At 40.4% G+C, this 60,948-nt stretch overlaps 2 protein-coding genes across 3 annotated transcripts; one reads left to right on the forward strand and one right to left on the reverse strand.

The window, feature by feature from the left end:
• Nucleotides 1-3,423: 3,423 nt before the first annotated feature.
• On the forward strand, nucleotides 3,424-51,403 carry DENND6B (DENN domain containing 6B). 2 transcript variants are annotated; one of them, XM_075208498.1, is made up of 20 exons: nucleotides 3,424-3,676; nucleotides 4,114-4,152; nucleotides 5,100-5,142; nucleotides 6,593-6,702; nucleotides 7,752-7,832; nucleotides 8,726-8,831; nucleotides 20,868-20,947; nucleotides 21,975-22,034; nucleotides 25,116-25,171; nucleotides 25,959-26,081; nucleotides 26,657-26,752; nucleotides 26,943-27,037; nucleotides 27,489-27,557; nucleotides 30,013-30,077; nucleotides 30,719-30,808; nucleotides 30,879-30,932; nucleotides 36,986-37,095; nucleotides 38,701-38,803; nucleotides 43,338-43,412; nucleotides 50,916-51,403. In XM_075208498.1, the coding sequence occupies exons 1-20, from the start codon at nucleotides 3,518-3,520 to the stop codon at nucleotides 51,036-51,038; spliced, it is 1,737 nt and encodes a 578-aa protein (XP_075064599.1). In that variant the 5' UTR covers nucleotides 3,424-3,517; the 3' UTR covers nucleotides 51,039-51,403. The 2 variants fall into 2 exon arrangements, with proteins under 2 accessions (XP_075064599.1, XP_075064600.1); XM_075208499.1 differs by having other exon boundaries at nucleotides 27,492-27,557.
• Nucleotides 51,404-54,881: 3,478 nt separating this feature from the next.
• On the reverse strand, nucleotides 54,882-60,453 carry GCC1 (GRIP and coiled-coil domain containing 1). The gene is made up of 4 exons (XM_075208500.1): nucleotides 60,355-60,453; nucleotides 59,133-59,631; nucleotides 58,212-58,734; nucleotides 54,882-56,785 (listed from the first exon to the last, which is right to left on the reverse strand). The coding sequence occupies exons 2-4, from the start codon at nucleotides 59,609-59,611 to the stop codon at nucleotides 55,673-55,675; spliced, it is 2,115 nt and encodes a 704-aa protein (XP_075064601.1). The 5' UTR covers nucleotides 59,612-59,631; nucleotides 60,355-60,453; the 3' UTR covers nucleotides 54,882-55,672.
• Between the last annotated feature and the right edge of the window lie 495 nt (nucleotides 60,454-60,948).

Here is a 60,948-nt window from a genome sequence, read left to right on the forward strand (position 1 = left end):
TAATTGTATTTGCCCCCACATTACATTAATAGCCCCAATATTATATTAATTCCATCTACTAGTCTCTACATATTAATTCTGCAGCCAACAACCACATAATTTTAATACCCCCCCCAACCCCAAAAATAAAAAACACTTCCCTTCTCTCCAGTTGGGACAGTGGAACTATTCTGGGCCAAACCCTTCCCCCACCAGCTCACTTCAGTCTATGAAGTGAGAGGAGGGAAAGCAGGCTGTCACGGTTGACATGGCTGGATATTCTTCCTAGTCCTGATGTCATAATAAGGGACTAGTGATTTTGACTAAGCCTCTTGTACAAGAGGGGATTAGAGAATGATCACGTCTTAATGAGGGGCAATGCTAAATTATCAGCCCAGTCATACATGAATGCTTCTGGGTAATGTAGTACAATCAGTGTTCTTAGTGCTACAATAATATATCAGCGGGATCGGAGGTACTGTTCCTCTGGGGGTCATATATTGTGTTCCTATTCTTGCAGGTCAATCCTTATTATCATTATAGGGTATATAATAACATCAATCTAAATTATTGCCATCCTACAACTTACACCAATTGAGTCCTGGCAAGTCTATGACACTGATGTCACAGTTTTCAAGGAGGGAATATATTCACTTTATTTCCTCAGTGTAGGAGGTTATTTACCAAGCACTGTTACAAAACACAATTACCAGAGAATATACTACTGTAACCAATCCTATATTAGTTATATGTATGAAATTTAGAAAGTTCAGTAGGTAGCTGAGTAGCAACGCGGTGGACAATAAATATTGTCCTTTTATAAGTTTTATTTCCAATCATCTTTATCCACCTATCACTTTTATATTTCGCTATTAGAATGTTATAATAAATATTAAAGGAGTATTTAACAGTATTTAGAATACATTTAGTCCTATATCTGCCCATCTGAGTGCCCCAATTTGATCACTTCTTTCTCTCTTAGGCCATGGATATTGGATCCCTAGGCTCTGCTGGGCATGGCTAGGCCCACTCACGGGCGCGGGACTAACAGGAAGGTGGTTTTCAACAGGAACCCCCGCAAGGAAGTATGGTCTTAGCGGCACCAAACCTGCAGGTCGCGGTCCCACGAGTGAGTGGACAGCAAAATGATGTAGAGGAGCTAGGAGGCAGACACTGGTACCAGAAGGTAAGTGATAGAGACACTGGAACTGTGGTAATACAATGTTTGCCACAAAGGTGGATGCAGCGGTGGTGACTCAGGTCTGCAACAGAGGAGTCACAGGAACAGTAGAAGCTTGAGAGGCAGTAGAGAGAGAACCGATACTGACACGATGTAGAACTCAGGAGGTGGTAACCGAGATACATGGAACAGTGGTAATTCTATACTGGCCACAAGCTGAGGACAAACTGAAGTAGCGGTGGTAATTTAGGATAACAGCTGAGGAGTCACAGGAGCAGTAGCAGCTCTGAGAGGTAGCAATGAGAGAAACGAGGCTGTCACGATGTAGTACTCAGGAGATGGTAATAAAGATACTTGGAACAGCGGTAGTTCAACACAGGCCACGAGCTGACGACCTGAGCTGACTGTCAGGAACAAACGCAAACCACAAAGAAGACAGGAACCAGAACCACAGGCTGCAGGAAGTTAGCTTGAAGAACAGGCATCAGACAGGTGAATCCAGGAGGTTTAAATAGTTATCCATAATTCCATAGCCAATGAGGGAAGGGAGGAGGTCTTAAAAGGGAACAGACTCTGCTCCTGCGCAGATCTGACTGCAGAGTAACGTATGGTATGAGCCTGATGCCAGTATATGCCAGTTTCATGGTCTGTGAAAGGCAGGTAACGAGACAGGTATCCGGTTGCGGGACCGGAGCGTGACAAAGGCAGCCGGGGTGGAAAGTGGGCACCCTTGTATTTCGGCACCGTGTTCATCTGAATGAGAAGTGGCTCACAGCTGCTCTGACCTTCATTTTCAGGGCTCACTGTGACAGAGTGGACCTGAATCACTCCTCAATTATGTCTAAGTTGGCTCTCCCTTCAGATTTGTGTTCTGGTTGGTGGCACTAGCACAAAACCCTAGTTATGGCCCTGTTTCCTACTCCTCTAAATAAAATTGTTTCCTACTCCTCTAAATAAAATGTGGTCTATGTGGCCTTTTCACAAATCTGGGTCTGCCTATAATACCACACGGAACACTAACATACAGACAATTCTCTATATCAGAGGTTGTCTAGTGCAAGCACTATTGTCACATGTGACCACCAAAAGTTTTGTTGCGATCATTGTCACTTTCAGGATTTTATTGCTGCCACAAAAATTTGGTTGTAGGGTTTGGGAAAAGGAGAAAAAGGCCAGCATTGTTATTGGTGGTGCTTCCGGCTATATCTTCTATGTCGAATTCCAATTAGGATTCCTATTGAAGATCTTCTATTGACTGGATTGTGTTGTGTTTATAGTATAAGAAAAAAGTGGTAATTGGGTCTATTTATTAGTCAAATGGTTCAGATGTGTAGATTATACCTCCTAATAGTCGTAATTTTTGGTGGGACTGCACCCATTCTTCCTCATTTACTGAACAATGGCTCTACTCCAACTTTGTATATGTAACATACTGCTTGTAGCAGCATTACTTTGTGAGGCATCCCTGTTCCTGATGCCAGGTCTCCGCATAGGTGCACCACTATGCCTCTTCCTCTGCATTTTATTTTGTAGCCTGAATGTGCGGGTGCACATCAGCTTCAGATTTAAATGTAGGCTCAGGGCACATTACCATGTTTGAACAACAAGTTATTTTGCTATTTTTCGTGTTGTCTGTGTGCTTATCTGATTACCTGATTAACCATTACTGCCTGAACTTGTCTGTGCATTGTCAGCTACTCTCCAATGGGGCTAGCCTGGGGCCAGTATGGGTGACTCACAGCAAAGCTCATTACCACCTTGCAGATGTCCCTGGTGAAAACCAGTCAAAAATTACACTGCACTCCCCAACTACTAGCAGCAGAGGGTTTACACCCACAGACAAAGACATCACCACCAGTCCCTGGCAGCATATTTCAAATATTAGCTTAAAACTTACTTTTATAGTGCCAGTCTATCTGTAAGTTCATTTGCATGTAATCTGTCCAATTCTATAGCAATACTGTAAAGTGCTATTAAATATATTTGGAGCTTTATAAAAAATAAATGAACATAATAATGAGTCTGCATACAACGTTGTTGTTTTGTTTAATAATTAAACATTGTTTAAAAGCATACCCTTTTACAAAATGCTATTGACCACATTTATTCTAGAAAACACAACATGATTGGGTATTTAGTAAAACGTAAGTATACCTGTGTAGGTGAACACAAACAATTAGCTTTGATACTGCAGTAATAATAACAGTACCTTGTCACTGTAATTTTGCCAGGCAGTGAGTAATATGGTAGCAGGATGATTGTTCCACAAGCACCCCCTAGCCGTGTAGAGCTGTAGCACACTCGGGGCCTGAGATCTGTGGTCCAGGGTGGGTCCGGTCTCCATGGAAACACAGGAGGATGCTCGGCGCTGATCTCTGTGGAAAAGGGACACCGAGAGAAATTATGGAGGGACCCGAAAGCCCGAGAGGAAGCCGTCTCCCCTGGGAGTGCTTCTCGGCGTGGCTGGACGGTGTGTGCGTAGTTACCTTCGACCTGGAGCTGGGGCAAGCTATGGAGGTAATGGGAGCGGTATGGAGAAAGGAAAGGGGAATAAGAAAATCGTTTTATTACGTCTATGACTTGCGGGGAGCAATTAGGACAGGAAGAGCCAATTACAAGGTCGGGTGGTGATGGGTGATAAAGAGTTGGGGAGACAACGTAAAGCATCTTGAGAAGACGGTAGTGATACCAGCAGAGAGAGCAGGGGCCTGTTTTAAAGAGCAGATAAAATGGAGGAAGAGACAAGAACACAGGATGAAGGTTATGTGGAGGGTTGGAGCCATCGTGGTGAACATGCCTAACATCACATGTTCAGGCAATCTGTGTCTTTCCACACGTTGAACTAGATATCACAACATTCCAGGACAGCTGTTGTGGAACTGTATATGTCCAAACAGCTGGAGTCATAAGTTACCGAACTCTTGTAACTCATATTTTGTTTCTCTCTTTTGCAGCTGGTTTATCCCCACAACACCCAGATAACAGAAAAAGAGGTAATCTGCAGCACTGATTGCCAAAGATAACAATCAAAGTAAACATGTAAAAACAAGCATACAACAACCCCAGGGGAAATGTAGAAACAAGCTCAAGTATATGAATATGCTTTACATTTAGTGCTAAAGTTCCAGCTAAGAAACTAGTCACCATCAGTCTCTTACCAAGTTACTGTCTTTATTGTGCTTTGTCCTAGTGAGATTTTATCACTAGACATGTCCCTATTTTTAAATAAAATAAATATATCTTTATTTCTATATGCTGGATGCACTGTAGTCTTCGGGAACTTGTGTTATATGCATCCAGTTTATATTAACATGTATTAAAATAAGTGTTTAAATACAATCAAATGTTATGTATAGAGAATACAATTTCACTTTACATTTGTTTCTATGAAATGGTAAGTAGATGTCATAGGGTATAGTCATACAGTGCTATTTCTGTGCTGTTTAATAAATGGAATGAAACGATAGAATTAGTATTGATAGTATGTATGAACACTAGTTCTGAGACTCAGTTAATTACTAGTTGTCAGTGTAGAAGCAATTTACAAGATAACTACCCACAAATGACACATTAGTGGATTGCAGCTAGATGCGTTAATTTAGAGCTGCAACACAGAATTATTAACACTTCAATTTGCACCGATAGAAAAAGGTTGCCCACCCCTGGTGTATATCATTTAGATTGGATGTTAATTGTAATTGATAATTTAGCAACTATGGCCTTTAAAGGATCTATCCTACTTTAGGGATTTGCTAGGACATCTTAGCATGTTCTTGTTGCAGGCTTTATGTAAACTGCATAGCCACACATATAACTACCTGGCTTGTATGGCTTGCATGCATATGTAAAACATTGTGTGAATATAACTTTCAGATAATTGATTTGTTGTCTAATTATTTATGTTTCTTTGTTATCTCTTTTCTTTCCTTGTGTGTTACAGAAAACCAGCATCTGCTATCTGTCCTTTCCAGACTCATATTCAGGTAGGTCGTTCCTTTATAGAGAAACAATAACTACTACAAATGGTACATTTGTCACAAAATACATTGAAAGTATAAACAATTTGTTTTCAATTCATATTACTGAAGCCTAATAATGTGTAAAAATATGTCAACTAAATGCATTGACCCTCTGCACTCACCAACGACAATAGCAGCTATAGACACCTAGGCAATCACCTGACACGGCTTGGATAGGGAGGAAACTATAATAAGGGTTTAGTCACAAGTCCTATTTTAACAAAAAGACTAGACATTATTGTGCTCTACCAGAAGTATTTAATTAATGTAAAGAAATTACATGAAAACTGTGGTGTATCACATTGTTTAAGCAAAAAAGACATTTTTTCCTCTGCACTCAAGAGATTATTAATGATATTCGAGCTAACATGAAATGTGTGACCACAGGTTGGGCAATTTATTTGATTACCTTTTTTATTTACAATATATTGAATAAAGGAAAATGGCAATCTCCTATACCAGTCAATCTAAGACATGCTAAGGCTATTCAACAATACACCTCAGGAAATATTTTGTTTGGTAGATAGGCCTATCATTGATAAAGAACATTTGTAGCAATTATACTCCACTTTTACTTCACAGTTTTCTAAGAACACTTTTCCTCTACCCATGAAATAAACAAGAACTTATATTTACAAGTCTTGCATTCTTTTTCCTCTTTGTCTCTGTCCCTATAATCCTGATTCAAAGTTGAGATGATGCAGGAAATTAACATTTTGCAATTAGCTCTGATTCCAATGGCCATATATAGCACATGTGGATGTACTCTGACTCCATTGTATTTTAGACTTGATATTTGGTAACAGTCTGTATATGATTGGCTAGAATGGTTTAGTGCATTATGATTATCTAATTTCCAATCAATGAATTATGGCTAAATGTCTTTCAGTCGGATTATATTTTAATGGAAGCTATGAATTGACAGTACCTTAGTTATGTGTGTTGCTAGTGTTTGTAACAAGAATGATACTGTATCCTGTTGGTTACTATCCAATATAGGCTAATATTGAAGGAATAATTTGTTCTGTTCAATCCTTTATTATTTAACTTTTTTTTTATTTGTTGTATACTAGTTACACATTGGCTCAAAGTAGGATTTCACATTTCTGACTTTATATCTTTTAATAAAATAAAGTATTTTGAATCACTTTATTCAGTCATAATCTGTGATAAGACATCTTCAGATGACTTTATATACGCGAGTTGGAAATTGATCCAGAGATGGGTAATAATCTGCTGGCTATCTTGCTCTTATTCTATTCTGTGAAACACCTTGTTGAAGGGAGGAGCTGGTGACCTATATAAAAAGATTGAGCTGTAGCTGACTCGTGGCAGACCAGTATTCATCTGTCTTGTAGAAATTTCCATAATTCCTAAATTGTTGACTTTTTTTTTTTTTGTTTCTGTGTTGCAGGTTGTCTGGGTGACACACAGTTTACCTTTCGTATGCGTCGCTCAGCAGGACATAGAAGCTTAATTCAAGAGGATGAAAAATATAATCGAGATGCCCCTGTTACTCTGCAGGTATTCCAGAAGGAATTGAATGGAGGGATACCAGTGCCAGTAAATTGGTTCTGTTGAGGGGGCCTTTTATTACTGATTATACTGTTCTACTGATGATTATACAACTGTTTTCATGCTTCTGTTCATGCTTATTGTATTCATGTATGTAATTTCTGTAATGGTTGTCTGGCACTACTGAATCTGTGGCACCCTATAAATAAATGATGAATGATAATGGTCATGTATGTCATTTCTGTAATGTTTGTCCAGCGCTACTGAATCTGTGGTGTCCTATAAATTAATGATGAAGGTGATGTATGTCATTTCTGTACTTGTCCTGATTTCAGTTTCCTGTGCTGTAATCTGTTTTTTACTATTCATTATAAATGTATTATGTATAGAAAATTGCAATGTACAAGTCCCTGCCTTGTACTGGGCGCACAAGATCATATCACCAGATGAAAGTGGCAGAGTCTCTCTGTCTCTCAGATGATCATGCTGCCGAGCAGCCAGCCTCAGGAATACCGTATTCAGCACAATGTATAATGTCCGGAATGAAAACAGCAGTGCCAACCGCAACAAATCCTGTCACAAATGGCCCACAACGCACTTATTTTTACAGCGCACTGCGCCCTCGCTCTGCTGTGAAATATCGCCGTGAATGGTATTATTAGCTTTATGTGAGGCAATTTGTATTTTAAGTATGGTGGTCCTTTAACTATAAAAAAATAGCTGATTTCAAAGAAGGAAATTATTAGTTTTCTAATGGCTTAGTGTCATAAATTAGTGTTCTGTTCTCAGGAAAGTCATTTAAAACCACATATGACACATGTTGCTTTACAGTAAAATCAGATATTAGCAGCATTCGAGTAACAACATAGCCATAGACTATTCATCTTAATTAACTTCAGTGCCTTCAAAGGGACTATGTGTTCCACATGTGCTTGGGTGTAAATAACTGACCTGGCAACACTATCATTAATATCAACCATGGTACCATGTAATTCCTAGGCTACCTATGTATTTTATTCAGGTATTAATATACTGTTCTTTGGCTTACACCCCTACAGAGGGATGCTGCCCATTATTATGGGTATGTATATTTCCGGCAGGTGAGAGACAGCTCTGTGAAGAGAGGATACTTCCAGAAGGTAAGTGTCTATCTAAAAACTAAAGGAAACTAAAATATCAAAACCCCTGTATTTATGAGCGTACGATCAGCCATAAACCCAGAGAAAGCGGTTGTTTTCTCCGGAGAATGATCATCTCAACAATCTGCACAATTTATCAAGCGGTTGACTCTGGAGAAATCAGAGATTAACATTTAGTAATTAGCTAGGGGACCACTAAAGCATGTAAAACTTTAACTGGATAGCCCCCTTTAATTACTGAAACCCTTAATCTCTGAATGGATTCTGGATTTGAGGACTGAGTTGGACAGTCCTGATCTAAATTAAACTCCTTAGTGACAACAGTAACAACAAAAAGAGGAGGTGCATCATAATAAAATTACATGCAGTTAAATATATATTTTGGCTAATCAAATACACAACAAAGTTCAATTATAATTAAACTTACACAATACATTGCATAATAGATACAGTTTGCTTTTATGTATATGTAATGTTAACTATATATGTAAGAGCACTGAATTGCTCATATCTATTCATATTTCAGAGTTGCCAATTATCAAAAAGTGATGATGTAAAGTATATAAAGCACAATGTTCATGGTTGCACCATGAAAGGAATCAATTAATACCAGTAAAAAAAAATAAGACTAGCATTAATCATAAAAAGGATCAAAATAGATAATTTTAAAGCATATAGTGGCAAAATAATTAATGAGGTCTTCCTTTAAAAATTACTTTTTTACTTTCACATAGATTTAAAAATGTGAAATATAAAATAACTTTAAATGAAGTGGTCGGGTATATTATATTCATGTGGGTGTTACTATTTCAAATTTACGAACAGCACATCTCATCCAGTTTCTACCACCCTAATTAACTGCATACATGTTTGTCTGTCTGTTCCCTATCCAGTCTCTAGTTCTTCTCTCCAGCTTACCATATACCAACCTGTTTCACACCCTCTTGCAACTCATAGCGCCTGAATACTTCAACAAACTGGAGCCCTGTCTGGAAGCAGGTAAGAATGTGAAACAGAGAATGGTAACATGACTAAACCTCTCTTTAATGAATTATTGTACATATTATATGCAGAAATTTAATTTATAAGTCTATTTCAGTTTTGTGGAAGAATTAAAAGCTACTGCCTTATGTTATGCAAACAGATGTGGATAGTTAGTAATAGTTACCACTGGAGGACAGAAAAACAGTGAGCTCCCAGGAGGTTGGAGGATGATGCAAAATTTAGGGAGGAGATGATACATGTTCAACTAGTCCAGAGGATGCACAAGGGGTGGCAAATGCACAGTGAAGCTCCTTTTGGGTTTACAGTGAGTCAAGAGTGACCAAGTACAGAGAGCATTACAGTAAACTTGGTATAATTCAGAGAGTATTCTAGTGACCACTGTGCAATGCAGACTCTATTGTTGAAACCAGTGCATAATGCAGTGCACATTCTGGTGACTACTTTACAATATAGACCCCAGACTGTATTGTGCAGATCTCAATCTCTATTGGTTAGAGTACAATGCAGAGCCCAATCTTTAGTGGACACTATAAAATGCTGAGACTCCCACAACCCCCAGTGGTACTCACCACTGTGCTCGAGTTTACTCCAACTCTGTGTGCTATAAGGAAAGTACATTGGGTGTGTCTTATCAAACAGTGTAGAGAACAGCCCCCTCCATAAATTGGTAAATAGCAGTGCTTGCACAATGGACTCCAATTGCCTGCTTAAGTCCACTTTACAACTGCATCCAGTGCTGGAAACTGTCTCTACCCTGGTTGTTATGGTACCTGCGCTGCTTCCCTTAGCAGCAAGGCAGTCCATTGCTTTACACAGTGGTAGAGGGGAGGTACAAAGTGTATGCTAAGCTGCTCTATGCTGGCGCTTGTGCAGCGTGTTGAAAGAAATGTAACTCCCTGTATTCTGGTCTTAATAAATCCTGGAGATAGGAGGTAAAAACAGTTCAGACCGGGAAACTGAGTGTCATATTCAAGCAACCACCGAAAAATACAGAAGGTGCCCTTCAATGTTCCACCTGTGGACTAGGGCATCACAGCAGCAGAGAAGCAGTAGTACAAAAGTCTATTTTTATGATTTTAATTTATGTCTGTATTTATGTTCTGAATGACGCAAGTTAGAATGTCCATACACAGACATCCTGATTTGTGTGCTGTTGGAGGTATGTCTCTTTACTTGACATAACGTTGGGAAAATGCTGTTGGGTACGAGTTGTTGAACAGTGAGCATCACTACATGCAAAGCAACTGGCTAGATTTGAAAATAAGCGAGATGTTGTCAGGGATGAATACTGGTGGATATAGTATTATTGGATTATTACTGCTTCAATTGTATTGGGTATTACTTTTACTGATGTCTTATTACTGGATATTACTACTACTACATAGGCATTATAATCCTTCTCTACATATTACTGGGCATCTCTACTACTGGTGGCTTACTCGGTGTTGCTGATGCTATCTGTTGATTCACAATCTCACTAGTGAAGATTTTCATGGTTGGTGGCTCACAGTAAAGTAAGGTGGCCCTGCTTCAAATACACTGCAGTGATATCTCTAATTTTCCTATGTAAACTTGCCATTTATATGAAATGGCAATTTACAGTGAATGAAGTTTTGTGGGATTTGTGGGATCTGCCAGATGGACTAGTGGATTTTTTAGCTTATAAATGGATCTGTTTAACCAAAAAAAGGTACTTCTCATCACACTCATTACTGTCTAAATAAGTGAGGGGCACATGAAGTAGCTCTTTCTAAGGGGGCACAGAGAGGAAGGAGGGAGTACACAGTGCATTCCCTCTTCCTCCAGATATGCCGCGTTACCTCCTTGCACTGTGTAGAGGCGGTCACATAACGTGGAAGTCGGCTGTCTGTTGCCCACCACTGGTCTTAATGGAACTTGGTGCACTACATTCTTCATTGAAAAATATTCAATTAAATCGGTCACAGTGTTGTTTGGATTATATTTTAAATATTACACTTCTTAAAATATTAACTTAAAAAACATAATGAATGACAACAGATCATGATAATTGTATCTAATAACACAGAATAAGAGGAATTGTAATGTGCAGTTGATGATTACTAAAAAAAATTGGGACATTTCCAGGAACAAAAATGTCCAGGGACCAATCGTTAAAACTTGAGACTGTCCATGGAAATTAAGGTTTGTTGACACCTTGTTAATAAGTTCACGTAATTTTACGCCTCTCTATATAACCTTCCTGACCCTTTGCCCTAGAGAGGCCTACTGTCAGACATAGTCATAGACTTGGAGTCATATTAGCTGACACCCCTTTCCCTGCACTCACCTAGCCTCAGCTTTCCCATTTAAATGCGAACTTTACCTTGTAAGTCACAGTAGTTATAAAATCCCTTAAATCCTTCTTGGCCCCTGGGACAGACGGCTTTACGCCCCAATATTCTGAAAAGTTTGCCGCGGTCCTCACTCCACAACTGACGGCTTTCTTCAATCAAATCCTGGAGGGGGCAATCTTTGACCCAGCCACTACCCTTGCCAACATAACTGTCATCCCGAAACCCAGGAAAGACCACATGCATTGCTCGGGCTACAGACCCATCCTCTTACTTAACATATATTTAAAAATTTATGCTAAAATCCTGGCCACCAGGCTCAATCCCCTACTTCCAACCCTTATCCACCACGACCAAGTCGAATTCATACCAGGGAGACAGGTCCCTGACAGCACCAGGAGGACCATTAATCTGATCCACTCCATCGATGGCGGCAAAATCCGTACTCTAATAATGGCGCTAGACACCGAAAAAGCGTTTGATTGCATCTCCTGGCCATTCATGAGCAGGGTGCTTGGATCGATGGGCTTCGCTGGAAGGTTTTTGACGGGCATGATGGCTGTCTACTGGTTCCCCCTCTGGCACCTTTTCGGCTAATGACCTTATCTCCCGAACATTAAATATTGCTAACGGCATTGGAAGAGATGGGTTTGGTGGATGTGTGGCGTCTGAGACATCCGGGGGAGGTCTGTTTCTCTTGCTACTCCACTTCATATAGGGCTTTCTCCCGAATTGATTTAGGGCTTGTATCAGGGGAATTAGTGCCGGCTGTCTCGGATGCTGCATATTTACCAAGGGGAATTTCAGATCATTCTCCGTTGGTATTGACAGTTAAACTTAATGTTTCTAGAGGTCAGGTATTTTGGAGGCTTAACCCCTTTTGGTTGACACTATTGCAGGATGGAAATACCTCGGAGTCCCAATGGGAAGAGTATTTTGCTACCAATGTAGACACAGCTGCCCCACCTCTTGTATGGGATTCATTCAAGGCTTTTTTAAGAGGTTCCTTAATTAGAAGTATTAACTGTTTCAAAAGAGAGTCTAGGTTGAGAGGTGATAAATTGTAAAAATAGGTTGTGCGGTTAGAGGAGGTGTATCTCTCTTCTCGTGTGGCTTCTGATAGGATGGCTTGGTTAGCGGTACAGAGAGAATGGTCAGACTATTTATTAGATAAGTCAAGACGTAAGTTGCTATTTGCTAAACATACTCAATACTTTGAAGCGGATAAGTGTGGTAGGTTTTTAGCTTATTTAGCTAGGTCGGAAAGAGCGGCGGCTGTAGTGGCGGGGATTACAGATACTTTGGGTGTTGTACATACCTTGACTGAAGAGATCAGTGATGTTTTTTATGTGTATTTCAAAGATGCTTATGCGTCAAGAGCTGAGTACCCAGACTTTGATTTAGACACGTATTTGGTGGCTATTTCCTTACCTGAATTGAGCGCAGACAGTAGAGAAAGTTTGGACCTGTCAATTACTGATGAGGAGATTGTAGCTGCGATAGCCTCGTTTCCAAATGGCAGGGCTCCGGGCATAGATGGGATACCAATAGAGTTATATAAGAAGCATTTGGGGTTCTTTGTGCCTCGCTTGAAAGATATGTTTACAAGCTTTAGAGATCAGGGATGTGTGTCTCCGTCTATGTCTGAAGCCCTTATAGTTCTTATCCCTAAATCGGGAAAGGATCCCTTGTTTCCAGAATCATACAGACCTATATCGCTATTGACAACGGATATTAAGATTTTGGCAAAAATTTTGGCGACACGTTTAAATCGGGTAATTAGTGATATTTGTACATCCTGACCAAACTGGTTTTATGCCGGGGAAATCTACGGCTATAAATCTGCGTAGGCTTTTTTGCCATCTGCAGTTGCCCCACCCTGTGGAGGAGGAGGTGGTGGTGGTGTCGTTGGATGCTGCTAGGGCCTTTGACTCTGTGGAGTGGAGGTATCTGTGGGCAGTGCTGTTGAAATTTGGGTTTGGACCGGTTTTTATTCAATGGGTTCGACTGTTATACTCCTCCCCTACAGCTAGAGTCTGTGTAAATGGCTTCGTGTCCCATCAATTTGTTATGGACAGAGGTACCAGACAGGGGTGCCCTTTGTCCCCCACTCTATTTGCCTTGGCCATAGAGCCGTTGGCATGTATGATTAGAATGCAGTCAGATATTACTGGACTGAGGATGGGCTGCTGGACGGACAAGATTGCCCTTTATGCAGATGATATGCTGCTCTTTTTGTCATATCCTGATAAATCGCTGCCAACTTTACTTAGTGTGGTCTCAGTGTTTGGCAGGTACTCGGGGCTTTTGATTAATTGGGACAAATCCAATGTAACTCCGATTAAGGGTGCTTGCCCTATGGGTCAAGTTTTGCAGACTTCTCTTAAATGGATCCCGGTATTTAAATATCTTGGTATCTGGATTTCTAGTAATATGGGTCAATATATCCAGCATAATGTCCAACCTCAGATTGATTATCTTAGGAGCCAGATTGGGGTATGGAAGCAGCTGCCACTGTCGGTCACAGGTAGAATTAATCTGGTCAAAATGATAATCCAACCATAGTTTTTGTATGTTTTGCAGCAGTCAGTGTATATTCCTCATAGCACATTTCGATACATTGAACGTCTCATGGCTTCTTTGGTGTGGGCAGGCAGGAGAGCAAGAGTTAAGCTTACTACTTTATATCGTTCTCGAGGGTCGGGGGGTTTGGCTTTGCCGAATCTACGGTTTTATTATTTTGCTTCCCAGTTAACGCATATTGAGGTATGGTCCCGGTCGCGGTTGGGTGTAGACTTGCATGACTTTTTAGTCTCTGAGACAGGATCTAATCATACACGTGTGCAGTTTCTTCTGGCTGGAAGAAAGGTTGGGAGGGAACCCCCTTGTTAATTCAGGCCATGAAGGTTTGGCGACTGTCAGCCCAGATTGGGGGTGGATTGGATTTAGATCCGTGCACTCCACTCTGGGATAACTTGGATTTTGGAGAATTGATTAGGATGGAGGGAGCTGGAGCCTGGCGAATCTACAATATAATACAGATTGGGCAACTGTATGAAAATGGGGTATTATATTCATTTGAGCAACTTCAGAGGTTATATGAGCTACCTAGGGGTTACTTTTATAGATACTTGCAGTTAAGACATGCTCTGGCCTCGCAGTTTCGGGGAGCTGCCCCAAGCTTTAGTGCAGACTCCTTAAGGGTGCAACTGTCAAGGTTGGGCCAAAGACGGCAAATCTCTTTTTTGTATTCAATACTGGTGGAAGAATCTGGTGAAGGGGGCTTGCCGGAGCTGCGATGCAGGTGGGAGGGGGATTTGGGGAGACTTAGTGACAAAGCATGGGATATGGTGTTGTGTAGCCCGAAAGAGATCACTGCATCAGTCAGATTTCACCAGGTCCAGTTTTTTCTGTTACACAGAGCGTATCTCACCCCTCTTCAGCTTTCTAAGTTTAGTGGGGGTCAGAGGGTGTTGTGTCCCAAGTGTAAGAGTGAAAAAGGAGATTTTTGGCATATGCTCTGGGAATGTCCGCTGGTTTCATCCTTTTGGGGAGAGGTGGAGGATTGTATTAAAAGATTGGAGGTGGGAGTGGTGGCCTTGACTCCAAAACTCTCTATATTCGGTTTGGGCTTAAACAAAAAAACCCGTAGACTTATTAGACTGCTTATCAACACGTTACTTATGTTGGCAAAGGTGGTGATAGCTAGAAAATGGATGGCACCTGAAGGCCCGACTTTGAGTAGCTGGATCGACCTTGTTAACGATACAGTCGGCCATGAAAGGTTCATGTACACCAGCAGGAACCTAGTGGATAAGTATGAAAGAATATGGTATAGGTGGAGGATATCGCCATATGTTACGGAAGGGTTGAGGGAGGTGGAGCTCTCCTAATGAATGCTCGGGGCAGACGTCCAGCCGCCTATTGTTGAGTCATTAAGGTCAACGATTATATTCTGTATTATCAAAACTGTAATATTATTTCATTGCATCTTGAAATTGTGGAGGATTTGCATACCTTGGCTTGTATATCTGAATGTCAATGTTTTTTATTTTGTGATACTATTGTGTATGATTACTTGATAATACCTGTAACACTGTGTGGGTTATAATTAGGGATTAAGTCCAATGTTATGGGCTTTTTTGTTGTTTAGAATGTAAAAAAAAAAAAAAGTAAAATGCAATAAAATTTTACCTGATTTAAAAAAAAAAAAAATATTGCTAACGGCACATGTCAAGGATGCCCCCCTCTCCCCACTTATCTTTGCCCTTATAATTGAATTGCTGGCCACCAGCATATGCGCCAACAAAGTCATCTGTGGCATCAGGGGAGGCTCCACTAAAAATAAGTTGGCTTTATATGTGGACGATGTTTTGATAAGCATATCTCACCCGGCCACCTCTCTACTTACCTTTTTATCTGAACTGGACACTTACGGCCTCAGGATACTCAGGATACAAGATAAATCCAGACAAGACCGAAACTCTGGACTCTTAGAACTTACATTTCCATTTACATGGCATACACAGAAACTCAAGCATTTGGGTGGGTACCTGACTAATCATCACCAGCTCTTTCATGTCAACTTCCCCCCCGATCTTTCCCCTGTTAAGTTCCAACAGCTGGAAGAGGTGTTTGTAGTCCCAATCAGGTGTGTTTTTGTTTGAATGGGTGGAGACAGGTTAAATAGCTTACTTGAAAAGAATTGTGAGTTCCAAATGTGCATAAGATCCAATTTGATGCTCTAAGAATATCTGCTTTTTCCAGACATTCAATAAAAATCAACTGACACCCAGAGCCGGATTAACAATAGGGCTAAAGGGGCTACAGCCCAGGGGCCTCAGGCAGCTGGGGGGCCCGCCAGCATTCATCGGATTGGGGGCGTCCCTGCCCCCGGCTCCGACTGTCACCTGTACAATGAGAATGACAGGCAGCTAACAGCAAATGTTATGCTGTTAGCTGCCTGCTGTCACTGTAATACTTAAGCACTACAGGGAGTGGAACAAAGGAAGGAGGTAAGCTCACAGGTGGGGGGAGCTCATGGGGAAGGGGGGCTCTCACAGTACCCTTAGCCCGGGGGCCTCCCTTCCCTTAATCCGGCCCTGCTAACACCTCACGCGTTTTGTCTGCTCTGGGCTGACTTTTTCAAAGATGATTAATTGTCTGTCCTTTGTGTCTATTTATACCATTGTTCCACTTGTGATTGGTGTGAATATCAGTGCTAATTAAAAACATCTGAGATCTTTAGTGTCACTCCAGCAGAGTAATCTATAAATTCGTCATTTACAAAAAATGGATAGATTGAACCAATAAATAAAACTTAGAAGCATACAATATGTCATAATACATAATAAAAAGGAAAAATAAAACTATATTAGGATGAAGAGAAGCATAACATCACTTAGACATACAAAAAGTTAAGGGTGTGCACCGGCCACTTTTAGTGTTTTGGGTTTTGGGTTCTGATTTGTTTTGCCAAAACATCCGACAAAAGGTTTTGGTTCTGATTTATTTTTATAAAAGCATAAAAAGTGCTAAAAACCAGTTTTGTGTTTTTTTCTTCCACTCCTACGCTATTATTAACCTCAATAACATTCAATAACAATCATTTCCACTAATTTCCAGTCTATTCTGAACACCTCACAATATTGTTTTTAGGCCAAAAGGTTGCACCGAGGTAGCTTGAGCACATAATGCCAAAAAAAGAGGTACAAGATGGAATTGTTCTGGGCCCTCCCTCCCACCCCTCGCGAGATTCGACGCGAGACTTGGACGACAGAGCCTCGTTTTCAATTTTTTGCCCGCCGGAAATATCCGAACAGTGCTCGGATCCCGTTCGGATCCGCACTGTTCGGGTGGGCTCGGATTAGCGGAATCCGAGCCCGCTCATCTCTACAAAAAAGTATCTCTCTCAATTAATCCCAGGAGTACATACAGATAATTCTTACTCCTCTCAAAATTATCAAATAAATCTCTCTATTTACTCCAAAATAATCATAAAGAAATATATATTCTCCGGTTATATATTAATCAAAAGATGAGGAGGAGGAAGTGAAGAAATGCAAAAAATATATAAATAATCATTTAACCCTGTTAAGGGCTCGAACCCTGTCTGTCTCGTTAGAGCATCTGCATCACATCATGCTGAGCTACCGCTCATTCAGAGTGGCTTGCTAAAAGAAGGATGTAAGAGAAATAGTAAGACCAATCTGTTTATTATTCTCTATTGGAGAGGAATAAGTTCATATCGCATAGATCTTGTTTTTAAAATTCATTGACATCATATCTATAACAGAATTATATATTTTACATTCAGCCCTTCTGATGCCCAAATTAACCATCCATAGAAAACTCTCACATATAGGGTTATAAACCCATCCTTAACTTTTAATGTAGGCTAGGGAAGAGTCATTTTAACCACACTCAAAAATTTTAAATAAAAGAAATAAAAAAATGGGTAAAAAATAATAATTATGGAGTAAATAAAAATAAAAACACGTAAGCGGAGGGAAAAAAAATCTCTAGCCCATTAAGGACTAGAACCTAAGATGTCTAGTGAAGCACCTGTGTCTTGACCTGCTGAGCTATAGCTGTTAAATAAAAAGAATTGTTGTTAAAATAACTAATGTAAAAGTTACTAATATAAAGGAAAAAATCAATTTGAATGAACCATACTATTGCATGTGAATATAAAAAGGGGGTGAATAAAAGGAAGCTCGATAGGGAGGAATAACCTTTATACAGTGTGTCTCATGTAGGGGATATATAGATGACCTAAAGACTACTGACCCATATAGCAAAGAATGGTTAATATACGTACGTTAGAGCATTATCTCTTCTAGTCCCTGTCCATCCGAATACCTCCCTAGATCTTTAAATTTCTCCAATATGAAACATCCAAATTTATTTAGGCGGGCAAGCGGCCACGCAGGGTGGTGGTCTCGGCATTTCAAATTTTAAAAGCAACTATCTTTCAGCCCAGCTCCCTCAAAGTATGTTATGGAATGGTCCTACATGCTCTCGGGTTTGGGTATCTCTCGAGGCCGGGGGTCTGGGTCTGCTTACCCCTGCTTCTCTCCTCTAGCACCAAAAGGCTCGTCGCCCAAAAAAGGTTCTGGCTCATCCCTTGGTCTCTCCCTGGCTATTTGGGACTATACCTCCAAACTATATGGCTTTTCACCGCATCTATCTCTAGTAGTCCATCTCTTTCATTCATCTGAGTTCCCACCAGGCTTACTACCCACCACCTTTTTCTCTTGGCACACTCGAGGTGTCAGGTATCTGGATGCTCTCTCTCGTAGCATCACATTTTCCCAATTCTCTGACATCCAAATGGCAATTGAAATTCCCACACAGTCATTCCATCAATACCTACAGATACACAATCTACACACTATGACTAAATCCCAGCTTACCTCCCGCCCACTCAACACCATTGAGACATTGTGCCTGCGCAGAGCATCCACGCCCGATCTTTTCTCAACTATTTACTCTGAATTGACCTCATCGACTGCACCCTCCCAGGACCCCCATGATAATAGCTTGAGACCTAGAAGACCCTTTTGACGATGACAACTGGACTAAAATTCAGGACAGCGCCGCCTCTAGCTCAATTGTGGTATTATGTCTCCACGCGCCTCCATAAAATGCTCTCCGACTCCTCTGACAGATGCTAGCATTCATGCTCTGATGTAGTCATGTTTCACTGTATATAGTGGCATTGCCCGAAACTAATCCCGTTTTGGCAGGATGTTAAATCCCTTCTGGAATCCATAATTCAAGTTAACTTCCCACTTGAATCAAAATTCTTCCTTCTGCCCCTGGAATTCCCCTCGGACACCAGACACCAGAACAAACTGGCTCGCCATATTATTTCAGCGCACACACACACAGACACACATATATTTATATATATATATATATATATATATATATATATATATAAATATATATATATATATATATATATATATATATATATATATTATAAATGTATATATAAATGTATATGTAAAACCACTAACAGACACAATTGGTGCTCCACTTGATATCTGGTTATAGATACATATAATATACCCAATAAATAAAAATCATAAAAAAATATGAAATATAAAAAACACTCCACATGTACAGGTGACTGCCTCACTCCCAAAAAGGGTGGTAAGTCCAGTAATTCTAATCAATGTATAAAACAAAGGATAGGCGCCTAATAGTGTGTAAATCCTGAATAATGTTCCTATAAGCGTACCAACTGTACGAAGGAATATGCGCACATCAGCAAATCAGTTATGCAGGTCCGATCCAGTCTGTTCCTCAGACGTTTGGACTCAACTTATAAATCAGGGAGACAGAAACAAATCACACATAGGGGCATATTCAATTGTTAGTTTTCCGCGCCGCGGAAAAACTAGTACAGTTAATTACGGTAAAATGTAGCTGGATTTCAGCTCGCGGCTCAGGGAGCTGCGAGCTGAAATTCAGCGAGTAAATTACCGTATTAACTGTTTTTCCGCGCACGACTACCGTAATAATGAGATTTTCGGCGTTTCAGCCGAGAATTGAATATGCCCCATAGTGTGTTATCGTAATAAAATATATAACCACTGTGGATCCCACCACCTCACTGCACACACCAATGGTGAGTAAGCGTACCAGAAATGTAAAAAGATAAGCTTATCTGGATTTCTTGTTGTTGGTCTTCATTAAGATCCCTCTGCACTTATGGGTAAAACAGAGAAACCACATATGGTGTAGTATGTTTTAACAGGGTTTTATTAATCCAATAAAATCACACTCACATTTGGACAAATGATAGAGGCTTATCTGTTGGCAGGGCCGCTGCTAGGGACCATGGCGCCCTAGGCACATTTTCAAAATCGGCGCCCCCCCACCCCGCACCCCCGCCCCATTTTCAGAATCGGCGCCCCCCCCGTCTTTTCTTACCTTAACTTGCCTCCTCTCTGCTCCGTCTGCTCCCCTCCACTCACTGACACTGTCGGGCCGTGATGATGATGTCACAGCCCGACAGTCAGTGAGTGGAGGGGAGGAGACAGAGCAGAGAGGCGGCGGTGGTGATGATCAATAGTCCCCCCCCCCCCTCCATGTGGTTGTATCTGAAGCTGTGCGGCGACCGTGAAAGGTATGGTCAGCGGTCGCCGCACAGTTTTAAAGAGATTTTTAATCTGTGGCGCCCTCCAGGTGCCCTCCAGAGCCAGGCGTCCTAGGCAAGTGCCTAACCTTGCCTAATGGGAGCGCCGGGCCTGTCTGTTGGTAAAATACTGCAGCAAAATATCACAGTCCCATAACAATATCAGTGTTACATAAGCTTATCTGTAGGTCAGCTGATGTCAGGAGCCGTCCTCCAGCGTCAACATAGCATCAATATGCTGGTATGAGAAATGACCTGTAGAAGTTTCCGTTCTTCCACTATATTTTAAGCTTGAAAGCGAACAATGTCTAAAACTACGAATTGTTGCTAAAGTTTATTCCCGAACTTCCTTGTTTCATAGATATATCTATCTATCTATCTATCTATATATATATATATATATATATATATATATATATATATATATAAAATATGTGTGTGTGAATGTTAATAGTAGTTATATTTTTGTGTGACAACTTGTATTTAAGGTTTAGTGCATTGTACAAAATATTTTAGAATTAATTGCATAAATATTATCAATTTGTATATTGTCTTTTTTTTATTCTCCAGTTTGTAATCAAATTGATCGCTGGCCATTCCCTGAGCCGGGACTTTCTCTGTCTTTACCTATCATGGGACTTGTCCTGCAGGTACAAAGCCACATGACTGTCTATCTATAAAGTCAGTTAAGCAATGTTATCATGCTGGTTTCTGCTCCATTATGAAATTGTTTCCTATCATAGGATGCAACAATTAGCATATTAAAAATACAGGTCAGAATGTTTGGTCAAATTTCTTACTCCCAATCTTTTTTTTTGTTACTTACATTCCATTGTTTGTGTAACTTAACCCATTACACAACTGGCTAGTGGTAGAACATCCATAGGAAGAAATTTACTAACCTGCGGTTGGTTTCACGCCATCTCTGCTTCCACCTTAGGCTCTTTGCTCCTTCTTGAGGAAATAAATAAACAATGCAGTTTGGATGGTTTGCAAAACGCACAATAAACCCCCGTAGCAAATCTTCTACATAGTGCCGTGTTCCATTTTAATGAGTCAAAAAGGATATACTTGTTGTATGACTTTTTTAGATATTTCATAGAAGCAAATTTATACATTATAATTTTAGGACCACGGGTTAAAACTATTGATAATTCTTTCATTTGGACATTTTACTATATAAAAACTACATTTAAAAATGAATAACCACCCCGTATACCTGAATAGTTGAGATTCTTCCACTGGGACCCTATTCTTCTGTCCCAGGTGATTTCCTCCGTTAAAGGTGACTCTTCCCAGAGCCTTCCTGTCAGTCTTATTGATGTGTGGTAATCCTCTCATAATATAATAGCATGGGAAAAGTGCCTAGTGATAGGGGATATAAATGACATCATTTGTGGTATAGCCAGATGTACACCTCAGAGCCAGTATATAGGGATAACATGTATTTGTCTGTATGACCTTGTCATATACATGTTAGACATGAGTATTGCGGTAGTGCTATATAAATAAAGGGTACTAAATAATAATTATATATAAATATATATAATGTCTGGCCTATAAATTCCTCTGTGCTAAGCAAAATGCATAATGAAACACCTTGAGGTCACAACCCTTTAAATACATAGCTGTCAGCCAGTTTTATATACCCTTGTTTTTCTGTCACGTTTCTACAAGGTCAAAATTCCTAACCAGACTGATCTGATGGAAACCAACGCTATTACTGATCATCACAAGGTGAGTGGATTTGTTATGTAAACTGCATTTTTGTTTACCTGAATACACATAAAGGGGATTTAGACTAAGCTACAATTCTGTGATCTTACGTCTGTATTTTGAGTTGTCCATATCGCTTTGATTGTATCTGATGCAGTTGGAGTAAATATATGACAGTCGTCATCATCATCATCAACTTAAGTTAGACTATGACACATCTCCAGATACACGGTTTGGGAGGTATATCTCTCAGTGGCCTTCTATTAAAATATGTGCTCATGATAACACAATCAGCATATATCTTTACTGTTTAAAAATTATAAATAAATAAACCTCCCCAGTAAAAAAATAAAAAATAAGTAAACATCACCAAATGTATAGACTGGCTTTGTTACTGGGGATCTACGAACGTGGGGTCATCTGGCAAAATAAAGGCAATCAACACAAGGCTTTGCAAGGCTGGGATGATCAACTATGATAAAGAGACTGGCAGAAATGTCATAATGTGAAACTAGCCCCAGACGGTCATCATGGAGTGGATTAGATATTGTGATTATCATCTCTAAACCAAGATAACAGTGTTTTTCCTTACAGGCTGTTATTTAAATTGTGTGTAACACCAGTATGTAATAGTCTCGATGTGCTAGCAATTGCATATAATATGGCAATATTTTGATACCTCTGAAAAATGTCAAGTCAATGTCTGTCATTTTGCAGTGGCATGTAGGTTTTATCTTTTACTACTGTATATACTCAGGTACATCATTATAGTACTTGAACAGTCTAAATTATTTTTGGCATGAAAGCAACAAGATGCTTGGAACATTCCTTAGAGATTCTGTTCCATGTTGACATGATAATACCACGTAGTTGATGCAAATTTGTTGGCTGCCCGTTCATGCTTTCTAATCTCCTGTTCCACCACATCCCAAATGGTGCTCTATTGGACTGAGATCTGGTGACTGTGGCGGCTACTGTAGTACAGTGAACCCATTGTCATGTTTGTGGAACCAGCTTGAGATGACGTTTTTCTTTGCGGCACGGCATGTTGTCTAACTGGAAGTAGCCATTATAAGATGTGTAGACTGTGGTCATAAAGGGATGCACATGGTCAGTAACCATACTCAGGCAGACTGTGGCATTGAAACAATGCTAAAACTTTAAACTCTAGAAAGTGTGAAATTCCCAGGAGATTAACAGTTTCTGACATACTCAAACCACCCTAGTTTGGCACCAACAATCATACCACGGTCAAAGTCACTTAGATCACATTTCTTCCCCATTCTGATATTGGTCTGAACAATAACTGAACCTCTTGACCATGTTTGCATTGAGTTGTTGCCACATGATTGTCTGATTAGATATCTGCATTAACGAGCAGGTGTACAAGTGTACCTATTAAATTGGCCACTGAGTATATGACGGTGTAGTGTTAATGGTTTGTAGTGAATTGGCCCTTAAATTGCCTTTTACTATCTACTGAAGGCAGGTCTGGATTTAACTTGTTATGCCCTCTATGTCACATTTGCTGTTTTGTTTACCCAACACCTCAACCTTTCATCACCAAAAAGCTCCCGCACCACCACAAATATAAATAAAATAATTACATGTATTCTCCAAATAATAATATTGTATTTACTTTTATGTAAAGAGACATACTTTAAAAAAATGGTCAGCCTTCTACCCCTGCTCCCTGCTATTCGGCTACCTCAGACCTGGGTCTATACAGCGTTTCTACAAATCCAGATCTGGCTCAAGGTTTGAGAGATAAGACTAATATTTGCATGGTTTGGTTTGGTTACTTTTTCAAGATGTTGCCAAACCTATACAAAATTTAATGATAATTAAATAACTTTTGAATGAGGTTCAAGAAAAACTCTTTTAGACAGGCACTAATTCAGCTACAGCAGTTACAAAAGGTGATCTGCACACCAAAAAGCATGATCAAACATTAACTAATAGTAGTGCTAATGGGCCAATAATTAAATATTATGAAGTCCAAAACACATTACTGCTGCAGGTTAATGATGATACTATGTGTAGGTTAGCCAGGTCCGTAGTAGTAACTACTATCAGTAAATCGTGTGAAGTTTTATGTTTGAGAATGTTCAATGTGATCTGCAATCTCTGTATTCATAGAACATGTCGTCAGTGTATATTTATATATGTATACAATAATTGGTAGCAGATGCCATATCTCTTGTAGGGCACACTCACCAGAGCCAAAAATGACAATTCTCTACGGATGGTAACAGCATGTTTGTACTATAATACCTTTTGGCACATAGTCCATTTTCACATAGGCACATGTGGTCAGATCCCACCTACATGTGGACACCCTGCGGCTACCTCCATCCAACTTCCATATTGCATGCATTGAACGCACAAAAAATCTGTGTTGGTCCCAGCTACGTACAAGCCAGACAACAGCCTGAGGCGCATGATTGTATAGTATGCCATTTAAATTGGGTCTTCAAATTCTGTGACGTCAAGAGAAGACAATAATAGCTCAGGCCCAGCCACAAGAAAAATATAGTCAAATATATGTGTATTAATATAAGTTTTTTTCATCATTGGCAAGAATTTTGCACATTCTCCCCATACTACAGACTAGAGCATCTGTGCCAAGGTCCCTCCATCATGCAGCTACCCCACATATTCATCCGTACTGCCCCCTTACTACTTGCGCTTGCTGTAGGAGAGCCTCAGGAGACGAGGAATCTAATGTACTGACTAAAATGAGAGTCAAATACGGATCGGTCAAGTGCTGCGGCCATCCAAACAGTAGATGGCTGTCATTTCCACCAGTGTGTTGGATCCTGTCAGACAGAGCTCCTGCAGCTCTCTAGCAGAGTTGCCACCACAAGTCCGCATGCGGGACAGTTGCACTGCACCAATGACAGGGATTCCATGGTACTGTCTGGCAGAAAGGGGAATTATTTGTCTCTTGCCGCCCTGAGATAGAAAGCCCCTCCTAAATAAACAGAGGAGGTACAAGAACAGTCAAACAAATGTCACAATCCATGTTTAACGATAATTTGTTTGAGCCCAAATACGTTAGTGTGTGTTTTCAGATAGTGATGGTACATCTGTATTATGCAGGACCGACTGGACCCCCCGTGTTACATCTCCAGTATCCAAGAGTTGGACCTTTTCAGGTGAGACAGGCTTATTTAAAAACTAGTATTATTTGAGCTTCATCTAAGCAAGATGTAGGTCTGGAACATATAGTTAACATGTATATGATGAATAGTCTGCATAATGCCTGTACACAGCACAGACTGTTTGTATATGCTTTGTCATTTTTATAAAGCAGCTATTAGCCAGAGATGTAGAGTTTCTAATTAATCAGAGTAATGATTACTAAGCTATTGGGCTTTATACTCCTTGTTTTTTGCATTGGAATATGTTGGATGGGTAAGTGAAAGTAAAGAACTAATGACCTTTATGGTGACAAGTCATAAGGGAATGAGAGGGGAATGTTAAATTTAACGAAAGAACCGTTTTTATTTTATCTCTCCCGTTTTAGTTTTTCTCCGCCAGTTCTCACACACATTAATGAACATGCAAAGATATTAGTGTTTCTGTGCATAATTATTTCTGTCTATGTGTGCTGTTGGCCATTTATAGAAAAATATATAAAGAATAACCTGCTTAGAAATAAAGCTTGTTTCACTTTTAAATGTTTGTTTTTCTGTTCGTCACATCAAATCTATCATATACAGTACATATACAAACACAATGATTCTGCAGGTAATTGTATGGAAAACGTAGGATTGCCCATAAAAACCAATCAGATTATAACTGTGATTAGAATAGGAAAGAAAACATCTGACTGGCTGCTATGGGCAACACCACTTTTTCTACACAGGTACTCGAAGAATTTCTTCCCCCATTTTTATTCCCGCAGAACATAGAATCTCTTTGTACTTTGTATCTGCCTAGGTCCTTGCAGTCCATTCTGATGAACCTCCAGTTGCTGTGGGAGTTGGTATTGCTGGGAGAGCCGCTGGTTATTATGGCCCCTTCACCCACCATTTCTTCTGAAATTGTACTGGCATTGACTGGGTAATGACATGTTTTCCCCATGGCAGCATATTGTGGTGGCTATCTTGATTACTGTCAGTTAATTCTAGTGCTAGTATTCTACAATGTTGTGATATACAGTAGAGATGCAAGATTCATTTAAATGTGGAAAACAATAAAAGTTATGTTCATTTGCTAATTAATTCTGTAGACTTTTCAAGATTTCAGGGTACAAAGCAGTGGCCACTACAGGGAGTACAGCAGGTATGGGGTCCAAAGGTGACGGGGGTCTGATGATGCCAGACCACTCTGCCAAGACCCCCACTCTGCTCTTCTGAGCATGCATAGGGGCTAGTGCAAGCGCAGTGATGCCCTTTTTGGGAAGAGGGACGTGCTATGAAGAACAGCTTTGCCATGTTACGCCTCTGGTAAAAAAATTACAAGTCTGGATACAAATATGAGACGGAAATTATCAATTTAATTATGTATGGATCTGTTAATGGAAGATATGAGCAGATAGAGACTACCTGCTACATGCTGTACAGCCTTAATGCACTAGAATTTGAGTTTATCTCTTGTTGTTTCCTGTATCAGAGTTTGTTTTGTTGTATTTGCAGATGCATTTCTCCTTTAAAGTTCTGCTCAGATTTTCGTCCTTATTTTACTATCCATGACAGTGAATTCAAGGAATATACAACAAGAACACAGGCTGCGTGAGTATACCATGAGCACAAACACTCAATGAGTGCCTAACCATTTAGTTATGTGTCTTTTAGTCCCACATAAAGTTGATATAATACAGACACTTGTCTACATGAATACTGAACAATGATAAAATATATCGCCAAGAGAGAGAGTGAGCAGCTCTTAACACATGTACAAATGACTGTTTATCTTATGTAGTCCTAGTCTACTACTTGGAGTCACCAATCCTTTCTTTATCAAGACTCTGCAGCACTGGCCACACATCCTACGTGTTGGAGAACCCCGGGTGTCTGGTAAGAGAATAGCAGGTCGGAGGGTGGTCTGAGAACAGTGATTGTCATGAACACTCAAACAGTATTGAAAATGTGTAGGATGGAGAACCAATACTGGAGCATTTAGAACTTTAGGGATATATTGAGGATGACAGCTGGATAATGATTGTTACAAAATCAGGGGCATAAGAAAAGAAATTTCGCTGCAAATAGACAATGATAAGTATAAAATAGAGAGAGGAGATGCATATAGTAATTTCTAAATATGGAGAAAGTTACATGTATAAGATGTAACCATCGTTTGAGTTATCTCTTTTTTTGTGATAGGAATGGGTGCCAAATCTTGAATAATCAACACACAGTGGATTTTGTTTGGGTTTCTTAGTAAATGCTTAATAATTTAGTAATGTTTACAACACGATGTCAAGCTGCATGGGTTTCAAGATATAGATTTCAGTACATTTTTTACCAGCAGGAGATTTACCCAAACAAGTGAAGTTGAAGAAGATAACCAAGCTGAAGACACTGGACACTAAAACAGGTGAGATATTGGTGTACATAATGAACTAAAGGGTGTGATAATGAGGTAAGTGCATACTTGGGAAAGATTACTGATTAGAATATTGGGACAAACTAGGCAATCCATCCAAATCACAGCCAAACCACACCAATCTGGAAAAGGCAAAACTCTTTTACGGTGCCATGGCAGGTATATAAGTGCATTATGGATAGCAGATGTATATGCAGCTAAAGCTCTCTCTCCCTCTCTCTTTCTCTCTCTATATCAATAAGTATATATGTTCAGTCAATATGGTTAAAATTTGTCTCTTTGGGGGGAATTCAATTGGCCACGTTACTGTAAAAAATAATGCGGCCTGCATACTATTACCGTTATTACGGTACTAGTGCGCTTAAATACCGTTATTATGGTAGTTTCAACGCCGGCTTATTTATCGCAGCTCCCTGAGCTGCGAGCAGAAAGGCGGGTTAATATTATCGTAATAACGGTAATAGTTTTACATGACGGTACTTCAGGGGGAATTGAATCCCCCCTTTGTGTGTGTGTGTGTGTGTGTGTGTGTGTGTGCTATATATATATATATATATATATATATATATATATATAAATATATATATATATATATATATATATATAAATATATTATATATATAATATATATATATATATAATGTGTGTGTATATGTATGTATCCATATAGATATATGCGTGACAGTGTAGTGGAGTTAAGGTAGTATCGGTGTGCTTGGACTTAGACTTAGATGTGTGCCTGTGTGTGATAGAAAGGGTTAATGAGTGTAAGGGATGGATAAGGTTGGTGAGGAGAGGAATCGGAGGCTAACTCTAGGAACCCCGACAGGCCCAGGTGACAGTGGCGCACGCAGTGGGGGTTTCTGGGTCTCCAGAAACCCCCTCCCCCCCTCCGCTAACTAAGTGCCTACCATAGTGGCACTGTCCTATACAGCAGCCGCGGCGCTGTCAAAGAAGCGTCCGCAGCGGGGGGGTTTCTGGAGACTCTGAAACCCCCCTGCGTACGCCACTGCCACAGTTAATGTCCGTCCCCCCCCCCACAGTTAAGGTCCCCAAGTCAGTATATTAATATTAAGGGCCACAATTCTTCCTAGCCAAGGATTTTTCTGCCTCTTAGCCCATTACCCCAATACTCGCTAGCAGGGTTGTTGGGAGGAGCCCTTTCAGCACAAGGCTTTTAATAAGTGGGGGCCCGCATTTTTTTTATGGGCCTGGTTCGACTAGGGATTTCGGCACTGTGCTGAAAAGGCTAGGATTATGACAGGGGGAACTCACACTAAAATTACTGTCATCTGCCCAGCCTTTCCTAGGAGACCCAAGGGTTGAACGTCCCCCTGCAATTGGCGCTACCTGCCCACACTTTTTGGGGGTGTCTTTTTTTTTTATTATTTTTTATTCATTTTATTTAACATTAAAAGCCACTCATCATCATTAAGAACTACAAGCTCAACATACACACGTAATTTAGTCTCTATTTGAATGTGTTTTACTTTTCTTTTTTTCATGTAAAATGCATCCAGCTCTACATCAGGCCCTATTGTGAGAAAGAGGATTCTAGTATCTCAAGAGGAGAATCTAGAATTCTATGTTGTGTTCTGCCCTCTGGTGGAGACTACTACCAACATATTCATGTGTCTTCACTGACATTTTCAACATATCACAGTCACAGGGGGACTATGTATCATGTTTGGTGGATTTGCCCTCAGTTCCTTTTTGGTCTACTCCATCATTAATTCAGTGCTACAACAGCAGATATTGAAGAATCCACAGTGTTTTATACTTTCTGGACTTCCCCAGGATGTTAGCATGCACAGCTAAAAACTAGTCTCCCATTTATTGTCAGTAGCTGAAGCGTTAATAGCTTAATACCGGAAGCGAGCATATCTCAGCCTTCAAGAAATACATCTGACATTTTGCATGTATTGAAAAGATAAAAAAAGTTTTACACAATAAATCACATAAAGATGATCAGATACGGGCCCTGTTGTTCTTCAAACAAAGCTCCCGAGTAAGCTCCCCTAGGACAGTCCCTACCCCCTGAAAAATGTAATATTAGTTCCTGCATCCTTTCCTTAGGATCACGTACCAAGCTGATCCGGACCCCATATCATGACAGTTTTTTTTTTTCATTTCTCTTTTTCTTTTTGAATCCCAAATTCCTATGATCTGCAATTCATTTATTAATCTATTCTAAACAAATACCCACAGCATATCCTGCACCTTGACTTTTCACTTCCCATCTTTCCCTACCTTTCCTTCTTTTTTACAAATGCCATTTACAATCATTTGAAAATATGGTACGATTCATATTGTAAAAGTTTGTTTTATATACCCTGTTTGTACTTTCTTCTCAATTAACATTTTCATTACAAAAAAATAAAATCTTTGTTTTGCTACAGTAATAGTAAATGTCTCTATTTTTGTTTGTTGTTTTTTATTCCTTCAGGAATGTACACCTCATATAAGCCATTTCTTCACAAAGACAAGACACTGATCAAACAGCTGCTAAAGGTACACCAATGTGGGTAATAGAAGTGTATGTAAAAATTACTATAGTAAATTCACCCTAGTTTTCTGAGTGGTGGGAAATGGTATAATTGGTTGTGGAGTAACTACCACAGGCCATTGGCGTTGCTCATCCCCACCAATCCCCACTCATCTTTTCATTGATTTATTAATCACTCACAGAAACACTCTATTAACTCTATAAGCTATTTCGACTTAATAGAGTTAAAGTATTTTGCAACAAACAGTAAGAATGTTTGCCCAAGTTAATTGATCTATATGGCAAGACCCTTTCCCAAGGTTTGTTTAATCTCTTGTCGGGGTTACAGTTGCACCACTGTTTTTCAATGAGTAAGGTTTGGGCCCCCTTACTGCCCTTGGCATCGGGCTTCCACCCTTAAAGCCCTTATCATTAGTTTTACTCACTGGCCTAAATGAGTCTTGTATTTAAAACTTGGGCATGATTAATGTACTTTCCTTAGAATTGACCAGATCAACATTAAAACCATAAACAATATGGATTTAATGTTCCATAGTGTCCATAGTGTCCTAGACCTAGGCTTCTGCATGCTAAGCTGTGTAACACATAATATACACATTAGCATGAATTATTTTCTAGTAACATGAATGTATCTACTCTTCTACAGGGTCTTCAGAAGAAACTCCCCTCTTCTACACTCAGTTTATTGCTCCGGAAACACCTGTTTGAACTCACACAGAGCTTTATTCTCCCCCTGGTGAGAAGTACAGATTTTCTACCCTGTTCTGAGTGTTCACCATGATGCTAATAATCTGTGTCTGTTTCAGGAGCGCTACATGGGCAGTCTGATGCCACATCATAGTTCCATCACTCCGTGGAAGGTAGGTCACTCCACAATTCATTACTTACTGCTCTAATCTGTAAAGTATTTCACTATACATTGCAAAATACTATGAGGTATGAATGCTTCTACATAAAACAATACGCATTATAACAATTCTTTATGTTTTTCCTCTTAAAAACAAGAGATTGGTTCTACATTATATGGTAAGACATTAGAAGAAAAACAACTTAAATTAATCTTAGACTACATGGCCAAAAGTATGTGGACACCCCTTCTAATTAGCAATGAATGTGGCTGAAGTGTCCAAACACAGTAACAATTGCATAAAATCAAGCATACAGCCACACAGTCTTCATAGTCAAACATTAGCAGTAGAGTGAGTCTGAGTAACTTTCAATGTGGTAATCATAGGATGCCACCTTTTCAACAAGTCAGTTTGTAAAATTTCTGCCTCCAAGAGTTACCCCAGTGAATTGTAAGTACTGTTATTGTGAAGTGGAAACATCTACGAGCGACAGCTCAGCCACGAAGTGCATACAAATCAGATGTCTTCTATACAACACTCACTACCGAATTTAAAACTGCCTCTGGAAGCAATGTCGGCACAAGACCTGTTGGTCGAGAGCTTCTTGGATGGGTTTCCATGGCTGAGGAACCGCACAGAAACCTCAGATCACCATGCTCAATACCAGACGTCAACTGGAGTGGTGTAAAGCACACTGCCATTGGACAGGTGCAGGAGAAATAATGGTCTGTGGCTGTTTTTTTATGTTTTGGTCTAAGCCCCTTAGTTCCAGTGAACTAAGGGAAATCTTAATGTTACAGCATATAATGACATTCTAGAGAATTGTGTGCTTCCAACTTGATGGCAACAGTTTGGGGAAGGTCCTTTCCTGTTTCAGCATGACAATGCCCCCAAGAACAAGGGGAGGTCCATCAAAAAATGGTTTCCCGAGTTTGGTGTGGTAGAACTTGACTGGCCTGCACAGAGCCCTCATAGCAACCTCATCAAACACTTTTGGGATGAATTGGAACGCCATCTGCGAGCCAGGCCTTATCACCCAACATTAGCGCCCAACCTCACTAATGCTCTTATAGCTGAATATATGCGAATCCTGCAGCCATGTTCCAAAATCTAGTGGAAAGCCTTCCAAGAAGAGTGGAGGCTAGTATAGCAGCAGTGGGTAGGACCAACTGCATATTAATGTCCATGGTTTTGGAATGAGATGTTCAACAATCACATATGCATTTAATGTTTGGGTGTTCACATACTTTTGGCAATGTAGTGTATAGTCCATATGTTATACTATTTTAGAGGGTTTATAAAACCTGCTTTTCTCTTCAAAAGCAAGGCCATTGAGAATAGTGCTTGGAGAAGAAACGTTGGTACCTGCTTTGGCACTTCTGCATTTCATTGTCATCTCATGTTTAAGTATCCAGCGGGTTCTAGTTGAATAACTGGAATACAGCACATCTCGTTTGAGCTTCTATCAGGGCGAGTGCCAACTACTGTAGTCCCTGTCCAGTATAATGCACGGTGTTCAGCACCATTCACTGCATGGTGACTACAGCTTTGTCAGCACTTCAAACAAATGTCAGTGTGTAAGAACAGTGTTACTTATTTCTATAAACACGTCCGTTTAGGTTGTCATCACCAGGCATTTAGCGCTACTGAATTTCAAAGAACAGTATCAGATGGGAGCTGAGGTTAAATTTGTACTGGGTGTGTAGCTTCTTACAAGTGTAGAATAAACATAAATATCAGTTAAGCATTTGCAACACAATAATTAATCAACTGTTGCCATCACTGTCTTAAAAGTCATACTTCAGTTAAATTTTACCTTAAGAAAATCTGTTGCTTAGTTGTTACCTGTTGTCACCACTGCTTAATAAAACTGTCTGAGACCAGTTGTAGTGAAAACCCTGTACTAGTGTGACCTATTTATTGCTGTATCCTACCATCTACCCCAGGAGATGACACCTGTTCCCATAACACGGTCACAAAATATATATATATAGGGACAATATATAGCCACACCTCTCCTGCATATTGACAGGTGAAATTCCAAAGAGTCTACAGGCACAGGCTGCACACAGGATTAAATTCCCACTCATGCTTTTATGCAGCACACAAACACACAGGTGTACCATATGGGTGTAATTAGTTTGTTATTTTCTTTACTGATTAATTAGTGCTTGGGAGGAGAATAAAAGAATATTGGTATTTTTGTTGTTTGCAATGCGACCGAAGCCAGTTAGTTGGCCGGTGACTAGGCAGAAGATGTATGTTTAAATAGAGACAGGGTCTCAGGGATTTTAATGGCTGCAGGTGTCATTATATGCTGAACAAACTGCTATTCTTACCATCCTGACAATATAATTGGACAACTTGATTCAGTTATCCTGGAATGAAGTGTCATGTAAATATCAACCTCATCACAGTGGTGTTATCGTGGGATGCTAAGGGAAGCAAGGTTCCGCTTCTCAGACCAAACTTCTGTGGAAATGGAAGATATACCAAGAGCCTTGTTGAATGTAGCACAGGAGGAGAATAACCGTCTTCTCTATGAGGCGAGACAAGGAAGCTCCAGCTGCACCTACACTGCTGAAATTAACTTCCAACGATGATGTGGAAGCATATCTGGTAGCGTTTGAACGTGCTACCACTGAACCAATTGGCCACCTGAGAGATGGGCTGAACGTATATATAGACATACTTATATAGGCCTAGATGAGGTCCAGGCTGGTAACTATTAGCAGCTGAAAACCACTATCCTGGAGCGGTTTGGGGTCATCATTGTGGGCGGGGTCCAACAGTATCATGACTGGAAAATGTCCAAAGATTTGCCAGTTTGTGCTCAACTTGTTGTAGCCATAAAAAAACAATGTGGTCTAGATGTTAGAGATTCTGGCTATCGATTACTGTATCCAAGGTATGGACCGAGGGCTCTAAAGGTAGGTACTGCAGACAGACCCTCAGATGTATGAGGAATTGGCCACTATAATAAAGACATGAGGTGACTTGCAGCTTATGCCCAAGCCTTTGCTGCCCGCTCCAAAGCTTGTGCCTCGGCAAAACCTGGTATAGGGGAAGGTGGTGAGAAAAGTTTGTCTGACAAAGAGGCAACCAAAACTGCTCTGGGTCCCATGTGCTGTATTGCGGAGAGCCTGGACATTTGCTGGCACAATGCCCAACATTAATTGAACCTATGGATTGTTCACTGGCGCATGCAAAACCGATCTATCTGAGCTGCTGTACTGTGAGTCCAGTTGTGGAAAAGTCCTGCTTATCCATGTGGCTGATTTTGTGAATCACCATATGGTGCTGGCTCTGGCAGATTCAGGTAGTGAACTGACCTTGGTTTCCCGCTCTATATTGTCAAAGGTTCTGGCTCACAAACTGCTGATAGTAAAGGTCCTCTCTGTCCACGGAACTGGAAAATGACAGGACCCTTTCGCCCTGTTACCGTAAATGGAGAAACAATCGTGGTAATAGCTGCAGTTGCCCCAGAAATGCCTTACCCTTTAATACTTGACAGAGATTTTCCGCTGTTTAAACAGATCCTCCAGGAGCGAGTCCAGCCAGACACCTCAGCAACTGAATTACCGGCTGCAGGTCCAGCATTCAGGGACCAGTTTGAGCATAAGTGTCATGCACTGTTACAAAACCTGGAACGGAGTGCAGTTCAGAAGACTAAAGCTCTGCCATCTAAAAGGATAGAGAAAAGACAAAGTCGGTAGCGCAGGACAAACTGGGACTGTGATATGTTGTTACTCTATTTAATGTTCGCAGTGAAAGAGGTTCCTCAAGCTTCACAGGAGTTAGTCTTTTCGAATTATTGTATGGCAGAAAGCCAAGGGGCAGTTTGGATGTTTTCAAGGGCGTGAGGGTGTGTGTGTGTGTGTATATATATATATATATATATATATATATATATACATACACATACATACAAGTTAACCCGTGCATGATACTCATGCATTCTAGTCAAATCAAGCTACTTAAGGTGTTAAAGAGGTTCTTGTCATGCATTTGGGCCTAGCCCAGGTCTCCTCAGGGGAAGAGCGTTACTTCTCGACGTAAGCGCCCTTTTTTAACGTGGTTTTGTCCACATGTCACCACCTCATCATTCTTCTCCATCACCTCATCCTTCATTTTCATCGCCACATCTATCCAGATGTCTATCCAGACACAGGGATCTCTCTCAGCGGTCCTGAGTATCATACTCCTCTCACTCTGTCACCCCCGGCAACCACCAACCACTCCCCACTGTCACCCCCGGCAACCACCAACCACTCCCAACTGTCACTTCTCCTTCAAGAAATATATATATATATTTTTTAAATCTTTATAAACACTTTTAACAATTAACAAATTAAATTAACAAATTAAAAACATCTTAGTATACCAAATTTCAGCCCTTTCTGAATTTTTTTTCCACACACACTAAGAATTTAGTAGGTCAGTGTATAACTCCGCCCAGCAGGTGGCGCTGCAGCTTGGTTTTATTTTTTACACACACACACACACACACACACACAGACAGACTAACACAGGCCACTAAGCATTTATATTATACAAGTTAACCCGTGCATGATACTCATGCATTTTTTTGTCAAATAATGTCAGTATACCAAATTTCAGGTCCTTCGGATGAGCCCTTTCTGAGAAAATAGTTTTTTCCACAGACACACACACACTAACACACGCCGCTACACATGCAGGGGCGGATCTAGAAAATGTTTGTTCCCCGGGGGGATGTTAGGGTGGGGTGATTTAGACCCCGCCCCCTTTCCGACTTCTGAGGCTGCCGGGGGCTGTACAGTATGTGCAGGTCCGCTCGGCAGTGACAGGCAGGGACAGTGTGCTGCCCGGCTGCTCTGATTGTGTTTAAAACACAATCAGAGCAGCCGGGCAGCACACTGTCACTGCCAAACGGACCTGCACATACTGTGCAGCCGTCGGCAGCAAACCCCTGCTAGGGGGGGCGATTGCCCCGATCGCACCCCCCTGGATCCGCCACTGTACACATGTGTGTTCATAAGGTAAAATTACCTCACGAAAATGAGTTTGACCCCTCAACTCGTTAATAATGTCAGTATACCAAATTTCAGCCCTTTTTTAAGTTTTTTCTCCACACACACTAAGAATTTAGTAGGTCAGGTAACCCGTGCATGATACTCATGCATTCTAGTCAAATCAAGCTACTTAAGGTGTTAAAAACTCCCCACTGTCACCACCGGCAACCACCAACCACTCCCAACTGTCACTTCTCCTTCAAGAAATATATAGGTCAGTGTATAACTCTGCCCAGCAGGTGGCGCTGCAGCTTGTTTTTTGTTTTTTTTACACACACAGACAGACTAACACACGCCACTAGCCATTTATATATATATATATATATATATATATATATATATATATATATATATATAATGTGTGTGTGTGTATGTTACTGGTGTTACAATCGTGAATATTAGTACACAAAAAGAATGAAAATAAGTATGCAACTAGATTTGTGGGATTACGAGACCAGTTGGAAATGCAGATGGAGAAGAGTGACTTCATATTCCAGCCTGCTAACACTACAAGACAGCACCTTCATTCATTTTCTACTTTTCCACTTAAAATACTGATCAGTTTAGCCTCATTGATATTTTAAATAAATCATGAAAGTGAAGGGACATCTGAACTATCTTTTTTACATATATATTACTATCAACGAACACGGCCTTATAAATGTGCATTCCCATCTATTAAAGGTGCAAAAGGCATCCCACATAAAAGTATAGGCCAGGTTCTCATTGGACTTCTAGCTAAATGTAAGCATCTCACTCACATTTAGCTAGAAATGCCCCAATCTGGCCACCTCCTCCTATCAGAATACTTAAAATGAAGCACACCCGCAGATACAGTCATTTTGAAACTCTAATTCCATATGAAATGGAACATACTTGCTACAGTTTTGCTCAATTGTAAATGATCCTTACTGTATTTATGTTCCCACCGTCCATATTAATGTAACATATAATATTGCATTTCCATGCTCTGTGCCAGTAAGCTTAATAAGTGGATTTCTATGTGCACAGAATCCCCCACAAGTTCGGCCATTCCAGCAAGATGAGCTGATGAAGATGCTAGAACTCACAGGTCCACAATTCAGCTCTGCAATAAAGGGGGACTGGATTGGATTGTACAGGTGAGCATGGCATAGAACTGAAGTTAGCACCAGTGGTGAATCCAGAGGTGGTTCGATCAGGGCAATTGCACACACTATATACATGTCCCCGTCGGCTGAGAGGCAGACAGAGAATACTGTTCGGCCACTCTGGTTGTGTCTCTGCCGACAGGGACATGTATAGATAATGCTGCTGCAGCAGCCCACTACTGATAGAAGAGAAGAAGGGATCAGGGCACTAAATCTCCCCCCCTAAGTTAAATACTGACTGTTTTTTCATGTAGCACACAAATACTTGATAGCTTATTTGTACACTGAAATTTGAAGTTGATATGTGTGTGCTACATGAAAAAACAGTCAGTATTTAAGTTATGTGCAAAACAGAATACTAATTTGCACCCCTTACAATGTAACATGGTTTTGTCCAGGAGACTGAAATAAGAATCCTCTTCATTTAAGATCCTTAATGAATCAGGTCCCAGGTCCCTGTGGCCGATATATAAACGGCCCAGAAAATGTCAGTGTGACACTATGACACTACCCTTAGGAACCACTAGGCTAATTATACAGTGTGTAATGACCAACAACAGCCAATTTAACGCCTAGGTTTTCATTTTGAAGGTTTGGAAATTTTATCAGGTCTTTAAGAAAAAATAATAATAAAAAAATAAAACCTACACAAAAGTGCCCTTGTAGTGGCTCAGTAGAATGTTTTGGGTTTGTTTGCATTTTTTTCATTCAACTATGGGTTCTTTCATGAATTACACTGCTATGAAGTGACAATACATTGTTGACTCATGCTCATTATTTTATTTCAGCCATTTGTTGTCATTGGCTTTGGCGGTATTTCCAAATTCTTAGATTTTGTTTGAATGCTTGATCATGGTATCTGGATACATTCACCACATAGGAAACAAAGAAAGATTATGCTGGACACACAAAATTGCAATGTATGAGGTCCTAAAGCAAATCTGATGTCCAATAATATTCTGATCAAAGCAATTGCTTTATTATTGGCAGAGCTCTGGAGAGCGATCACAGGCCCCAAGGTTAGAGGACTTCCCAGGTCCCCCTCCCCTTAATCATCCATGTGCTTATTCAAAACTACTTACACTACAGTGGGTAACATGAATCATCCCCCTTCCCCAAACAGCTACTAAAGACCCCACAGACACCCGATATGTTGTGGTCCTGTCAGGGGGTTAGTCAGTGCAGCTGGTGGTGATTATCACCACAGAGTTCAGCTGCGTGTACTCAGACATTACAGATGTTTATTATTTATTTGTAACTAGCTTGGACCCGCTAGGCACCCCCACAAAAGCTTCAGCCCCGGCTAACCCCCTTACTCCCAGTTCCCTATTGTCAGGCCAAATTAATGAACAATGGCACTAAAAGGCCCCGGTGTCATTGGGAAAGCTCTGACGGAACAGCTCAGTCTCATTGGATTTGGTCACTTCCATGTGTGGACAAATTTGACACTGAACCTATTGCTTGGACAGGTGGCAGGAATGGCTGGCAATAGCTAGAGGCAGCCTTTATTGTCATTTATTGTTGCAGCTTCTAGTTGTTTCTAAGCAACTCAGTCCTTTCACTTACTCTCCTGTGATTTAATCATTCCTTTTGCAGGCGTTTCCTGAAGTCTCCACATTTTGATGGCTGGTATCGGCAGAAGCAGAAAGAGATGAGAGAAAGGCTAGAAACAGCACATCTCAAAGTCATATGTGAAGCAGTGAGTTTTACAGAACATAACATCATTCATTTAAGTCTCTGGTGCCCTGAATTTCTCCTAGCTATGAAATACTGCCTGAGATATAAATGTAGCCACTAACGTTCAACTTCTGCCTGCAGAAAATCCAATTTTTCTTTATCAGCCAAAGTGACTATAATGGAGTTGAAGGAATTTGATATAAGTTATATCTGCTTGACATTTTATATACATATTTAGACAACATTTATATGTGGAAACCTGAATTTGTCCCTGTAAACCCATTTGAAATATGCATTTCTGTACTGATGGTGGAATGATGGGCTACATTTCATTTCCATGTTTCACTTATTTTTTTATGAAATTGAGTCCTTCAGTATATTATTTTACCACAGTATCCTCAAAAATCGTGAATGAAGCACTTTTAAGCTAGATTTACTAAGCTGCGGGTTTGAAAAAGTGGGGATGTTGCCTATAGCAACCAATCAGATTCTAGCTTTCATTTAGTTAGTACTTTCTACAAAATGACAGCTAGAATCTGATTGGTTGCTATAGGCAACATCCCCACTTTTTCAAACCCGTACCTTAGTTAATCTAGCCCTTAATCCTGGTTGAACAATTTTGATGCAGCTCTCCAGGACTCCCCCTGTGGAATGGGACATGAGGGCTGGGGAACAGCAGGAGTATAGTTTTTTTTCAACTTCCTGGAGAGAGCAGTTTTGCTTCTTGTCACTCTGCATAATAGGAGCATTGTGCTACAGGCTTCTTACTGGCCAATAGCAATGACCAATTGGAATCAGGCAGCACAACCTTCCCCTCATATGAAGTGACTTGTGGTGCTGCCCAAGTGGCCTTCTGTCCCAATTACAGCTAGTCAAGTGGAAACAGAGGGGACCAAGTCAGCAGTGTATTGATGCTGCACATTATTGACTAATGTCTTATTACTGATATATGTATTATTTATAACTACTATTGATGGTAACATAATAGGCATAACTAATACTGGTGCTTTACTAATGGGTATACTAATACTGCTGATATATTAATTGGGGACTAGAATTAGTGGTGTATTATTAATGCGATTACACTTGTACTTTTTATATCCAATAATATACTAGTTGACAGTGCATGTCCTTACCAGTACAAATTTGAATACATCTAGCACAATAGAAATATGTATTCGTTCATGTTTTGATTTCAATATTTAAGCTTCCAACCCAACATCAAGGGTCCTAATTTTTTGAAGTCCCTACACTCACATCTATTCTCTAGACATCACTGAGAATAAAATTAAAAAAATTAAGGCACTTTGGAAGAATCTTCGGCAACATGTAAGGCTCCCAAAATCTATCAGGTTTTCCAACATTGTTCTAAAGTAAGCCTTTATGGACTTGACAGAAGATGGTTAACATGAAGTTTAATGGCACATTAAGCTAGATCTGGAAATATTTGGACAGTGACACAATTTTCATAATTGTTACTCTGTACACCACCCCAATTGATTTGAAATGAAACTATAGAGATACAATTGAAGTGTAGACTTTCACCTTTAATTCAAGGGATTTAAAAATAAAATGTTCATTTTTTATACTTTGTTGCGAATCCTTTGCAGACTACCTGAAGTCTGACTACCTGAAGTCTGGAACCCATGGACAAATGCTGGGTTTCCTCCTTTGTTATGCTTTGCCAGGTCTTTACTGCAGCAATATTTAGTTGGTTTGTTCGTGGGTCTTTCTGCCTTTAGTTATGTCTTTAGCAAGTGAAATGCATGCTTTATCAGATTAAGATCAGGTGATTGACTCTGCCATGGCAGAATAGCCCACTGCACTCCCTTAACTGCCGGGTTGCTTTTGCAGTATGTTTTGAGTTATTGTCCATCTGTACTGTGATGAATTATCCAATCAACTTTGCTGAATCTGAGCAGACAGTATATCCTTTACGCTTCAGAATCCATCTGGCTGCTTCTGTCTTCTGTCACTTCATCAATAAACACTAGTGACCTCGTGCCATTGGAAACCATGCATGCCCATGCCATGACACTGCCTCCATTACAGATGATGTAGTATGCCTCAGATCATGAGCCACTCCAAGCCTTCTCCATATTTTTTTTCTTCCCAGCATTCTGGATGATTATAGTTTTATCTGTCCAGAGAATACTGTTCCAGAACTGGGCTGGTTTTTTAGATGTTTTTGGGCAAAGTCTAATTTGGCCTGTCTATTTTTTGAGACTTATGAAGGGTTTGCACCTTGTGGTGAACCTTCTGTATTTGCTCTTGTGAAGTCTTCTCTTCATGGTAGACTTGGATAATGATACCTACCTCCTCGAGAGAGTGTTCTTCCCTTGGCTGGATATTGTGAAGGGGTTTTTCTAGATCACGGAAAGTATCTTGTGATCATCCACAACTGTAGTCTTCAATGGCCGAGCTCACAAGTGCGTTCTTTATTTCTCAGAATGTACCAAACTGTTGATTTGACTACTCCTAAGGTTCTGTCAGAGTTCCCAATATGAATACTATGGAGAGTTGTGGTAGCAAAAAAAGAATATATTAATTTATATATAAAACAGAGGATATTGCGGTTATGATCGGATCTTTATTTTACATATTTTCTTTTAGTGACTCCGTTACATCTATACTAGATTTTTGCAGTTTTTTTTTTTGATTGGCCAATCTTACGATTTTATCTAACACAAATGGTCATATGTTTTCTGAGCTCTATTAGCGCTAGGAGCTGTGTGTGTGTGTATATATACAATTGTTTTTTATAACATCCGATCGGAGTGTATTGCAATCCACTGTATCTAGGTGGATACATTTACACGAATACACCTTTGATATTGTTTTGGTATGTTGACATAAATAAATGTAACATTTTATATGGTGATTCATGGCAATTATATTGATTTATTTCTTTTTTATATTAGCTGGTTGGGTCTTTAGCTCTGCAGTTTGTTTTAGTTTACTGTAGCGAAAACAGAATGTCTTTATTATAGAACACGGATCACACAGATAATAAATCCGTGCAGTCAATGGTTAATAGTAAGCATAATACATAGAAATAGCAAGTACAAGACAGCACTATTAGCTTGGAAACTGAAGATGCTGGATATACAGTGGTTGAAATGCAGATACAGGTATCACGATAACCAGGTTAGCTGGGAAGATGGAGCAGGAAAGACTGGTGTCCACATTTAGCAGATGAAGTGCAGGAAAAGGCATTGGATGATCCAAAGGAGAGTCAGGCAAAAGGAGTGTCAGGAAATCCAGTGGTCAGAAGTCAAGAGAGACACAATTTACCAGGCAGTAAGCAGGTGCATGGTCAAACAAAACAGGATCTGGATCACAAGAGGAGGTGAAAAATGTAGATACAAATCAGGATCCAAACTGGAGGTTCCCAGAGAGACTAGCAGCAACAAAGACAATTGATGAACTGGCTCAGATTACTGGGAAAGGCAGTCTCTTAAAGGCCAGACACAGTTGCTTATGATCTAGGAGTTATGATGAAGGCTTAACCCCTTGCAGACAGGATCAGAAGAAGCCAGCATCTAGAGAGGAGATACTGAACAGCAGCCTGAGGCAGGTTCCTGCTATCTGTCTGATGGAGTTTTTTGTTAGTCTGTAAAAACAAAGAATGGTCCGTTTCACTTGCTCCTTTGACCATTTGTTGTGGGTTCACAGCAGCTGCTTTCAAATGAAAATGCCACACTTAGAATCAACTCCAGACCTTTTGCCTGCTTAAGTGATAAAGAAATAATGAAGAAATAACCCACACCTGTCAATGAAACAGCTTTTGAGTCATTTTTCCAATTACTTTTGGTTCCTTGAAATATAGGGTACTACATATTAAACAACTGTAAATCCTAAACCATTCCTCCAATTTGGAGATGAATACCCTCAAATTAAAGACGATAGCCTGCACTTTAGGCCCATATTCATTATGTAACCATAACTTGAATATGTTTTTGTAAACAGCTAAAATAACAATAATTGTGTCGGTGTGCAAATATACATGGTCCGATCTATAAAGAGGAATCCCAGAAATAAGGCCTGACTTAAACTTAGGAGCAAATCCGGCTAAAGGGTGCACTTTTGTACCTGGTCCCATAGTCAAGTATATATATTTGTAATTTTTGGGCATTATAAAAGATAACAAATTGGTAAAAATGTATTTTCATGATTCTTCCCTTAGTTCCTTTCACTAAATTAACTTAACCCAATTTTATTAATAGGAATACCACATATGTGTACTTTATTGGACAATTGGTGTTTAGTTTAGTCCATAATAAGATATATATGAAAAATATGAAAAATGTGTTGTATGTCTTTTTATTTGTTTTCACATTATTTTTAATAATGTAGCTGACCACATGCGAGCAAATGTTTATATTGTTAAACAATGTGGTACAAGCTGGTGGGAAGCTCCAAAGCCTCAGAAGTGTGCCTTCCCTTGGCAATACACAGAAAATTATCTTAATTCATGAGGACTATAGGTCAATAAATGCAAGCAAAGTGAATCCAGTAAACTGGATTGATGCATTTTTTCTTTTCAATTTCTACAGAATATTGCAGCATGGATAAAAAACAAATCAGAGGTGGAGATTGTGGACCTGGTACTGAAACTACGAGACAAACTGGTATTGTATCTAAATAAATTTATGTCTTTTGTCATGGATCAATAATGCATGTCTTTTTTAACCCTATATTTGACAAAAATATAATAATCTATCAATGGTTATTGCAAGAGCATCCCTGTAGGCGGCACCAGGTAAGATGTCCATAGACTGCGGCATTAGATTAAATGTTCATTTAACACAAGTTAACCCGTGCATGATACTCATGCATTCTAGTCAAATCAAGCTACTTAAGGTGTTAAAAAGGTTCTTGTCATCTTCATTGCGACACACACACACACACACACACACACACATGCCGCTAGGCTTTTATATATTAGATATTCAGTTAAGTGGTGTCTGCACTGAAGCTCCTCTTGCAACAACCTGGGAGAGCTAGGAGTTCTTCTTTAACACCTGTTTATGTAACGTTTCCATTACTCGACAGAGCTTTAGATGTCCAAAACTGAATTTCTACATAGCAGTGTAGAAAGCAAAGTCTGTTTTAGCCACTGAAGCACTACATGTAATGGCCTTCAATCAACTTGCTAACAAGAAGTTAGGTGCTCAAGACAAAATCAAATACTTTTAATGCTGACAAATAACAATGAACCTCAGGATATGTAAAAGTGATTTAGTAATACAAATAACATTCAGTATGGCTTATTTATGACAACAAACAGAGAGTTGCGCAGGAATTGCCTGATAAAACATTTATTAAATCAGATCATGTGAGAGCAACCAATGTAAAGCTTTCATAGATCAATAAATAGTGATCTTATAACAGTAATAGCATATAGAATATATAAAGATATAGATACAAATTATGCTTGTAAAAAGCAAGACATAAAACAATCATATTACATGGCTTTCAAAAGAGAAAAACATTGCTATCAATATATATTTAACCCTTATTAGACAGTATCCAGTTAGATGAGGGTATCCAACAGCTGAATCAATAACATTTGCAGATGCTAGTAACCCTTGGGAAATCCTAAGCAGCCGTGGAGAAAACCAATAGAATGTCAATTCCAATAAATCATCTGTAGAAACAGAAGTTGTCTCTTTTGATAAAGAGGAGTACAGTAACTTTAATATTGCGATGTTGCCTCTTTTAGTGAAGAGGAATACAATAACTTCAATGTCACAAAGGTAATTGTATATTCATATGTCTGTATACAAGTAATATCCGTGCAGCTGGGGTTTAAGAGTAGTAAGGATATGTGGTAGATGAAAGCTTCTTACCATCTGGACGGCTAAACATCGGCAGACATCGCGTCCCTCCACATAAGATATATAGATATATGTGTATTCTTACCCCCAGCGGATAATGTCCTCACATCAAGGAACAATGCTATATTAAGCCACTGTTTAATGGAACAATCCGGAGACAGATTAAAGGTCCTCTTCGGTGCGCACCAATCCGGATAAGCTTTTCAAGTCACGTGACCAAGGGTTCCGTTTATGATACAAACTAACTTATCCCTTTGTTAGGCTCACGATAACTCAGATGATATAAGCATAGCGAAAATAGCAACTCAAATAGATAGAAGTTCCATCACAAGCAGAGAACAATTCTTTCCCATCAGTGCACGAACAGTGTCTAATTGACAATTCAGGCAGCAAACACAAGGCGACGCGTTTCGTCTGATATACAGACTTTCTCAAGCAGTAGAACCCTAACTAGGGAGCTGCTTTTTAAAGAGGAAATCTCATCAAGCATAATTAAGAACACATGTCTGGATACTGAAGCTAATGCATGTGTATAAGACCTGCTAATTCAGCTTTCATATGGAACCCAACTATATATATATATATTTTACATTAAAAGAAATTTGTGTATATTTAGATGTAAATGGCCAATTAAATTACCATTCTTATAGATGAACAAATGCATAAAAAATTAGTATTAATTAAAATTAAAAATTAGATCAATTAAATCAATACACATTGCACATATTGTTAGAAAAAAGTTTTTATACAAATAAATTAAAATGAAGATAAATAAAATAAAAAAAAATATATATATATATATATATATATATATATATATATATATATATATATATATATATATATATATATATATATATATATATATGCATAGATATATAGATGCGCATATAAATACGCATAAATACATACATACAAACATGCATACATACATATATATAAGATCAGACTTATATATGCATATATATGATCTGTAAATAAAAAAAGGACTGCACTGCTTCTTTATTTCTGTACCTGACACAGTTCAAGGTACACCTCCCACTTTTCCAGTCTTGGGAACTGCCTACAGAAAATCAATCTGTTCCAAGCTTTGTGGATACATCTGAAAAGGCACCTGGTAGAAACAGTGAAACGCACACAACCAGCCTTATCATTAATTTAACCTTTTCCAAAATAGTGCTTGGTTAATCTTTATTTATGTGTTAAATTAACTATAGTGAGAGCTATCTTTATTACATGAGCCACTTTTTTTTATCTGTTTAAATGTTCATGGCATCTACAAAAGCATTGTTCTGAAAAAGTGCCAGTGGATGGTGCAAAATGCATCCAGTTTAACTGTAGGATCTGGTCTCTGTCACCTCAGATGTGGAAAGATCCATTTTCTTTAGGGAGAAAAATGATGTGCACCCTTTCACAAATCAGGAATTTTCATCCTAAATGTATCCTCTCCACCACTTTTAAATAATATCCACATGTAGGTGCAAATGCATGTAGGTGGACTTATGCACCCAATCTATAATCAACCAGGAGTGACCCTGTCCAACGTCTTAAATCACATGGTGCAAACATTTGCACTTCCATACACTCCATCTTTGCCCATAAATCCTCTCATATACCTGTAAAACCAGATGCATTTGTGTAAAAGTAGAAATATGGCTTGTGAAGATACCGGGTATATCTGGCCCAGTGCTACCCCGTACCTTCTAGGATTCGTATGGTCACTCAGGCAAAATGCAGTTATAAACATACAACAGTATATTTATTGTCATACAAACAACACTAGTGTAACGCCCCCTGCGGGGAAAACAGGGACAGACGCAACACAAAAGAACTTACCTTGAAAACGATGGTCACCTCCAGTCCGCTTCCGATTTCCCAGCTGCGATCCAATCCCAGCAGATCCGCAGCCGCAGTCACCTCCAATCACGTCCCTCTAAGATAGAGACAGAGATTACGGCCGTGCCTACCAGGTAAGGGCTGTCCGAGAATACGGCAAAGAACGAGGACACGGTCAGTCCAAGCTCACTTGCCGCCCCCTCACTTTGTTCTTGCCAAGACGCGGGGGACTACAGGCACTTAAGACCAAGACTAGTCCGAGGACTAATCCCGCCTCAAGTACCTCACACACCTGCCGGTGAGGGCCTTACCGAAAGGAGGAATCGAGCGTGATACTCACCGGGACACTCCCACTTCCGATCCGGTCCCTCTGCGCCTTCCCGACTCCTGCGGACGACAAGAACACACAGCCTCCCTCTACGCTCTCAGTGAGACTAAAATGGCACCCACAAAACTGGACTGACTACAACAGCGACCCGACCCTAACAACGTTCTAATGGTCGGCAACGCAACTAAGTCAAACCACTATGACTAACTAGGTGTGGTGCACTAACGGAACTGCTCACTTACACACTACGGGGAACACCAGCCGGTGTTCACGGACTAAACCGGAGGGCGGTTCCTAACCCCCTCACCCAGGTCGTACCAAGAAGCTGCCTTCTTGCTATGGGGTCACCCACAGACCCTAAGGACCGGTTCTTTAAGCCCGGCTGAGGCTCAGTGGAACAGCACACTAACCCGCGGGCCGACTGCCGCACGGAACAGCCGATCGAACTGAACCGCCCGACTGCCTGTACTCGGGTATCTCACACGTGTCCCTACGTCCGGAACCACAGGTCCACCTGCACGGAACCGGCCTTGAGGACCCTTGATCAGAACCACGGCCGCCCCTGGAACTGCCTCAAGGTGTGCTGCACTGCCACCAACTCACTCAGCCACCCCCTCTGGGAACCAGTGTGACCCCGGGGACCTAAGGGACAGGAAAACTACGTGTGTTCTCCCCTGACTATGTGTATGCTGGTAACTACACTTGTCCCCACAGCACGGGTTAGCACAGGAAACCACAGGAACAAGAGCCTACCTTTAATGGGGGCCTGACGTCTTGCCCCTGGACACAATTACATAGCACACCCAAAATACTGTAATTCAACAATACCCGCCTCACAGACAGAATACAATATACAGTACTTTGTAAGCTATTTACCAGAGCACACCGCTGTTAGCCAACCAGCAGGTTGCTACAGCAACACAGGAGCCTCCGCTCCACTGTACCTCCTAACTACGTGTGCTCACCTCACACAGGACCGCGCCTACACTCACGAGGCTCCCACGCCTCTACCTCATCACCACCAGGGCCTTCTGCCCTTCACACCATGGGCCTCTGCCCAGATACACAGAGCCTTGTACTCTGATTAATGGGCCTCAGCCCCCTCTCTACCTCCGGGCTCTGAGCCCACTAACTAGGGACTTGTGCCCTGCTACCCAGGGGTCCTAGCCCCTGCCTGAGGCCTGTGGCCTCCCTGACTGACTGAGGGTCTTGTGCCCTTACTAGCCTACGGGCTACCAGCCCCTATGGCCTTCCCAGGGCCACTAACTGCCTAAGGGCCTTGTGCCCTTGTACCTGGGGCTCTGAGTCCCCCTACCTCACTAACAGGGGCTTGTCCCCTTTATCAAAATGGCCTACTGGCCTACTAACTTTATCGGAGCCTAGTGCCCAGGTCCCTGGGCCTTGTGCCCCTAATTCACTGTGCCAACGGGCCTTGTGCCCGACCGTGGCCCCGGGCCTAGCACCCGAATTTAACGTTGAATATACTTACCTGCTCTGCGCAGGATACTCAACTTGCCACGCCGTCTTCCGCTTCTTTCTCCGGGTCTTCCAGACCCTCCAGCCGGCGGCGCCTCTTCTCCGGTTCGGCGCTGGATCTCCTGTTGCTGCTGGGGCGGGGGCGCTCTCAGCCTTGACAAGGGCTCCCCGCCGGCGATCACTGCTTGATTGTAGTCTTCGGGCGGCAGGGTAGCTCACGGCCCTTACAAGGGCCCCCTGCCGCCGATCCTGTTGCTGGACGTCGTGAAGAGACGTCCTTCCTCTTCTCCGCCGACGGACTTCTGCCAAAATGGCGCCACGCGGCGACTTATATAGTCGCCGGCGTGACATCAGCCGGCGCGAGCGCTGATTGGCTCGCGTCGGCGCCAATCTTTTGAATGGCCGGGCGCGAGCCGCGATTGGCTCGCGCATCCGGCCGCTGATTGGCCAGCGGGGAAAGATGAGCCCTGATTGGCTCATCCTTCCCCCGCGCACAAGACCTGCAGGAAAAAAGCCACGATACTCACCGCTGGATCGCTGGACGGGTGAGTACTTCTCCTCTTCTTTCTTCCTGCTGGGCACCATCGGGGACCTCTTCAGCCCCTCCAGGGACACAGCGCTGGCGGGGGTCTTCACCTGAGACACCCCTACACTAGAATATTATGTACACAGAGTAAATAAATGCCAGGCAGGTTTACCACATCATCTGTCCCTTACCCCAATAACTTAAGGAGATATAGTCACCTGCTGTCCAGACTTCATGACCCATGGATCCCTCTCAGCTGCATATATAGACTCGAGTTAGAAAACGACAATTCAAAACTCCATCTTGCACCTTCCTGAATCAAATCCAAGCATGAACACCCCTCCCCCTGGAGTTGTTCCTTATATATCACAGGTCTAATTTCCACAGTCTTTCCCCTCCCTGGGCAAACCCCTGCGTCTATTCTACTTAACCATTGGTCAGTGCTGGACTAAGGGGGGGGGATTGGACAGGGGAGTGAAGATGAGCTGTCCTTTCAGAGAACCTCCCGTTAGATGGCCTGTCTGGACTAGCCTGGTGAGAACAATGGACACTAATTAGTTTTCCTACTCAGGCACATGGCAACCTGATCCCTACCCATAATCCCCCTGGCTTTACTTTAAAGACAATGAATAGCAACCTTACTTCAAGTTATCAATATACAATAAACCATATACATATGTACACTGAACTACAATGTCCCCTTAGCCACATGTTATTGGACAATGCAGTTGTAGTCTGGTGAGCTGGGGAAACAAAAGAAGGCTATAAAAAGTATTTGCTATAATTCACATATCACACTCGTTTTGTCACATGGCTAAAGAGCATTTGCGCCGCATTTTGCACAGTGGTAAATGAGCCTTAAGGAGTAGAATTCCGAAATGGATTGTTACATTATTACATGTGTTTTAACACTTTTTCAAATAAAGGATTCACAATAAAAAAAGAAAAAAAAAAAAAGAAACAGTTTTTAGGTTGAGCGCAATAACTAAATATTGTACTTACTCTTGTGTCTCTGATGTCTGTAAAACGACCTCTTACTCCTCTCTAGGCTTAACGTTAGTCTTGTTTGAAACAGGACGAGTAGACTTTGATAGTCCGTAGCCTTCTTCTGTTACTTTCCCATTGCCATTTACCCCCTAATGATGGGGATACTTTGTACCTTAATGAACATACGCACATATTGCATAATTCATTGTGTCGAGTTCACTGAAAAGAACTTCTATATTTTTATTCTTTACCAAAGTAAATGTTATTATTGGGTTTTTTTTTTCAGGACAATAGAGGAGTAGCTTATATTATATATTTATTTAAATTTAATTGTAATATATAGGAGGCCCCAGACTTTATCTTGTTTTCCAGAAATGAAAGGTGTATTTTATATGTTTATATAATGGACAAACAAAACATGATTTGTATTTATTTTTTATATTTAACCAGTGGTGACCTTCAGGAGTCACGGGAGACTTTTGTTGGTCTAATAAATTACCAGCACATATTGATTACATGTAAACTGGATGTAATAATTACTGGTAAGTCAGCTACTATTAGTGTTCCTAAATAACACTACATAGTGTGATCACAGAATTGTGCCATACCAGTGGAGGCATCACACTCAGGAAAGCAGCCTTCATTTTTAGTGGCTATTTATGAACAGCCGTTTTGGTAAATTATTGCTCTCCAAAATAGATATTTCTAAATGAATCATGGATAAGAACTGTTTTGCATGAAATATGGGATCATGTGACTTCTGCATTTCATAGACAGCAGCCTTGTTGATTAGCAACAGTAATAAAAGGCCAACGGTGATCAACCAAGTACTCTACTTAATTATAATATTAAAACGTATTCCTTGCTCAGTACCTGCCTCCCCAATGTCATGTATAAATTGGTGTTTGTTTTCTAGATCAAAATAAACTGTTTGGTCAAGTTTTCTTTAGAATTGACAAAAATGGCAAGATACTAATGTTTAGAACAGAGGCCGAAAATATTATAAATTGCATTTGCCCTAATCATTTTTGCACACTATACTAGTGGATGCTATGTATCACGGCCTGAGTAATCCTCAATATATATATTCACTAAATAGTTTGTGTGGATTTTCTCAAGCATCTGTTTCTTCCACTTCCAGCTTAGGGCTCACAGACAACATCTTCCTGTCAGCCCTGCTTCCCTGAACAGACTAAAACTTCACATTGATGAAGTAATATGCTCACTTCCTGAAGACCTGCAGAGCATCCTGCATCCTCATTAAAATGATTGTATAGCATCCCATATCTTCACCGTGACATGTGGAGTATCCTGTAGAATCAGTATGACGTATTTGTGGAGCACGCTGCATCATCACTGTGACTTATCTGTACAGTATCTAGTGAAACCTACAGCATATCCTACACTGTACAGAGAGAAAGCAGAACATATCTTGTTTTTTCATCTATTTATCATGAGAAAACTGCAGTGCAAATCTTCGCAGCCGTGACCAGCACAATACAGAGATCTACGTTCCCAATTCTTATTTCCATGGAACAAACCTGAACAGCATAGTGTATATTACCATGAGAGTTGTAGTACATGGTCACTGAACAGACAAGCACAACAAGGATAAACCTGTAAAATACCTTCCAGAGCATTCTCTATTGAACAGCTTGAGCGAAAGATTCAGCAAAGCAGATTTGCACACTTTCTAAGGCAAAAGGCTGAATAATATGATCACCATATTAAACATTCCAATATCATCCAAATCACACCCTTGGCATAAATGTAACCTGTTTATGAAAGTACATGTGGATGATACATTACACTGCTAGTCAGGGCCGGATTAACCCGAGGTCTAACTGGGCTATAGCCCAGGGGCCTCGGGCATCCAGGGGGCCCTTCAAAGTCCTCAGCATTATTGATCGGTCCGGGGGCGGGGGCGCCCCCAGCCCGATCAATGCTGCTGAGCACTGTCACTGTAGTCCTCCGTCCCCGGCGCTCAGTAATCTGCTTACTGAGGAGACCTCGCGAGTGAACTCTCGCGAGATCTCCTCAGTAAGGAGCTTACAGCGCGCCGGGGACGGAGGACTACAGTGACAAGTAAGCGCTTGGGGGGGCGGCGGGTGGCTCACATTGGGGGCCTCATGGGGGAATGGAGGCGCCCTTAGCCCAGGGGCCTCCATTCCCTTAATCCGGCCCTGCTGCTAGTATACTGGAGTGGATTATACATAGAACCTGGATTTATATCTGCTGGTCATGTCATGTCATACATTAACGCTATGCTTGCATCTATATTTTACTGCCACATTAAAAAAAACAATAGAACATGTTGCATTACAAAATCTTCAACACATTAAAATTTCAGAACACAATGGTGTGAACTACACAATTGAGTTTAGCAAAAGTCCAAAATTAGGCAAGCCCTTTAATGCCGTTATAGTTTGAAAACATTTAGACTGATAAGTTTCTCTGCCACATTAGAGAAATACAAGATCCCAGACCACTATATTTTCATACTGATATGGTAGAGAAAGGTAGAAATCTCCAGCTCCAAGTAGGTAGGTTACATACCTAACATACAGGCAGCTTTCTGGTGAAACAGAAGCATATAAATTGGTCATCCACCCAAACAAGAAAATGCCCTGCAATACCTCTACCTACCTACCATTAGTAGAGCCACAGGGGTCCCATGCTCGGGATCTATGTCAATCTGGAATAACCTTGCTAGTATCTGTAATACCAAGGTCTACTTAGCAGACAGTACGTTTGTTATGTGAGAACATGTCTAAGATTCAAATTGTATTATCAAAAGTATAAACTACAAAGCACAGCTAAATTTCTAAAATAAATCTACCTGGTGGAAAAAAAAAAATCATGCAAGGAATTCCTATTTAGTCACCAATTATATTTCTCTCTAACAAGAGGCAAATCTGCTTATTATAGCACAGTAGTTCTGTTGACTTTTGAGCAGAAATATTATCTAAAGATATAATACTCAAATGGAAAGTTTGTTAGTAAAAATATACTTGTTGGGGAAGTAATTATATGTTTAAGTCAATCAAGTCCCATTCACAGTTATCAGTCTGGTATTTAACGACAGAATCATATACTATGTAATTTGGATTACCATTAGTTTTAAGATTACACATTTATTTTATATTTTTTAAAATATTAACACATGCTATAAATATTATACTAGGTTAAAATAAATGCTATATTGAGTGTATATTTTTTAGCCAATTTCCATCAGTATTATTATTATCTTTGACTTATAAGGCGCCACAAAGGGTCCGCAGCGCCGTACATTACATATACAGGAAACAGAACCAAGACACAGTATACTTTTAATTATTATCTATCAACATATGGATAACTACTATTATTTACATTTGACTTTTTGATTGAGTGAAGAGGCCCATCCAACCTAGTTATTGTGTGCTACATTACTGTACAGGTTTCACAATGAAGGAAACTACACAAGAGAAAAACGTTTCCCACATATTATACAGGAATATGTACAATACTGCAAGATGTTCATCTTTCAGCCTGTCTACTACTAATATGATGGGATGCTGCCATTTGTATCAGTGCTGTATAGATCTGTAGATTTCTTGCTATGTATGCATGAAAAGTAATAATGTTTGCAGTTGGTATAAAATAAAAAGAATATAAACGTTCCAATTAATTGGAGGTACCAATAACGTTATGAAGTGTTATTTATAAGTGCACTTACCTACATCTTCGTAAGAGAACTTACTGCAGTAATCATGGAGGTAATAAAGTGACCAGACCCGATTTTCTAATACAGGATGCATATAAACCTGTCAGTGTGCATAGTCCTCTTCCTTCCGTTGCCCGGTGAAGCAACAACCAACCATTTTAAAAACACGTTTGTCCAGTTAAGCAACAGAAAAAAGGGCTCATCAATTTTCCACTGAGCAGTCTTATAGTAGTTGAGGAAAGAATAGCAGCATACTAAGGGGCCGATTCAAATAACGGCAAGGTCCCATAGGAACCTCACGCGATGCGTCTCTGCCGGATGTTTCTGGTAACAATCTCGCTGAGGTGCAAGCGAAAATGAGCAATGTTTTCTGTACCTTAATACCCAGTTTTGTGCACAGAAACACATTGCACAATTGTTCCTATGGGACCTTGTGGCTAACTGATTCGGCTCCTAAGTGGCCGATTTAGAGTTAGTAAAAAGACGAGCTACTGGGGGCAAAATATGCACAAGGAAAATCATTATCTTTAAAAATGTAAAATGAACAACCTGATTTTAGGGTTGTGAGGGGGCAAGGCCTATCCCTACTCTAAAACGCAGGGGGAAAATAGAGCTGTCAAGCAAGTATATAAGAGAATACAGTTTGTATTTGCAATCCTTGCAATGCAACATGGTTTGTTTTGCTGCAAATTCTGCACCTTCTAAATCAGACCCTAAATCTCATCACGTACAGCCACACTGATTTTTTGGACTTGAACTAAATGAGTTAACTTTAGGGTGTAAAGTCAAAATTTAATGAATCTGTTGCAGAAAAACAAAGGATAACCCCACAAAACATGTTTGTTTAGTTTCAATATAACATTACTGTTTTAAACTTGACTCAAATAGATTCAACAATCCTGTCTATTGCTACAATTGGATACATTATATCCTTCATATATGCTCAGCATATGTATTGTGCTTACAAATATGTGACTGGCAAACAGTTGTAGTAATTGGGGAGTCTTCTCCTAAAGTAATACTGAACAAGTCTAAGCATGGATAGGGCAGCATGTTCTGAGGGAACTATGTGCTTGTGGGCCAAATACTTACAAATAAATATTTGTTTTAAAAAATTAGGAAATACAACAGTGTTAGCTGGTCAGGAGAGATAAGTGCCTCTTGCCTGTGGGCCTCCAGCTGAACAGCCTTCCCCTTGAAAACAAATACTACAGAATATAGCTTGGCACCCTGGGGTGTATATATGTAGCTTTGTTACCCCATGATTACCAATGCAGATGATTTTGATAAATGAGATTATTATTAAGATGTTGCTCCCTATTATAAATCAAAGGATAAGTTAACTAGCACACATCTTCAATCTGTCTACAGCCCTGATCTATATAAAGACAAACTAAATGGTATTTTAAAAATCAGATCATCTTTTATTATATTTACATACAATGCAGACAGGATGGTCTCTCTCTTCCTTAACAGGCAAGAATTTTGTTTTTGATGCACAGCACCTCTCCTTACCCATGTTTTAACTTCCTCTCTTTCCAGACACATTTTTATTCTTTGCTAACCATTGTCCTTTTTTTTTTTCCCCCATGAAGAAACACATTAAACAACTCATCCTTCTAAAAATTTGGAGCAGATCTTACATTACCCTGCCATCAGTAACTTAAATACTCATTACATAACAAATGTATGTTAGAACAGTCATCATGTCATATTTTGCTAGAGAATTGCACAATACCTAATGATAATATTTCGCTGATCACAGAAAATCACTTCTTATCTGTAGTATTGTTATCAGTACACAAGTATTTTCCTATAAAATGATATGATGTAGCGTGCAGGCTGCTTCTAATGCTGGCAACCACAGATGTGAAACACCTGGTGTACAAACCACTACCATACCAATGCACATAACCTGATGGTAGCCTATGTAGGCTCTGTGACTGCAAAGGGCATGAGACAGTGGGGAAAAAATAGTGTTATTTAAATATTTAAACAGCATGTCATCTGTTCACAAAACATTTCACCAACAACCATTGCTGTCAGCTTGTACTACTGATCCCTGGATTAAATAAAACACTACATAGCTCCTGAAGTTCTGAATATCTGTAAAGTACTTTCAGGATTACTTTCTGCAGTCTTGTATTGACAGGTGTGTTAAAACATCTTTGTGTTAAAGTCTAAAATCTCCATCACCTTTTACCTCCTGCCCACCACCTATTCCCGTCCTGTGCCCTCAAAGCCGCACTTCGCTCCTCAGGGGAGAAGTGTAAGACTGCCAGAAGTGCGCTTAATGTGTGTTGCCTTCCACGGGGATCTGGCATGGTCAAAAACCCCAACAACACATTTTTCAGATATTCCATGTTCGCCCCCTCCCTGTTTCGGTCTCGAAGTGCTTTTTGAATTTGTTCATGCAAATTATGCATCTCCTCGCTTTTCTCTGCTAATCGTTCCTGCATACATTGCAGTTCTGTCTCCAGTTCATGCTTTCTGCGACGCAAGTTCCCAATCTCCGCTTCTTTGCGGGATAGCTGCTCTGCATATACAATAAAAGCAGAAGAGTTGTTTTGTGGAAGGTCTAAACCATTGTCTAATGGACCTGGTGATGGTGCTGGTATGGCAGTAGGAATCTTGATTTCTCTCAGTCTCTCCAGCTCTTGCTCCTTTTCAGTCAGCACAGCCAACACACGCTCCCTGTGATTTCTTAATTCTTCCTCCATTCGTGCCATATGCTCTCTGCTTTCTTTCCGCACTTGTTCAAGTTCCTGTCTGTGAGCCTGAGCCACTAGTGCAGTCTCCTTGTGGACAGCCTCCATCTCTGCTCTGTGATTACTTTCTGCCTCCTCGGCTGAAAATCTCAAGGAGATATATTTCTCTTTCAACTCTGCTATCTTCTGCTTGCCCGCCTCAACCTCTCCTTCGCGAGCCCCTTTGACCCTTAACACCCCCTGTGCTCGTGCTTTATAACGCTCAAACTCCTCTTTTAACTGCTGGAGCTCTTGCTGATAAAAGAGAACTGACCCACGCTGTTCTGAACCATCCTCAGTGTCCTCACCCATAGGAGATTTATTGAGAAGGGTTTCAGGAGGGGAGTGCATAGAGGTTGCCATAGCAATTGTTTTGTTCTCAGTTTCCAGCTGCATGAGGCGCTCTCGCAGTTTACGAATAGTAATCTGGTCCCTCTGTTTGGATGTTTCAGCTGCTCCTAAAAGTTCAGAAAGCTCAGACACCTGAGATTCCAGAGAGCGAATTCTTTCTTCCTCTTGCAGAAACCTCTGCAAATTATGCTGCTCTTCTTCCAGCCTCTGAAACAAACAAAAATAAAGTAAAACAAAAAAATTTAAATGGTAGTATAGAAAATAGTGATTGTAAAACAGAAAAATAAAGTAATTTATAAAAAAAAATAAAAAAAAAAATAAATCCAAAAAGACAGTAACATTTAAATTAACCTAAGAATAAATTAACACTAGCCATAAAGTTTCTAATACTATGGTTAGTCATGAATATTAAGTATTTAAGCTATGAACACCTGCTGTACAAGCCTCCCATTTGCTGTTTTAAGGATTTTTTTAATGGGCATAATTATTGTTGCAAGTCATTAAATGTTATATGGTTGTCTGCAGCACTCTATTTAGAGATTGAGCTATTTATGAAACTAGTGATATATAGGTAGTGGACGAAAATACACTAATAAAAAGTCACTTAATAGGGTGTTAAGCAACCACGTACAGACAATACCGCCTGTATGTACCGTACCATTCAATCTACCAATGGGTGAAATTGTTCAGATGGATGCAGCACCATTCTTCCATAAAAAAGTCTTTCAACTGATGACTGTTTAATGGTGCTAGAAAACACCTGTCTTCAGAATGTCCCGTAAATGCTTGACTGGATTCAGATGCACCACAGCCTTACTTTGATACCTTGCTCTGTGAAGTTCTAGTTGGACTGTTACTGCTTTAATTAGTTGCCTACAGCAGTCAATTTTTAGTTACTTGTCTGTTTTTCCTTGCACTTTGGATTAATAGACAGATATCATGATCCTGGAGTATTCTCTTCTGTCTACCGTTACTGTTTTAGCAATATTTTTCCTTTGGAGTTCCATGCCGACATCACTGACACAGTTGATTGTGAAACAGTGGCAATATGAGCCATTTTGCTCACCAAAACTCCAGTCAAACATGCCCTAACAACCGTTCCTCTTCCAAAGTAATTATGGTCTGCTTTTGTAGCCTTGCTAGCCATAATTACAGGTAACAAGGGCAGTCCAGCATTTTTACATTACCCAGATACTGCCGAGATCCTACTTGCCTAATTAATGCATGAGCCACACCCGTATGGAAGCCTTTGCTTTCAATTATGCTTTGTGTCCCTCATTTACCCAGGGGTCTCTACTTTTATTTTTGGTCCACTACCTGTAGTTATTTATTAGTGCAATGTGACCGCATTACAACTGGTGAGAATGAGCTGTGTGTTGTTCAGAAGGCACTAAAGGAGCCCATAATAAGGTTGATCCAGTGACTCTGCCCGAGCATCGAATAGCCAGATCTGATGAATGTATGCTTGGCTTAGGATTGGCTGTCTTTTCGGGCACACATGTGCTGCAATTTGTGGCCAATTAGGTCAAACATATCCTAACTAGCCATCAATATCACAGCATATATGGGCACCTTTAGTCATATTTGCAAATGAACCACTAGTGTGCACTATATTTATTCCCTAAAACATCACCTTTTGCCTCTCCTCCTGTAGCAGGGTTTCCAGCTCTCTCTTAACCCCACAAAGCTCTTCTTGCAGCTCCAGGACTGCAGGGTCAGGCTCTGTTCTCTGTTGCCTTGCCTCCTGAAGCTCCCTGTTCAACTGCTCAATATCCTTGCGCAACCTTTTGCTTTGTTCTTCCGCTACCTCTGCTCTAACTGTAAGCTCAGACCTCCCCGCAAACTCTTGCCTGGCCTCCTCTAAGCGGAGTTCTGCCTCTTGCCTTTGGTCTCGCTCTCCTTGCACAAGACGCTGTAGCTCCCTCAGCATTACTGCATGGTCTGTCTGCTCTTGTGCACGGTCGTGCTGCTGGCTAACCAGTTTGGACTTGGTCTCAGCCAGCTGAGCTTGTAGTCCCCGAAAATCTTCCCGTAAGGTATTAAGTTCCTCCTCCATTCTCTGCACAATTTCCTCCAACTCCTGCTTTGCCTTTCTCTTGTCTGCTTGGTAGGAGGCCTCCATACGAGACTTCTCTTGTGTAACCGTGGCCAAAGCACTAAATAGAGAAGAAAAATGTTAGAATTAACATTATAAGCAAAATTCCCACCTACGACAAAAAGTTGACATTGTGGAGACTGTCCAATCTATTCTTGTGATCAGCAAAGTAAAAATATAAATATGTTAAAAAAAAAAAAAAAAGATTTAAAAGATAATTGCATCCTTTTCATTTAGGATCTCATTTCTCTTAAACCTAGGTGAGCTTTGAAGATAAAGTATATGTCATCTTTGCTTCTAGGTACTGTATATATACCTTCAGCATAAATTACTTTGTTGGTAAGAGGGATGCAATATATACAATAATATATAAGAATAGGAAAGAAAAGCTCTGCTCAAAATAAAAAGATTCACTAAAAAACTATTAAAAATTAGAGTATATGCATTTCTTGAGCTCACCTGGTTAGAGTAGCAAGCTGGTTTTTTAGCTGCACCATTCTTCTGTCGGTATCTGCTGGTGTACAAGGGCCACCATCTCCGCTGGCTGTGCTGACCCCACTTTCTGAACCACTGGCCTCTTCTGCCCCTGTGCCACCAATATGCTGCAAAGGTTCCAATCTTTCATCCTCGCTGGTTTCCCCTCCCCTTGCACTGGGCAAACTTCCCACTGTTTCTACACTATCTTCGCTGTGTATGGAATGCTGGTCATCATGCGACTCCTCGACATCTAAAGAAAGTGTTTTAGGCTCCTGAGAAGTGGACAGGACACAAAGACTAGCCTCCAAAGCCTCCTTTTCTTTCAGCAGACTTTTGTATGCCCGCACGACATCCTTCAGCCGAGCTTGATATTGCAGCAGCTGTTTCCGCTGAGTCTCCACTAGCTCTTGCAATTCTTTCTTACTAGGACCACCTCCAAAATTCATACCCAGCTTATCCATGATTATGTCAGCTTATCACCCTATATGTAATCAAAATAAACAAAAGCACACTAAAAATATTAACAGATAAACACAGAAAATATAAGAACAAAGATAAACAGAAGCATGAAATAAAATATGTAATGCTGTGGGACCACAAGTGTGAATAAAAGTGCAACAAAACAAGGTTACAATTGAACGAAAAGATGCCATATCAGAGAAAAGTGACACGTAATGAGAAATTTCACAAAGAGCCTGGTTAGAAATAAAGGCAAGTATCCAATTACTTATACAGAATTTTAATTCAAGAAGAGATGAGTGGAGTGGTGATAATAATGGGAAACAAGAATAAACAAATACATGCTAGTAAGGCTACTCTGTAATTATATACTAAAAAAATAGTGGAAGAAACTGCCTGCAAGCAAAAAAATAATGTGAACACTTAGCTAACATTGAAATTGCAGGGGATGTGATTGATAATGAGCACCCCATTCATGAATCAGGTCTGTCCATTACTCTGAGAGGTCTAAGTAATAATTATGTCAGTATACAGACAGATTCCAACTCTCCCAAATCTCTTAATATATACACCCATGGGTGACTGACTGACAGGGCACCAGATCAGAGGCACTACACACTGCCACAGGTACACTGGACATAAGACACCAACACACAGATCCTAATCAGAATTAGTTTGATTACATTTCATGATAGCACAAGAAATAAATCGTCGCCTTGTCCCGCCTTAGCCACCTGTAACTTACCTCCCAGGTCTCCCATAAACCGGTAAGTACCCGGGAGATGCGGCTGACGTGTCTACTACCGCCTGGGTAATAACTACATCCTCTTCACCGAAAGGACCTTCTGACATCACCAGGTCATGTGACCGCTCCAGTCACGTGGTACACAGAGGAGGCTGCTGTAATGTTCCTGTGTAGCTACAGATAGTGATGGGGAATTAGGTAAAGTGCAACGTTTCTACTGAATTCAGATGGAAAAATGATTTCCCCTGTCAGGCTCATTCACGTGTGAGCTGCTTTTGAGGCATCAAGTAATCCCAGAAAAGAGTCTTAAAAACAGGACACAGTGAAGTGTATTAGCTGGTTTACATGTCAGCTATTTGAATATTCTAACATTGTGCATTGTATGTCCTAGGTCTTTTAGTGCTAACACTAAATGAGATTTACTTAATAATGGACAGTGATTGTTCCTAATTGCGCTTTGGCTTTGCTGTAGTAGTTTTATGACTCCCATAGTGAATTTCAGAGTGTGTCCTGTCCCAACAATGAAGGGATGCAAATTTACTTAATGGTTTCAGATTACAGTACTTTCAAAGCAATAGAATAAAGGTTAGAGGG

The sequence above is a fragment of the Mixophyes fleayi genome, chromosome 4 (genome assembly GCF_038048845.1).
Source record: "Mixophyes fleayi isolate aMixFle1 chromosome 4, aMixFle1.hap1, whole genome shotgun sequence".
Classification (NCBI taxonomy): Eukaryota; Metazoa; Chordata; class Amphibia; order Anura; family Limnodynastidae; genus Mixophyes; species Mixophyes fleayi.

Bases quoted from the DNA above. Each gene is read 5' to 3' on its own strand.
- GCC1 (XM_075208500.1), bottom strand. From the start codon at position 59,611: ATGGATAAGCTGGGTATGAATTTTGGAGGTGGTCCTAGTAAGAAAGAA. The intron at 58,735-59,132 runs GTGAGCTCAAGA...TTCTCTATTTAG, and splicing joins CAGCTTGCTACTCTAACCAG to TGCTTTGGCCACGGTTACAC. The intron at 56,786-58,211 runs GTGATGTTTTAG...TGTTTGTTTCAG, and splicing joins TACAGGAGGAGAGGCAAAAG to AGGCTGGAAGAAGAGCAGCA.
- DENND6B (XM_075208498.1), top strand. From the start codon at position 3,518: ATGCTCGGCGCTGATCTCTGTGGAAAAGGGACACCGAGAGAAATTATG. The intron at 3,677-4,113 runs GTAATGGGAGCG...TCTCTTTTGCAG, and splicing joins AGCTGGGGCAAGCTATGGAG to CTGGTTTATCCCCACAACAC. The intron at 30,078-30,718 runs GTACACCAATGT...ACTCTTCTACAG, and splicing joins TGATCAAACAGCTGCTAAAG to GGTCTTCAGAAGAAACTCCC.